Source organism: Hesperophylax consimilis, chromosome 2 (genome assembly GCF_061612785.1).
Source record: "Hesperophylax consimilis isolate HC1 chromosome 2, BYU_Hcon_1.0, whole genome shotgun sequence".
Taxonomy (NCBI): domain Eukaryota; kingdom Metazoa; phylum Arthropoda; class Insecta; order Trichoptera; family Limnephilidae; genus Hesperophylax; species Hesperophylax consimilis.
The window spans coordinates 36,172,511-36,244,599 of record NC_142837.1 but is presented as its reverse complement, the minus strand read 5'-3'; the positions used below and the strand labels follow the sequence as shown (position 1 = coordinate 36,244,599).

At 33.1% G+C, this 72,089-nt stretch overlaps 1 protein-coding gene across 1 annotated transcript; it reads right to left on the bottom strand.

The window, feature by feature from the left end:
- Positions 1-26,059: 26,059 nt before the first annotated feature.
- Positions 26,060-47,666, bottom strand: LOC149425963 (uncharacterized). Its single transcript, XM_089643948.1, has 5 exons — positions 47,662-47,666; positions 41,275-41,428; positions 36,226-36,434; positions 33,065-33,172; positions 26,060-26,237 (listed from the first exon to the last, which is right to left on the bottom strand). Exons 1-5 carry the CDS (start codon positions 47,664-47,666, stop codon positions 26,060-26,062), a joined length of 654 nt encoding a protein of 217 aa, XP_089500074.1.
- Positions 47,667-72,089: the final 24,423 nt, after the last annotated feature.

Sequence of the window (72,089 nt, the reverse complement as noted above, 5' to 3'; positions counted from 1 at the left end):
ACAATTTGCACATTCTTCTGATTGGATCCCTGACACCAGCATTTATGCGAGTACGGCTAATATTGAATAAGTCGTTAAGCCTAGTCGTTCGTTCTAGATGGTATTTTAACGTTTATTCTTATCGATGTAATATGTCATAGAATAAGAAGATTATACTATGAAATCTAAATGAACATGAAACAGAAAAAGACATAGAAAATTAAAAAGGTATCGGACATAGGATGTTTGTCTTACCGGGATAACGAAAAAATTAGTTAAGGTTAATATTGTTAGTTCTGAATTTAAAATATAATATTGACAAAAATGACATAAAATAATTTGGTCCCAATGACCGAGTGGTTAGAGGCGTTGTCCCGGCAAGACAGAGATCCTGGGTTCGATTCCCAATTGACACCATTACCTTTTTTTATTTTACTTTGTTTTGTTCTGTTTCATGTTTCATTTATTTATTAGTATTACCTCTTCTTCAATGATATACATATTACATTGATGGGTTCATTGGTTAACCTTCAAAAGTTAAAAGAAAAGGTTTTCAAATAAAAAATGATAATAATAAAGTTTTGTTGTTTTTCAGGCACGGATTTGATGGGCGTGCATGCATCCTAAAATCATTGTGTGAAGCCTCGAAAATTATCACCCCTCAGAGTGGAATTTTGCTGAAGCTGTACAAGAAAATTTTTACGTGAGAATATATTTATTTTATTAAATACATTTTTTTTTTAAATTTTGAATTGTTTTCTTGAAAGTATAAATAAATAAATGAATTAAAGAATGAATGATAAGGAATTTTAGAAAATTTACCCACTTCCTGGCATTCGATAAATCTAAAACTTGGCAAAAAGACGTGTTGTTGATGATAATGCAATCAATATACTTTTGGTGGCACACGAACGCTCTCACATACGCAAACACACACGCGTATACACACACACATTTCTCTGAAATTGGATGACATCATAAAAATCTAATGAAGTCTCTCTAAAGAGTATAAACCATAAATATACGAAATAAACCTCGGCATCATCCAATAAGAATTTGGCTTAAGTGTTACCCCGTTTCACTCATTTTAGTCAGTCATCAGTCAAATAAAAAGGTTTTTTTAATACATTTATAAATAAAAATAGATGTATTATAGTTAAAAAAAAGGTTTTTTATGCAAATGTTTATTTAACTGTGAATTTTAGTTCTGTAAACAGTAGACCTCGCATCCGAAAAAGTGTTTCTAATTATTCCCTAATTTTAAACCAAAACCCATATCGTTAGATTTGTATTTAGTTAAGTAGGTACTTAAATACCTACCTAATTAAAAATTATTGAACCATTAAAACGACTACCATTTTTAAAGCGGAATTGAAAAGTAACAAAAAAAATACAGACAGACAATATTCCAAATGTTATGTTATTTTGGGAGAATACTCTTTACCTTCTAGTTAGTATTCCACCTTCCTCTGCCCCGTCTCCTTTTCTCCCCCCTACCGTCAGCCTAACAACGTATTCAAATTGGGGATGCCATAGTCTCACTGGCTCCAGATGGTTGAGAAAAGTAGGGGTTCTCGTGTTGTACTCACATAAAAAAAATATATGCGAATGCATTATTTCACCTAGCCAATCTACCAGGAATATATATATATATCATCTACCATGTCAAAGATATATACTCACAGACACAGATAAAGTAATAGGTACCATACTACAAATAATTCAACACACTTCACATACCAACGCCAAACTGGCCTTTAATTCCGACATTCACCAGCACAAAACACGATCACAAAATTAAATACACTTATCATCATCTACTCACATGTCTAAATTTCCAATTAATTCCTTATAATAAATACATCGCATGTACACAATACGACGCATTACCTAGTAACCTAAAACTTCCAGTAACGAACAAAAAAATATTGGCTTGAGTTCAACAGATATTTCCTCGGAAGCATTTCTCACAATCTTCCTTTGGAACTCTCTAACTTCTGTATAATATCTTACTTAATGTATTTATTATGTACTAGCTGATGTGTATCCGGCGCTGTTCGGGGTTGTAAATGATTTGGAATTTGTAAAATTTTGAAGATATGAATTCTAGGATAAATATGGACTTTTCTCCACTTTTCACAAATATATTCATGTATTATATATATAAACCTTCTGGAAATTCTCTAAATGATAGTGAAAACCCTATCAAAATCTATTGCGTACTTTAGAAGAACTAAGCGCATAAACAGACAGATGCGAATAGCGACTATTTTTTTAATGATAAACTAATAAGACAAAGTTTTCCGCATAGCACAAAGGATAACAAATTATTATAAGCAATAATTAGTCGCCTGAAATATCAACGCAAATTGAAAATATCTCCCGAGTAAAAATAATTCCCGTTGGCGGCATTTATTTTTATTCATAATTCGTTTTATGCATAAAACCTTGTCTTATAAACATTAGTTTATAATTGAAAAACAAATAATATTTGACAAGTCAAAATATTTCACCAAAAAATGTAGATATAATATGTCTCGACGCCATCTGATGGGAAATTTTGCACTAACAAAGCCTTTCCTACAAAAATAAATTTGGTAGTTTACTAGTAATGTTAATTCCACATGATTAATGATCTCTTTGAGAAGTAAGAAAGATTAATTTTCGAATTTCTAAATTCTAATGTTTTTATGTAGTTTTCAGGTTAAAAACTGTTTTTGTGGTAAAATAAATATTTTTTATTGATAAATATAAATTTTATATATTTTTTTACTTCTACAATCATTTAGAATCACCTCCTGAAGTTAGCGCACTTTACCCCCTTCAACCTGTATTATTAAAAATAAATTAAATAAGTTAAAAACTTGAAATTGAAATGGCTGTTTGAAAATAATTGACTTTCTTTCTTTCAGTTTCCCGGAAGGCGATGAAGTAAGCTACCCTTATTTAAAGTCTGAAGAATGTGACGTCTTGGATGGACACTGCCCTATTTCAATACTAAATATGGCGAAATTCACAGATATTTAAATATTAATTAAAATTGAAAACAACCCTAGGTACATTAATTTATTAATTACCCATACCATCTTTTCGAACAATTCCGATTCTTCAAGAGTATACTTAAAAGAAATCAAAATCTTCTCCGTAGATAGATGTCGCTAATTATTTTTATAAAATAACATTTTTAGCAAATTATGCTTTAAAATAATAAGATGAATTATTTGTTTATAGAATATTTATTATAATAGAATATTGAATTTGTTTGCCTTTCTTGGAAGAATTTATTTTGTACACAGATAAAACTATTTATTCATATTCATAATGCGCAGGAACATACGCAAACAAATAATCCATACTTATACAGGATTTTCCAATAAGAGGTGTTATTTTGATATTCAATCGTAAAAGATCAATGGTTTCGTTGCTTGTGTGGCACGTAGCGCCGTCTTGTTGAAATTAAACGTTGTCTATACCAATACAATTCAATTCTGGCCATAAAAAATCATTAATCATCTCTCGATAGCGATTTATTCACCGTAATATAATAATATAGTAAGGTCCAAAACTCCGCCGGACCATAAACTGCACCAAACAGTCACACATTCAGGATAGAGAGGCAACAATAACTCTTGGGTTTTCCGAGGCCCAGATGCGACAATTTTGAAGCCACCGAGGTGGAAATGGGCCTCATCACTCAAGATGATTTGCATTCGATTCACTCAAGTGAATTTTAATAATTTCAATGCGTTGTTGAAGCGTGTATCGTTCCATTTTTATTAATGACGTAGTTTCTTCTTGTCAAATATCAAAAAATGACAGCTTCAAAAGTAAAATCTACCGAAATAGCGTGCTATTCAAAATAACACCTTTTATTGGAAAACCCTATACTAAAGCTTTACTAGCAAACGGTGTTTTTCCTAAAATAATTACATTAGCGCTATCTATGAAATTCTCTTAATACAACCTTAAAGATGAGAAACTGTCCTTAACCTTAATATGAACGACTTTTTCGTCAACTGCAATTTTTGGAGAATACTTAGCTCGTTGCGATTTCTATTTAGCTATTTCATTCGCTTTTGTTTATGCCAAAGCTAAAATAAGGGGGATAGGTATATTCCTTAGCTAAGGATAAAGAATGGGAATCCGTCAAGTGGAATCGCAGTTAACGAAAATGTCGGAAGGACAATATTTCTTATTCCCGAAATTGCTATTCTGATTCCTTCGTAATATTATGATACCCCAAAAGAATTTTTGTTAATTTTCAACGGTTATTGTAATAGTTTTACTTCTCAGAAGATGGCTTCAATTCCCAGATATATTATCTTCATGGTTCGAGAACAATATCGAAGTTGAACTATTTAATTCATTAATTAGATAATAAATTTGAATTATCGCAACATAAATATATACGGGAAATGTATCTAGTTAATTGGCAACACGTCGGCACCAAAAGGTTATATACGAATTTTGATTCTATTTCCTGGAAAATTGACATCAAGTGATGTAATCAAACAAAGCTACTCCTCAGATTTCTTCCATATGTTGACAGAAGATTGGAGTATTTCAGCTTCGAAATAAAATACAAATAAATGGAAGATTTGTGAACGTATCCGAAAACTAAAAAAAAAATTATGATAGGTGATAAAATACGCTTTCTACTTTTATTATTTTAAATATAATTGCTATAAATTAGGGTCCTCTTAGTTAAACTCCGTTATTGAGAGCAAACTGAATCACTTTATTTAACAATAAATATACACTACCACATGATATGACTAGACATTTTTTACCGTAAATACTCTGGATACAGGCTAGTTCCTGTGGTTTTTTAGGAAAGGTGAAACCTTTGGTTGTTTTTGAACAAGAGAGAGTTTTTGGAAACCCAACCTTTTATATGACAAAAGACTGTTGACAACCTTCAAATTCAAAAGGCCGCAAAACAGGAATCGTCTTTGCCGACACAACTTAATCACAAACAAATAGCAGAGGCGAGAAACTTTCATAAACAATATAATCTAACCTTCATAGGTGTCACCAGTGGTACATAATTACTCTGAAAATTATACACTAAATTTTAAAAATATACTTTAAAATTAATAACAAAAATATAAATAAACCTAAAAATTAATGCAAACATAAAGTGTATAAAAATGACTCACTTTACTGATAACAAAAATATATAAAAACACACCCAATTTATTGGATAAACAAAATTGAAAAGATAAGAAACGAAACAATCAACTCACTTCTTTGTATTTCATATAAAAAAAAAAATTAGTAGCACACGGCGAACGACACTTGTAATGCTTGTGTATTTGCACAGCGTTTACGGTAAATTAGACCAATACTTACTGATCCAGAGCTTTCAACGTGTACAATGAACTTTTTAATATCGATACACTAAATTATCACGTCGTGAAAAGGTCCGAAGTCGTCGCAGACTTTTCGCCGGCGGCCTTAAATGCTTACGTATTACAGCGTACAATAATAATTACGGCTTATAGACTTAAATGAAAGGTTTGAGTCCTGGCTCTGTGACTGTCGGGGAATTGAACAAAGCCAGCGTGGACCAATGGCGTTAAGAAACAATTATGGTTTATTTAAATTTTAAGCCTAATATACATTACGCTATATGCATCAACGCTTACTTGGGCGTGGTCTATAAGATTATATGTAATGGTGTAGATATACACTAGGCTATAATCTTCCTCTCCCTACAGCAGTAGAGGGAGTGAGATAAATTGCGAAGCTGTAGCGGAACATCATTTTTTTGTATAGGATCTGTTTGACAGCTGACAGCCGAGTGATCACAGCACTCCCTAAATTGAACTGCCTCCCTTTGCTACAGGAGAGGGGGTCGCATAATTTGCAAATATAACCTGCCTAGCAGATTACGGCATATCATCGTCGCCACGCCCACACTTACAACACATCATATTTTTCGGTGTGACAAGTCTGTATGGGATTGTATGGCCAGCAAAATGGTGTTATAATAAACGCTTTGTTGCGTGTAGCGTAATGTGTCGTAATCCTTATTAAATAATGTAGGTGTGTCTAATAATTATATAAGTTAGGTATGTACATGTACAATCTATAGGAGAGGCGTATTTATCGTACCCAGTAAAATTACTGGGTATTTTCATGCGGTACTTTGTACTTGTGACAAATCTCCAAAATACCTGGTTCCTAAGAATTCTTAAATATCACAGGTATCTGGGTACAGTGAGTACAGGTACAAAAAATACCTGTTAAAAATACGGGACACAAAACAATCAAAACACAAGTATAAAATACTTGTGAGTATTTTGTAACCTGTATTTTTGGTACCTGTACTCAATGTACCCAGTAATGGAAAGAACCCATAGCACCCACCTCTAATACGCAATACTCGGCAGTCGCAAGTTGCTGAGAAGAGTGTTCCTCCATCCTAAATATGGATTAGGCACAAAGCAAATGCACCAGAGGACACGAAAAATATGTGGGGAATTTTTCGACAGGAAATTTTTGTGGGGAATCATACATCGGAAATTCTTTTGGGGAATTACCCTCCCCTCCCCCATGGATTCGAATAATTATCGGGGGATTGAATTTTACGCAGAAAATCTTTGGGGAATCGTTGAGGGCAGAAATTATCTGAGTACGGCGAGTACAGGTACAAAAAAATACCAGTCATAAATATCGGTTACAAAATGCTCAGAAGTATTTTATACTAGAACTGAGTATTTATTACTCTCCGTCCCCAGTCCCCAGATGGGTATTAAATACTTGTGAGTATTTTGTAACCGGTATTTTTTACAGGGATTTTTTGAACCTGTACTCACTGTACCCAATACCGAAAAGTACTCACAGGACCCACCTCCAGTACAAACTGAATTTAATGTTTCTCAACTACCATTAATAAAATAAATTAGTCACATGGAAGTAGTCCTGGGTCGACCCGATCATTTTGACCCGATCCTGAGTTGCCGATGATCGTTAGTCACTTTTTCAAAAAAGATTCGATCATTTTTTATTAGCTCAGTCAGCACTCGTGATCTCGAATATCGTTATCGCGACAGAGAAATAGAGATGGTAGGTGGTGAAATAGGCTCCAGTTGCCAGTTCCAGTTCTAGTCTGGAACCGCAGTTCAAGTTCAAGCTGCACAAAAAGTTTGTAAGTCATTAATGCAGTGTGTTTTAATAATAATATCACGGAGCGTTTTCAATTCACTTAAGTTGTCGTTGGCTAGACTTCTTGAGCTAAATAAATCCCCACCTTCTAATAATGAAGAGTCGCTTGTAACACGCGCCTCGTTGATATTGACAAAGGTTTTTATCTTGCCATAAATTGGTCTGAATGAAAATTTAACAAGCGAATTTCTTCAGAATCACTCAGGTTGTTTGTTAACTCTTATTGAAAAGAGCTTAGGGGGAATTATTATTTTAAAACTGATTTATTCCTCGTCAATTCTTTAGCGTGCTTCAGTGATTCGCTTTCTTCGATTCATAGACTTAACAGTTATCTGAAAAATGAACACATTTTTACCATTTCTCGTTTAGATTCATAAAAGATTTGATTTGTTTGAGTTTCCAATATTTCATTTAACAAATATAGTGTCACAGATAACCGTTTATTAATTGCCCTAATGAAAGCCAAACTTCGATAAGCAAATTCACAAAAGGAAGAGAATAATTTTCCTTTAATAGCTGTTTGGAAGAGCATTTCTTGTTTGTCGACGTGTTTCTACATTCCTATTTCGGGTTACACAGGAGTGAAATTCACTTGCCAATATTACACTGTCTTGCATGCTTACACCAAACAGAATTACTCAATACACGTGGATAAAATTACACGTGACCCAAAAACCTAACCTAATCCTATATTTTTTAACATTAGCCCCACACGGGAGGCCCTGCGGTAAAAATCTCTTGTGGCCGATGTCATCGTTGGGAATGCTGAATGGATGGTATTTTTAGAAAAGGAAGTAAGTTCTGGAAATGAAACGGTTATGAGGGGTTGCTAGAAATCTGGGGATCAAAGTTTCCAGAGAGTCCGGCTGGATAGGTCAAATGGCCTCCATCAAACAGTCTCTTCCGATCCCACCCGCCAATATAAAATTGTTTAGAACACACTTTAAAATTTAAACCTGTTAAAAAACAGAACTTTTGAGGTGTGTTATTTCGTTTATGAAAAATTCTTTTCAACAGTAATTTGGGAAGTGTAATAATATTGGTAGATGAAAATCACGCCTGTGTAATTTTATTCTAATATCCTTATTGGGCTACCTTGAAACCTAAGAACATAATTTACTAGTTATGGCGATATAAGATTCTAATAACTGGATTTGCTGGACGCTCACATTCTACCATTAAAATATTTTATGTAAAATGGTTTGAAAATTTTATAAAATGTTTTTCTACTATAAAATTAGGTGTTATCACCAAATTTTATTTTTCTATACGGTGAATTGGTAACATCCCAAAATATCACTCTATTAACCTTTGAGAATTTTATAATAGAAATAATTAAATAATGAAATAATGAAATAATTAAACCCCACGAAAAGATCAGTTTTCTAAGCCTCTTACCTATACTCTTTTTTATCCTCTGAAAGCGAGGAATTCTACCTATCAGAATGCGCAAATCAACATAGCGACCCAAATGCTCAGCTGATTCCACATTGACCATTAACATATTTTACGTCACTTACGAGTAGGTCAGAACCAAAGATATTAGAAGAACGGCTCTTCTTCTTCACCGCACCAAATCAATGCGGGGGTGCCACAAGGATCTGTGCTGTCTCCGACGCTGTTTTTATTGCACATCAACGATCTCGTTGAATGTGCACCAATTCACTGCTACGCTGATGACAGCACCGTTCACGAGGGTTATCTTTTTGACAGGCCCCCTTCCACCTATGATGTCCGAACAGCTCGGGAAGTTTTGAAGCGAAAAATTGACCACCACCTAGAGATGGTTCGTGCCTGGGGTAAGGCCAACTTGGTCAGTTTCAACGTCTCAAAAACCCAAGCGTGTCTGATTTCGGCAAAGAGGGAGATCAATGACTGTCTGGTGCAATTTGATGGGAGCACTCTCCCCAATAAAGACTCCATTGAAATGCTTGGAGTTACTATATCAGACCAGCTCAAGTATCGGGGATCCATAGAAGCCCGAGTAAATCAGGCCTCCAAAAAGTTGGGCGTCTTGTACAGGGCTAGGAGATTCTTCAACAGTGACCAGCTGCTGACCCTGTACATGTACAAGTCTCAAGTCCGCCCAACTATTGAATTTGGGAGCCACCTTTGGGCTGGTGTCCCAAAATACTTGACAAATCTGCTTGAGTCTGTGCAAAGGAGAGCGATCCGTCTGATTGACAATCCGTTGTTAACAGACCGATTGCCTTCTCTGATGCATAGACGCAATGTAGGCATGCTGTGTCTGTTCTACAGGTATTTCAATGGAGCCTGCTCCAAGGAGCTAGCAGTATTGATTCCTGATGCACCGGTGCACGTGCGCGAAACTCGACGGACACGAACTGAACACCCGTTCACGGTTGACGTTGGCTTCATGAGAACGGGCCGTTTTTACGACTCGTTTTTGTGTAAGTCGGCTCGTATGTGGAACGAGCTACCGGCATCTGTTTTTCCTCCCTCCTATAATCCGAGCCTCTTCAAGGCCCGCATTAACAAATCCCTTCCTACAGCCCCTACCTTACTCCGCCTCACAACGCCGCCCAACCGGGTGGTGACATAGTTCCCCTGTATGTGCACTGCACAGGCAGGGACACTCTTGTGAGTTGTAACATAACGAGATATTGCTATGTTGGCCGCCGGACCGTAGGCGGAGTACTACCTAATTAGGGTACTTTGAATACTATCGGGACGTGTACGCACAGAAATCTGTTCTATGTATTAGTGCGGATACCTTAGCGTAAGCGAAGGTGTGTTGTAGTATTGGTGAACAAAACCGGCGACACTCGGCAAAACAATTCCAAACAGTATGAACTGCTCATAGCACATCTCGTTCTTCTAATATCTTTGGTCAGAACTATATATTGACGTATGCTACAAAAAATTAAAACTGCCCCTCACGACCTTTTTATACTTACATGTACCACGAAATTGGAATATTTTACTTGATATATTTATCCACTGGATCGATATTTTGTTTGCAAAAACGTTGCCAAAATGTGCACAGTTTATAGAACCTGAAAATATAGGAAAAACGGTGAAATCTAGGTGGGTTCTTTGGCTTTAAACCGCAGTAAGCAGTTTCATATGTTTTCATATTAATATTTTGAAATAATGTTGAACGTCACTATCTTCAATCGGAAACCGAACGTACAAATAAATTTAAAGATACACAAGAAATGTAAAATGTTTGAGTTAAAACAAAACATCAATTCATTAAATTATTTTTATCGTAATTTTCTAATAAAAGATGTACTACATAGATTGCAACAGCCCTCTGGTAGTTTAAAATAAAATAAAATAAATAAATCAAATCTCTCCATCTCTCTCTCTCTTTTTACTGTATTTAGGTATATATTATTCTAAAACTAATTTTATTTTACACTACTTTTAAAGTGTGTTGATTAACATAAATATTTTTTTTTTACACATGACTATTATTTTGTTTTAAATACGTAGCTGGATATATGTTACTCTTCATTTTAAATCATGTTATACGTTTCAACTCCATGTAATTTATATATATATATTAAGGATCGTAATTTAGTAATTTTTAGAAGAGCTAAACAAATTTATTGTTATATATTTAAAATTTAGAGATTATTTGTATTATATGTACAGGGTTTTCCAATAAGAGGTAATATTTTGATGTTCAATCGTAAAAGATCAATGGTTTTGTTTCTTGTGTGGCACGTAGCGCCGTCTTGTTGAAAATAAACGTTGTGCAGATCAATACCATCCAATTCAGGCTATAAAAAAGCATTAATAATCTCTCGATAGCGCAATCCATTCACCGTAATTATTGCTCCAGCCTCATTTTCGAAAAAGTAAGGTCCGATGACTCCGCTGGACCATAAACCGCACCAAACAGTCACACGTTGAGGATAAAGAGGCTTTCCAACAATAATTCTTAGGTTTTCCGAGCCCCAGATGCGACAATTTTGCTTGTCACCGAAGCCACCGAGGTGGAAAAGGGGCCTCATCACTCAAGATGATTTGCATTTGATTCACTCAAGTGAATTTTAATAATTTCAATGCTTTGTTGAAGCGTGTATCGTTCCATTTTTATTAATGGCGTAGTTTTTAATTGTCAAATGTCAAAAAATGACAGCTTCAAAAGTAACATCTACCGAAATAGCGGGCTATTCAAAATAACACCTCTTATAGGAAAACCCTGTATAAAAATATATTTAAAAACATATCCTCTACAATTTTTTTATCACTTTCTGAATTTCAGAAACTTGCTATAAATAAATTTGTTGAGCCGTTTTATTTGCAATTATCGTTGCCTAAGATTGTGGTATACTTCTGAATTTTGCTAATGTTATCAGCTATTTTCCTATTTTGTATTACTATGAAGACATATTGTCAATTATTTGACTGACCTAAAACGGGAATTTCCTCGTTCGACAGTCAAAGTTTGTAAATTATTTCTTAATAAAAGAAAGCTAAACAGAATCAATAAAATAGTGACCTGCGTTCTTCCTACGTATTGTCATTTTTCGTTACAGTCACATTTTATTTACAAATAACTTAATGATAATCACATAAGTATTATGCAACAATCGAAACATGTGACATAACGGTGAGACATCGTGATAATGCGACTGGGTGAATATATCTATTAGTGAACAACAAATTAGATTTGTAAACATTTGTTGTAGAATGTACCAAGCAAGTGCTCAGTAGGTCATATAACTAACTGTTTGAGAAGATGAAATCACGTTCGCCCTACTGCGCGTTGATTCACGAATCCTAAATTACTCAGCATCTGATCATTTCTTTAACGTCATGAAGTTGGGAGGTTCCTTCTCAATCATGTCTTAGTAAAAATAATTAGTGGCAAGTGAAAATGAAAACTGTTTATTGTGTGACTGTTTTTTGTTTTGTTCTCTGTGTGTTAACATCCCTTTCTTTGGGGGATGAACCGAAGAAGAGGCAAAAACGATATCTTCGATTTATTGAAGGTTCCGCTATTTTTGTGAGTTCAAGCTTGTTGATTATTTCTTATATATAATTAATAAGTTACATTACATGTTTTTTTTTGTTTTTGGTATTTGTTTTTGGGGTGTTATGCCGTGTTGCGCTAACTCCTTCTTTAGCAAACGTTTCGGACAGCATTGCAGTGTCCATCATCAGGGCAGATGTGTTATATTATGCTAAATAACACATCTGCCCTGATGATGGACACTGCAGTGCTGTCCAAAACGTTGGCTAAAGAATGAGTTGGCGCAACACGGCATAACACCCCAAAAACAAATAACAAAAATACTTTTGGCCGTGAAAATCTTAAATTACATTACATGTTATTTATTAAACTTAATATGTATCCACTTCATGTGGTCTAATATAAACATAGGTACGTTTTTACACTATAATAGTTATTATAAATATAATATTTAACATTTTTCTTCAAATATTCTTAATTAGATTCATTTTTAATTTCTCTGATAACTAAGCTATACATTTGATTCCCTTTATATGGTCAAATTTTTTTTTGATTTATTCAATATTTTTAGTCTAATGTTTCCTTTCTGCACTACACAGACTGAAAAATGAGTATCACCGATGTATTAAAATCCGGTTAAAAACGGGACTGCAGGCCGTCTTTTCCTTATATATCGGAACACGAGTTTATGCAACTGAATTTGCCATATAATACAGAGTTGTCCCAAAGACTTTTATTTTTAACATAGACATTATCGTGAAATTAAATTTATCAACAATATGATTAAATTGTATTAAGTATTTTAAATTAAAGAAAAATAGTAGAACCTGCAGACAAACTGCCTTATGACACTTTGCGTGACTACTTTTGTGTTATTTTTTTAAATTCTAGTAATATAAATGATTTTGTAATAAAACTAATGTATAAATAATTGAATGTTTAATTTTTTTTAATTATAATAATAATATTGCACACATGTAGAACCTGCAAAAAAACTGCATTATGACAGCTTTGCGTGACTACTTTTGTGTTATTATTTTAAATTATAGTAATATAAATGATTTTGTAATAAAACTAATGTATAAATAATTGAATGTTTAATTTTTTTAGTTATAATAATAATATTGCACACATGCACACAAGTCCGAGTAGTAACAACTATGGTTATTATTTAAATAATATTGTAGTACCACACTTATGATAATAATATGTATACAATAATGATATTAGTATTACTTTTCATGTTTACATGACAAGGTTTTTTATGCGTAGCAAGCACAAAGGATACAACATTATTTTTAAGCAATAATTATTATATTTAACAATGTTATTATTAAGTTGTGCAAATAATTTATTTTTTTGTGCTGTTTCGGCGTTTGTCAAGCAGAACATGATATCAATATGCAATATTTTATATAGATCAATATTCCGCTTGACAACAACGAGCCTAAGCTCTTACATATAAAAAGAAAGTGTTGTTGATTGAATTTATTTGTACAACTAGAAATCAATAAACGATCCTAACATTAATGAATAAAGTAAGGAAAATTATTTATTCCCCACTTCTCAGTATTTTCACAAGACCTAAACAATGTAGCAGATTTAAAATAAATAGCAGTCATGTTGTTATTAAATAATAAAAAAACATTGCCATTTAATGTGGGGAAAACAGAGTTCAAAATACACCACAGAATAGAAAATATATTGTCACTAATACTTCCTCGATAAAACTAAATAATATTTTTTTCCTTCGTTTCCAGATTCGTTTAAATTCCAAAAACAATATGGTACCTGAATTCAGAATTTTTGCTCAAGCCATTGGATTCAGAGTGAATTACGCGGCTCCCAAAAAACTCAGAGGAATGCGCCACAAAATTACAAGAAGAGATTTATACCCCAATTTGGAAGCTCTCGTAATGCAGTAAGAAAACAAAAAGCTTAAGTTAGATATCCCAGAAAACCCAATAACTTGTCAAAATGTTAATTAATAATATATTAACTGGCTTAAGTGTGGTACAACCATGTATGACTTTTGACCACTCCTGCCGGACTATCGCATCGTGGTGGGAGGGATGGATTCATTCGTCCGCTACTATTGGACACAATGCATAACCCCAGATACCTAACCACCCACCATTCGTTCTTCCTTTCCGAAACGTCCTCTTTTTCATTTCCTATAAAAAACCCTTAACAGAGAATGCCCGAAGATGTAAAAAAAATGATAAAGAAACCATCCTGTCACTTCGAATGCAATCAACAATGTTCTCAAAAATTGTTTTGACAGCATCGCCATTCCATTTTAAGAATATTATGTACTAAATACATAATTTGGCTGTCCTGAAACGGGAATCCTTCCCAGTTGGACAGACAAAGGTTCATTTTATTTTGTATTGTTTGTAATTTATATATAAATAAAATAATTAAATGTCGGAGACACGCGCATTAAACCGATTTCTTGAGTTGATCCGATGTATGAATTTGAAAAAAACAAGGAGTGTGTGCAAGACAAGGTTATGTGGCAGCCTATCCACTCTGCCTACCTCGGTTGTAAATGGCGATATATTTCGTTAGTTAAATAATTAAGGCTTTATTGTTTATTTTTCAGGCATGGATTTGACGGACGAGCTTGCGTCCTACGAACATTGTGTGAAGCGTCCAAAGTGGTAAACTCTACGAGTGGTATTTTGTTGAAACTTTTCAAGAAAATATTCAGGTGAGAATATATTTTTTTAATAACAAACAACAACCTTTGATTTTAAGAGCCAATTCACAGGAATAACATCTGATTTTCAACTTATTATTTTGTTTGTTCTATTCAAAAGGGAATATAGCAAATATCTAGAGTGGATTTTTAGCCAGTTTATTTACTAGTGTTGTAAATTATAAATTCATGTTATTATTGCGTGCGGTCGCTAACTTCGCTAGCTCCAGTTTTTGAAGAATCATAACATGAAATTGTGTCTAAATCGAATCAAATTCGCTACTGAAGTGCTGTGTTTTTTCTCGGGCTATCACCCGGTGTGATTATCTCCCGGTATTCTACCGAGATATGCTTAAAAAGTGACTTTTTTCAAAAATATTGACACACAATCTACCTAAGAATTCATCTAGAAATGTTTTGAGAACTCGTACTCAAAGCGTCTAAGAAACTGAAATTTTGTGTGTAAAATAAAACTGGCTGCACAATCTATATCCTCATGTGTCTATTCCACTGATACTCGAACGGGGAGTACTTCAAAAGTGATATTAAAACTGGAAGTCTAAAATTTAATTGTGCATAAGTGAACCAAAATAAAGTCTTAACCTAAATAAGCGAACTAAAACAAAACAAAATATAATAATAAAATAAAAATCTATCAATAAGTGAATTCTTAACAAATTTAAACTGTGAATTAAAAAACAAACTAACTAAAATACACTCTAGCACATTTCGTTGACAGTTGTTTATTATTGAGTAAAATGTCAGTGAGACTCAACAGTGAATTGGCATAAGTGTAAAGTGTTTGACTCCAGTATCTACGGAGAAGGGTTCAATCCTCGAACAAACCAAATCTTTTTATTTTATTATCATATTTACAAAGTACCTTTTCATAGATGGCGGTAAATACGTACACACACTAAACCAAAACGAGATAAACCTAACAGTCAATAGATGGCAGTAAAAGCGCAATCTGAAAATTAAAATATAAATAAATAATAATAAATAAAATTAAAATAACTAAAACTGCAAACAGGCGTAATTACGGAAAGTTCTTACAGGTGTACCGAAATTTTGCCCAACAACAGGCGCTAATATACATAAACCAAATCACCCCATCTGAAAAAATTTTACAGAACACAAACAAAATGGACAAAAACATGGAATTATTTTTATCTAAACTTGATGAGAAATTAGAAAAACAAGCGGAAATAATAACTCATTCCGTTACTAGAAATGTGATGGAAGCGCTAGATGAGAAGATGAAAACAATTATTGAAGAAAACAATATCCTTAAAAATAAAGTTTTAGAACTAGAACAAAAACTTAAAGCAGTAGATAGAGAAAAACGTAAAAATAACCTGGTGTTCTTCGGAATGGAAGAGAAGGGAAAATCTGAAGGAGACCTAGTAGACTACATTAAAGACCTCATAGTAAACACGGGAGTACATTTGGACAGCCAAGAAATTAGCAACGTGTACAGAATAGGGAAACAAAGCGAAAACACGAATCGTCCGGTCATAGCCTCTATCACGACCCAATGGAAAAAACACCTTATACTCAAGAACAAGACAAACCTTCCGCCAGGTATTAATGTGAAAGAAGACTACTCGAAGGAAATCCTGGAAAAACGAAAACAGCTACAACCTCAACTAGAAGAAGAGAAAAAGAAAGGAAAAATTGCTTACATAAAATATGACAAACTGATAGTGTTAAAACCGAAGGACAACATTAGCGAAAAGCGAAAAAGAGGAACTTCGGATTCTCCTAAGTCATCAGAACAGAAGAAAGTAAATACAAACCAAATATCAAGCAATCCTTCACAACCTCTACCCAAAACTAGCATGAAAGAGACCAACAGACCTAACATTCTGAACTATATCAACCGGGCAAGTTCTGACCCACAACTAAGTGCTCCAAAAAACTAATTACTGTCTCGGAAGATCGGAAACAAGGAATATTAACAACAACCAAAATTAACAACCAAAACCAACCAACAAAAAGTCTCCCAATTCGGCTGGTCCCCGCGGGAGTTATAGACCACAACCCTCTAACAACAAGAAGAAACAAAATACTCAATATCGCAACTTTAAATACGAGAACCCTTAGAGCGGAAGAAAGCCTACACGAGCTAGAAATAGCTCTCGAAGAAATAAAATGGGATATCCTGGGCATTAGTGAGATGCGAAGACTAGGAGAAAAGATTGAGGAACGCATTGACTATATACTATTCCACAAAGGCGAAACAGCCGGCCAAAAAGGTGTAGGATTCATAATCAAACGGTCAATGAAACAATACATACAAGACCTAATTGGAATCTCTGATCGAATAGCCATTCTTAACATTGACATACCGGGATACCAAAAAGTATGGTCAATTATACAAATTTATGCTCCAACAGAACAAGCAACGAAAACAGAATTCAAACTTTTCTATAAAGAACTAACACAGACAATGACAAGGTATCAAAACAACCATATTATTCTAATGGGCGACTTTAATGCTCAAGTCGGGGAGAAGCAATGCAAGGAAGAATATGTCTTGGGAAAGTTCGGTCAAGGTAGAAGAAGTCCACAAGGTGAGTTTCTGGTTGAATTCTTATTACAACACAACCTAACGTTCTTGAACAGTTTATATATGAAAAACCAAAAGAATAAGTGGACATGGATCTCCCCCGACGGCAACACCAAAAACGAAATTGACTACATAACATCAAACTATCCAAAAGCCTTCACGGATACGTCGGTTCTAACTAAATTCAACTTCAATACAGATCATCGAATGGTCAGAAGCAACATAAGAATAGAATTACCAAAGAAATCTAGAAAACATTTCGCTTCACTCACTACAAAACACCACAGCGATGAAAACTTAAAGGTAATAACACAATCTCTAATTAGATCAGCCGCAGAATTAACTACGAGTAACATTGATACTCATACGAAATATGGAAAGCTAGAAAATCTACTAACTAAAGTAAAAGCTGAGACTAGCAATAGAAACAAGTACAAGCTTAGTGATACAATGCTGCAACTTATAAAAGAAAGAAAAAATCTACTTACAAAACATCCTAAAAAAGAGAACATAAAAACTATAACGAAACTAAGTAAGGAAATCAGAGAGAACATCAGGAAAGATAGGAAGACCAAGAGGCTGCAAACATTCGAAAAGCATATAGTGAAAACAGGAGGAATGAAAAAAGCGCTTAAAGAATTGAAGGAATCAAATAAGGAATGGATACCAAAACTAAACAAAAAGGGGACTACTTCTTCAAATAGAAATAACATCAACGAAATAGCCACAAAATTTTACCAGGACCTCTATTCAAGCCCAGACGACAAACAAAAATACGATCAGAAGACAAACGTCATTAAAGAGCAGAAAAACGTTATAACCGAACCAAAAATACTTTCCAGAGAAGTAGAAAAAGCCATATTCAGTCAGAAGATGGAAAAAGCTCCAGGCCCAGACAAAGTGACAAACGAACTTCTTAGAGGCACCCTAAAAGAACTACTACTACTCACTTCAATATTCAACGAAATACTAACAACTGGTCTAATCCCTCCACAGTGGAAAACATCAAACATTATTCTTATATTTAAAAAAGGACAAAAGGAAGATATAGGGAACTACAGACCCATAAGTTTGATGTCAAATATCTACAAAGTATTTTCCAAGGTTATCCTGGAAAGAATAAGTAAAAAGTTAGACGAAAACCAACCACGGGAGCAAGCCGGCTTCAGACAAAAATACTCTACCCTGGACCACATACACACAGTGAAACAAATAGTAGAAAAATATAACGAGTATAACAAGAAAATATACATGGCATTCATCGATTACTCCAAAGCTTTCGACAGCATAAAACACACAGCTTTATGGGATAGTCTTAAACAGCAGGGGATACCTTTAATATACATCAATATAATAAAAAACATATACCTGAATTGCGAAGCGAGGATCCAACTAGAAACCTTGGGGAAAAAGTTCAAGATCAAGAGAGGAGTAAGACAGGGAGACCCCCTATCACCAAAATTGTTCTCGGCTGCTCTAGAAAGTATCTTCCGCAAACTAGATTGGGAAAAATATGGTATCAACGTGCAAGGTGCAAAACTGAACCACCTAAGATTTGCAGACGATATAGTCCTATTCGAGGAAAACCCAACGCACCTAAATAAAATGATAGAATCACTAAACAAGGAAAGTGTGAAAGTCGGCTTATGCATGAACAAAGACAAAACAAAATTGCTTACAAACTCTGATCCAGTAACTATAAAAATTGACAACCAACCACTCGAATATGTGTCAGAGTACATCTATCTTGTACAATTAATATCACACAAAGATCAAACCACTAAAGAAATCGAGCGAAGAGTAGCAAATGGATGGAAGAAATACTGGTCTTTGAAAGAAGTCTTGAAATCCAAGGAACTAAGTATGCAAATAAAAAGGAAAGTCTTCAACACGTGTATAATTCCAGACATCACCTATGGATGCGAAACTTGGGCACTCACCAAACGCCACAGAGAAAAGTTGGAACGCTGCCAGAGAGCCATGGAGAGAAGTTTGACAGGAATAAGAAAACAGGACAGAGTGAGATGTAGCAAAATAAGGGAGATAACTAATGTTGCCGATATAGTTACCCAAATAGACCACCAAAAATGGAGATGGACAGGTCATATGATCCGAGACCCACAAGAGAAATGGTGTAAAAATGTCACTGACTGGTATCCCAGAGATGGCAAGAGAAGTAGAGGACGTCAACACATGAGATGGGAAGACGACCTAAAACTCACGGCTGGACATCAATGGAGAAGAGTAGCGCGTGACATGTCCCAATGGAAAGTGTTAGAGGAGGCCTATGCCAAGAGGCAAACTGAGCTTCGGGATATATTATAACAAACAAAATATTTCTAATATTAATGTACCTAACAGAAGTTCAGAATAAAAGGATTATTATTATTATTATTATTATAAATTATAAATTACTAGCTGACGTGTACCCGGCCTTGCTGGGGTTTATCCTTAGACGATAAACAAATATCATGATGAACTTTTCTGTAGGCCTTTTTAATATGTACAATTCCACAATACGTTATGTTGATGTATCTCATAAGGTTTAGCCAGCTTTAGCAATGTAAGCGCCCGATTTTATTTCGACTATCTCTACTTAATATAAGATATACTATGAATGTATCATATATATAAAACTTTTGGAAGAAATTTTCTAAATGATATTGAAAACCTTATCAAAATTCGTTGCGTATTTAAGAAGAACTAAGCGCACAAACAGACAGACGCGGAAAGCGACTTTATTTTTATATTTTATATATAAAGATAGGCCATAAATATTGGATTAATTATGATTTTAAAGGCAGTTTTGGCAATTATTTGGCCTCCTCAAGTGGTAAGACTCTCGTTTAGCAAGCCGAGGCTTGCGGGTTCAAATCACTGATTGATGAATTTTTGTTATTTCACAATTTACTCATTTAAAAAAAATATAAGGAATATTCTTAACTCGAAGATATTCTCAGTATCTTCCTGGTGTAAGACTACCATTCAGAATTAAAACATTGCTTGAAATGGCTTTGGCCGTGTTTGGTGACCAGATCTGAATAACCAGGTACTTCCCCACCTTCCATTTAAATAATTACTAAATTGAGTCTCACAACATACCCCGATTGGGGATGTTATTGTCTCACTGCCTCCAGATGGGAGGGAGCAGTTAGGACATACATTGAAAAATAATCTTGCTCGAACTACCATGTTAATATAATATTTAATATCTATTGAAATTTTAACAGCGACCAAAAGTTTTTAAAATTTCAAATCTCTTTTTAAACTTTTTAATAACACTTAAAAATTTATTCTTGTCAGGATTTTATATTTCATTTCTTTAAATGTGATAAAGATTACGATCATCTTTTTTTAAATTTCGTTTAACAGCGCGTTGCGGTTCACATCTGACGGTTTAAACGACTGCAAAGCGACACACTTAACTTTGCAGTCGGTGGTGTTATCCACTTCAAATATTGAAGATACAATGCAAAATAATTGAATATTGAAGACACCATTAGACAATTAAATATGTTCGAGTATTTTGAAGTAATTTGTGTTTCAAGCTTAGACAGCGAAAATTGGAAAATACGGTGGTGATTCATGAAAAACTGTCGAATGTGGAAACATTTTTTTCATTTGAGCCCAATTATAACTGTTTTACCTTAAAAACTTAATTACGAATTTTTTCTCAGATTATTATGTACAACCCCCCAAGGTTTCGCTGTATGAGCGTGGAACCCGGTTTATGTATAAAATATTATTAATTATTAAATCTTCAAAATGTAATATTTAATCACTGAACACAATATTATCGACTCCTAAATGAAAATTTTAAGCAGAAAAATATTACATCTAGGAACTGAACCCAGGACCTCAGCCTTGCTGGGGTTATGCTTTACCGCTGAGCTAATTCAACCCTATAACCTTCGGTCATATTTAACTGCATCACACTAAAAACTACCAACATTATCTTCATTTTCCAAAAAGCATATGTTTATTGGCTGCTATCTTTTATGCATGATTGCAAAATTCTTCCCCTATCAAATGTATTCTACAGTATATAACAGAAGGGTTGAATAAGCTCAGTGGTAGAGAAAATTCACGGCAAGGCTCAGGTTTCTAGATTAAAATTCCTCATTCTGATTTTTCCATTTCAAATTTTCGTTTTAGAATAAATAATTTAAAAATAAGGCACCCAAATGTATTCACTACATGTCACAATTCACTCAATTACTTATTTAACTACTTGTTCTGTGAACAAATGACCTCATCGCCAAAAAATTGGTTTCCTAATTTTCACTTAGTTGAAAAATCAAAACCAAAAATTCGTCTAAAATCATAAGATTGTAAATACATACTTAATTATAAACCATACATTGCAGGTATATTTTTAAAATTTTCAAAAAAGGAATTATACATTCTTTGTCTAAAGAAACGTCACGATCTCAATCACAATTATTTTTCACACTTTCTTCAGGACGTTAATAATGAAAAAAATGCTTCGAAAATCCAAATAAATACGACGGTTTTACAGTTAAAAAGAATCTGTATTATCTTGAAACGGAAAACATTAAAAAAATTACAGACAGAGAAATTCAGAGTCAATGATTTATACTACTTGGTTTAAAATTTGGCTTAAAACAAGAAACATTTTTAATAGATCCGACAAGCGGTGGGAAATAAAAGTGCCGCAAATTAAATAAGAAAGATTTAATTAGCAACACAATTGTAATTGGAGATGACTCACCCCGCAAATGGAAGAGAAATGTAGAGACTTTCCATGGGTTTTCTCAAGTTTTTAAATGACACGACCTTCAGAATAACACTTTTACATCACTTTTCATCCATTTTTCTATTTGTAAATCCGGGAACCATTTAACACCCCTGCCATAGGTCACCCCAACGTTTGCTTCGTTTGGTGACTCAGCAGGGGTTGCCCAGGTTTCTGGGGTGAGGTTTACCCACCTACTGCGTGGCGGGCCGAATCGGGAGTGACTGGTGGAGGGAGACCTTTTCACCTCTCCATTCAAACTCTTCCGACCTATTGCCTTGCACTGCAGTGGGAGGGCTAAATTCATGCGTCAGTAACTCCTGGATACTTAGATTACTACCCACTCCTCATAACTTTTTCCTTCCCAGAACTTCTTCTCCTACCTTTTCATAAAATGGCCTCCACACAGCATCCCCAAAGATGACAAAGGCCCTTAGAGATTTTTTTTCTCAGGGCCTCCTGTGTGAAACCAATGATAAAAAACTCAAATTTAGTATTTTTTGTCAGCCCACAAAGTTAACTACAGATGTACGCTTTTTGTTTTTGTTTTCAATTGTATTTACCCTATTTGTCGAAAATGAAAAGATTTTTTTTTCCTTGCAGTATTTCCGAAGGCGACGATGAAAACTACTCCTATTTTAAATCTGAGGAATGTGACATTTTGGATGGTCACTGTCCTTTTTCAATATTAAACCTGGTCAGATTTACTGATGATTAAGTTTTAATTGAAGATATTTAGTCACTTTATTAAGTTATGTAATTTATTAAGTTAACTGAGAGAAATAAAGACTTTTTACCTGCTTATTTCTTTTATACTTGTGTTTGTGTCAATTTCTCAATTTCAACTAACTGGTGGTCGCAGTCTCAAACCCAAGCAGTTGGAATTCTTGTGCGGTTGTTGTACAAAACACAATTCAGTTCCAACTGCTCTCAACCGTTTGGAGCCAGTGAGACTGAGGCATCCTCGATTGGGGTATGTTGTGAAGCTGAAGGTATTGGGGAGGGGAACGATATTGGAAAGAGGAAGGTGGAGAAGTACCTGAATTTGAAATCACCATGAAGTCACCATGAAATAAGCAGCATATAAATGTCATGTATTTTTAAAATAAATTAAATAAATTAATAGGTAACTACTATTTTCATTAAATACCATAAAAAATCATTGAAAAAAGTCAGGCAAAAGGTAGAAATCAAAAATCAAAATGGATTTACAGGTTTAGTAGTTACCATAAAGAATAAAGTGAGAATGGAAATATCTAATAACAAAAGTTCTTATTTCTAAAGTTTTCCCCATTTTTTTCTTTCTTATCTCATTTTGTAACTAGCCACTAGTTCTCAGTATATATACTGTACTATATACTAGTTCAAAGTTGTAACTATTGAAAAAATAAGGCACTCACCAAGAATACGATCCAGACAAAATTTGTATCACCCTCTTCAAACCTTAAACGAATTGTTGATTACCTTCTTCAAGGCTTAAACAAAAAAAATATCACCCTTTTCAAGCCTTAAACGATTAATAAACTAATTGGATTATTGAGTTGATTTTGAAAAATTATATACTTTACTGTTATTTTTTATTTCCGTAAAACAGTTGAACACTAATATATCACAGATATTACAGATGTAGAATACAAAAAAAATGGTAAAAACAAGTTTAGTAACCACAAATAGCGTAAAAATAACATTTCCCTTTCCAACTCCTTCCCTTCTCCACTACCTTCAGCCTCACAACACACCCCAATTGAGGATGACCGTAGTCTCATTGGCTTCTGACGGTCGGGAGCAGTGGGGACTCTTTTGGGGATGGCCGAAGTCTCACTGACACCAGACATTTGGAAGCAGTGGGGACTTTTTTGCTGTTTTTGAATATTTATGATTTAAAACATAATTTTAAAAAATCCAACAAAGATATAAGAGGTGAGATTATTGTGTTATGTTACGATGGAATAACTTGAAACTTTTGAAAGAAAAAACAGCAAAGTAAAAGTCCAAAAAGGTCGTGGGAGAAGAATTACCGCTTTGTGACATGCGTCAAAAGATAGTCGCTAAACTATCTGTAAGTTTATTTTATTTATTTATTTATTTATTAGATATAAATAATTACATACATATTAAGGAAGCTTTGGCTGTCCAACTAGGAAATTTTCCCGTTTTAAGACAGCCAAATTGCCTGGTTTAGTTAACATTTGTACACGCTGCTGTTATGAATTATATTTCCATACTTTACATTAATAGTTAAGCTAGTAATATATAGTCTATATACATATATATTTATCAAAGTAATCAAAATTAAAACTTTTTCAGACATATTTGTACACCCGAATATTAGTTTTTTTTTATGAAAACACCTGATAAATTTTATCAAGGTACATGTAATAATATGCATAATTAAGGAACACTGTATCAGGGTACATGATAACATATTGGATTAATTCAATTTATAGTTACAATATAAGAAAAATATTAGGTGGGTTTCTTAATTTGATCGCTGTTACTGTGCTGTGTATTAATTTACATAATCAAGGTACATATAATATAATATACATAATCAAGAAAAATATAAACAAGGTACATGAAAGCATATTGTATAAACATTATCAATCACAAAAATTATCAATCACATTGTATCAATCAGATGCATGGTAGGAATTTTTTATTTAACTGCCAATAACAATGAATAAATGTGAGTACAGAACATTTTTGTTTATCTGTTGGTCATCATAAGTTCGCTTTCAACTCTTCCTAAGTCTAGAAGAAAATAATTAACTAATTTACGCAGAATGCATATGCTTTTCGATTTCCATAAATCGGGTAAGAGATTGAATAATTTTGGACCAAGGTAATAGAATTGTCTTTGGGCAAAGGATGTCATAGTAGTAGGTGGAACAATTGGATTACGGCCGGTATACGGCATGCGCGTGATAATGAGTGAAGTTTTATACTAACCTGTTCTTATCCCTCCGTATTATCTATTTAGAATTAGACGGCATATGGTTAGTGGTTACAAAAATGTGTTAGGTTACTAGTAAAGAAATGTTTTTAGCTGTAATGTTTTAAATTTTGTGTGAAAAGCATACTGAAACTTTATTTAAAACTTTCGAAAATATCTTCGCTGCCATGTTACATTTTTTATGTGAGTATCGCACAAGAGTCTCAACTGCTCCCAACCATCTGGAACCAGTATGGCATCTCCAATTTTGTATGTTGTGAGGCTGAAGTACCTGGCTGTTCAGATCTGGTCACCAAACTAGGTTATAGACATTTCAATCAACATTTAAATTCTCAATGGTAATCTTACACCAGGGCGATGCTCAGAGTATTTTCCACTCAATGTGCCGCAAATATACTATATGTTATTTTAAATAAATAAATTGTGAAATAACACAAATGATTCAAATAATATATTATTTTTATTGGAAGAACTGTTTTTTTATTTACTAAGTTGTTTAGGTTATTACATCAGTGTAATATATCAGTGAAAATAAGATAATAAGATAAGAAACGAAACACGAAACGGAACAAGACACAGAAAAATACAAAGATAACGAATGGGAATCGAACCCAGGATATTTCTATTACCGGGACAACGCCTCTAATCATTCAGTCATCGGGACCAAATTATTATAACTCATTTTTGTCGATCTCATATTTAAAATTTAGAATCAACAATATTATCTTGCAACTAATCTTCCCCGTATTGTTAGCAGCTATCTTTTTGAATGATTACAAAGTATGATTATCTAGGTTATAAATCAATTCCTAAGAACTTTTTAATTAGGCAGAAATTCTCGCTTTCAGAGCATAATAAAGCTCATGAGATCTCCCAAGAGTATACCTACATGAAATTTTCCCCTTTTAACAAAGATGGATGACATACTTATATTAAAATATTAATTTATTTAAAATATTCTCAAAAAACAAATGCTTTTATTAAGAAGTGGTGAGAATAGATATGATATCAAATAGCCCATGTCCTAGGGGGCACTTTGGATAAAGCTTTTTGCAATCGTATAGCTGCTCTCCAGCTGTCCTGGCTGCACTGTAGTCACTTTCTACCCCGGTTCCATAACAGTCATCTTTCAAATCGGTGTCTTCTATCTTGGGCGGTCTGAAATATGTAAAAATTAAAACTTTAATTTGTTATGAAGGAAGGGGAGTGTACACGGAGAAAATTGAGTACGGCTTTTTTATCAAGATGCTGTTAAAAATGTAACTGCATGGCCATTTCCTAGTAAAATATTAGTCATTCAGAATTTATTAAACATGTTTTCAGGCAGGTGTCATCGTCTTAATAAATATAATGCACGAGAAATATTATTATTTTTAAGAACACGTATTCCGACTTCCGTATAAAATACTCGTGCTTTACTGATAGTTTTTTATGAAATTTGTTAAATCGTTCGTTGTAGGCCTCCAGTCGTATTATTTTGATATTCAATCGTAAAAGATCAATGGTTTCGTTGCTTGTGTGGCACGTAGCGCCGTTTCGTTGAAATTAAACGTTGTCCAGATCAATACCATCCAATTCCGGCCATAAAAAATCATTAATCATCTCTCGATAGCACAATTCATTCACCGTAACTGTTGCTCTAGCCTCATTCTCAAAAAAGTAAGATCCAATGACTCTGCTGGACCATAAACCGCACCATACAGTCAAACGTTGAGGATAGAAAGGCTTTTCAACAATAATTCTTGGGTTTTCCGAGCCCCAGATTCGACAATTTCGCTTGTTGACGAAGCCACCGAGGTGGAAATGGGCCTCATCACTCAAGATGATTTGCATTTGATTCACTCAAGTGAATTTTAATAATTTCAATGCGTTTTTAAAGCGTGTATCGTTTCATTTTTATTAATGACGTAGTTTTTAATTTCCAAATGTCAAAAAACGACAGCTTCAAAAGTTACACCTACCGAAATAGCGGGCTATTCAAAATAACACCTCTTATTGGAAAACCCTGTAATATCAGTAATACGTCCAATTTCAGTGAAATATTGGCAATATCAACAACTCAGGTCGCTAGAGGCGGTAGTGTAGTGTATTGCTACACATTCCTTGTTTTTTGTGTGAGTAGTACATGATGTTATAATTATAAACAACAAAACAATTCTAATCGTTTTTCAGGGTGACAGGTTAGTCGTGGGAATTGAATTGATTTAAAAATTATAAATTATTTACAGTACATAATAATTACCCTTAAATATTCCTAAATAGTCCTCGCTAAAGCTATATAGTATACATTATTTTATTACCTTTCTAAATCGCCAAAGACAGAGTTAATATTTTCAATGTATGAGCTAAAACAGCAGTAATGTCATTTATATAATACCTTTTTGTCGATTTCTAAAATTTGTTAAAATAAATATTTATTTCATATAAAATCCATTAAAATATATTAAAGAAAACCAAGGCGCACAACTCAGGAGGCGCTATTGTAGCATGCTGCCATTAAAATATATGGGAAACGTCAGAAGTTGGATTATTAATATCATAGGGTATTCATTTTTACCAACACTATTTTAATAGAATAATGCTAGATACAGATATTCAGGTTCCGAATATCCGTATTAATTTGATCGCAGTATATTGGATTAATTATATACCATTAGTGCCACCTGTGAAGTTTAGGTTTTATTAATTATGAAAGGTTCTTGCCTCTGCTAGTTAAGACGCGTCGGAAAGAACAATTCCTGTATTGCCGCCTGTTGAATTTGAAGTGTCAATGTATTTGTCAACAGTTTTTTCATATACATTTAAAGAAACCCATTAAAAACCCTCTCTTGCCCCAAAACAACCAAAAGTTTCACCTTTCCTAAAGAACCACTGGAACCGGCCTGAATCTACTGTATTTTACCTGTAAAAAGTGTCTATTCATGGTGAATGTCAATAAAGTCATTCAGATTGTTCTAAAAAATAACGGTGTTTAATTTAAAAGGACGCCAAAATTTACAAAATTATCTGACAATATTTTTAAATCTCTTACTGCCATCACAGTAAGCGAAAAATAATGTTTGTATCGTGGTGAAGGAATTCACTACGCCTGGGTGGGACCCAGTACCGCTGCCAACTCACCCACTGGCCGGGAAAATGTTTAAAAAATTACAATAGAAAAAATTGTGCTCTCATTTTTATTTGTCCATAGTTCTACGTGAATATAATACAAAAATCAAAAAAAATATAAATTCTTTCTCTTTAAGAACCCCTCTTTTTTATTCTACGAATAAATCTTTTATTTGATTTTCATAAGAATAAACTCATTGTCAGAACCTTTAAGGGTAGAAATGTTCCCGCTTGACTAACGGAACGGAAGAAATTTTTCCTCCCCTCCTCTCTTCAGGTAGTGTAGGTACCTAACATTATTCTGTCGAATCAAATTTAACAAATTGGTGCCTTTGATAAAATTTCAAAGCGTTTTATGATTACAAGAAGATTGGGCATTTGTATTAAAAGTAGGGGATATGTAACAGTTCCAATGAGGAGATAATATGAATGAAGCAAAGAAAGTAATTTAGGACAGATGTTTGTAGTTTATCGTTCTATTCTCACGTTTTTACATTAACTCTACACAGAAGACCCCAATAAAAATAATTTCTTTCAAGGCCTATTGCACTTTCGGGGATGCTGTGTGAGGGTAATTTTAAGTAAAGGAGAGAGTGAGACCGGTTGGTGGCTGAGTTGACATCGTGTTTGGGTCCCACCCAGGTGTGGCGTGTTTAATTCCTCGGCTAGCTAAGTCCTGCAACACAACACAAGCAACATTTTCCGCTTACTGTAGTGGTAGTAGGAGATTTTCAAATATTGTCTGGTTATTTGTAACCTGGGAATGTTTGTCTTTCTTTAAAAAAAAATAAAGAAAGAAACCATGGGTATTTAAGAGAACCTGGGACGTGATGAGATGCATATTTCAGGAGAGAGGAAACACAACCGAGCTATTTAACTCACGATCGAGACTTAGAAATGACGCGTTTGTGACTGTGTACAAACGATGGGCGCACATTTAACGTGTTTCCCGACTGTGCACCGGTGCTGAAGGGATCAAAGACGTTAGTTCCTCGGAGCATCTTCCATCGAAATACCGGTTGAACAAGGACAGCGTTCTCTCCCTGACACCTGAGCTCTAAAGATTTGCAGAGAAATTTGCAATTGAAAGACATACTTTAATTCACACAAACTTGTGTAGATGTATGTTTGTGTATGCGTGTTTGCATGCATGCACGCGTGCACGTACACACATATACACACATATATGTGTGTGTGTGTGTGTGTGTGTGAGAGAGAGTTATTGTGTGTGTTTGTAGGTATTTATATATGTATGTGTGTGTCTATGAATGTGGGTGTGTGTATGTGTGTGTACGTGCGAATGTGCGTGTGTATGTATTTGCGTTTGTTTGTATGTATTTATATGTAAATATATATGTGTATGTATATGCGTATGCATATGGGCATTTTGGGTGGGAGGATTGTCGACATTGTTGTGATTCATTTATTGAGGGGTTTTCAAGTGTTTTTTTCAAGTCCGTAGTATTAGATTCGAAACACACATGCAGGTAATCTATATGTGAATATGTGTGGATTTATTAATATATTTTTTTATGTGCATATCTATGTACATATATATATATACACACACACATATTATTTATGTAACATTACATATATAATATTACATACATTTACATATATAATATAAATACATATATATAATGTATGTGTGTGAAAATAAACATGTATGTGTATGTTAATGTATGCAATCTATCATATCCTTATGCACGTTTTTTCTATTTTCTATTTAAGTCTTCCAATTTTCAGCACGTATATATTTAATTCATATGTTTACACTAAACATGGTTTTCATGGTTATTTTGAATGAAGTTATTTGGCATGGCACATGTATTAAATTTCTACGTTAAGTATCATATATTTATAAATAGAAAAAGTAATATAAACTTTAATAGAATTATAAATAATAAAAAATTTAAATATCAACAATTATAAATAATAAAAGTTTTAATAAATTTTGTAAAAGCAATAAATACTCGGGCTATTTGGCATAATTAAATGGTCCAATATAGATTTAGATAACATAGAACAATTAATTAGAACTACGCTAAGAAAGTTTAATTGCCATCATCAAAATTTAGCTATTAAAATATTATAAATATATTATGATAAAACTATACTTACAGACCGAACGATTAGTCATAATAGACCCGATATAGTTTTACATGACAAAATTAAAAAAATAACTTATATCATTGATGTCGCTATTCCAATTTCCTGTAATATTCAAAAATCTGTTAATGAAAAAATAAGAAAATACACAGATTTAGGAAATGAGATAAAAAAAAATTGGCATTCTCAGACTATAAAATTATTACCATTTGTTATTTTGGCTACTGGCATTATACCTCATTGTCTCTCATTAAAAATTTAGGCGTATTAGATCTATCAAAAAATTTATATATAAAAATGCAAAAATCAGTCATTTTAAATAGATATAAGATAACGAAAGATTTTTTAAATATTTATGTTGAGGGATCAGTAGGATTTATAAGCCATGTTAGGAGTTCTACCGAGCCGAACCTTCTGATATGAAAATATCTGGAGTCGGTGAATTATTTTCCCATTTGATCTCTGGTGAGTTGACGTGTTGTTCTTGTATTGTTTTGTATTTATTTTTCTTATATAATTTACTTGCATAATGTTATTGATTTGTGGAAAAGTGTGTGGAAGGGTTTAGTTTTTCCTATGGGGAAGATTTAACCTGGACATAAAATCGGAAAAGAAAATAAAAATAAAAAAAAATAATTTTTAAAAGTTATAAAAAAATTATATTATTTCAGAACCACGTCCTTAATTTAGTCCACGGTGGACTAGCAAATGATTTAAAGTAAATCGCCATAAAGCAGAGACGACGCATCTGAAATTAAGCTTCCCGGGGACACCGCGACGTTCCGTCGAGCTTTTACATTATTTAAACGATGATCACTTACGCCTGAATGACGAGGAATAATTTCCCTACTTTTATTCACTATATTCCCTTTTACGTGCCAACAGAAACAGACTACATCACATTACGTCTAATAGAGATATTAACTGTCGCATGGTGCCTAGGGTACTTTCTCGGTTGCTTATAAAACTTGGTTAATAATAAGTAGTTTTTTTTTAGATGATAAAAGTTTCTGAATAAAAAAAGGTAGTTAATCGGGTACGCTGGATTTAAATTTCGCTCCATTGACTTGACTTTATGCGAATTTTACCTCTAGGATTTTTTAAAGACCTATGCTAACAAACCACAAACAATTCCTGAATTCAAAACATAGATCCTAAGCGTTATTTCTCTAACTGAGCCAAATGACAAAATATGCCAGCAGAGCCATGGCGGCCATTTGGCCGACATCCGATTCCATAAATAATGTCAACATATCTACTTTATAAATCAATAAAAACAATTAAATAATAATTTAGGTTATTGCTATTCAAAATTAAATCCGACATATCCGATGAACCACCTTTATTATTATGATGAATGAAAAAAATCACGCTCCCCAAGATCATATTCTCTAACAATGAGCCTTAACTTTTACACTTATAAGAAAGAACGAGTTTTAGATAAACTTTACTGTATTCATTAGAGATAAAAAAATAACGATTGCTCCAAATATAACCAATGAAAAATCAAAGAAAAATGTTATTTTCTCACATCTTTTATATTTTCAAGAAACCTTAACATTTTAAATCATTTTCATAACCAGTTAATAACTAATAACGATTGGCTATTTTTAATTAAATTAAATAGCCAATCATTTTTAGTTATCAATAGTTTTTAGTTATTAATAATTTTCATAACCGGTTAATAAATGATAACGATTGGCTATTAAAATTAAATATACCATTTTCGTAACCGGGTAATAAATAATAACGATTGGCTATTTAATTTAACTCCTCAGGCTATTATGTTCGTTTTTTTGAACTAACAGCTATTATCCGTAGATTCAATTTGTTCGCTTTTCCAAACAGCTCATATGGTATCAAAGAAATCGTTGTCTCCCTTACTACCATGGTTAGATTTATGAACTATACGGTGTTAGAAAGAGAAAAGACCAAGGTTTACATTCAAATATAAAAGTTAACCACAGAAAAATTGAAATGAACATCTCTATGAAACTAAAATTTATTAAACTTTGTGAATTTCATTAATTATTTTATATGAAACGATAAAAAGAGATAGTTGAAATGTTTACTAAGCATTTTTTCAATAAAATATGTATTTTATATTGTTATCAGTAATTTTAGTTCAAAAAATATATTTATACAAAAAAACGCAAGGAGAGCCAGTTTAAAAACTTTTTATATTCGACTTCAAAATTTGTATATTTAAACAATTTTCTGTTAAGTTCTAATAATAAAATTAAAATGCATATTTTATTACATTTCAAAAACAGTTATTAGTTTCTGACAGCATCTTTAATAAATGTAACGGTCAATATGCCAGAGGCCTGAAGAGTTAATAGGATTCAATTTATTTTAGATTTAAATGTTATTATATTGTTGTGAGCTTTGAATGAGAGTGGGATTTTGTTGTAGAGTTCAGTACATTTTTTCTGAGATCTAGTATTTTTAATATATGTGTTGGTTGTTATTTCTTGCGTTTTGTATTTAAGAATACCATGTTTTAGAATAGAATTGTTTTATTGACACAATGTTGAAGATTTCATTAATGCTAGTTCTTCGGGGACTTTCAGAATAACTTTCATTGTACCTTTTTGGGTTTTATTTAGTGATTTTAGGATATTTTTATCTACACTGCTCCATCCGATAATACCGTATTCTAACAGTGATTGGCAAAGAGCCATGTAGATCTTGATTAAGTCTTTCTTCCTGAGGAAGTTCTTCTTAGTTTTCTAATTTGATTATAATTATAGGGATATATTTACGTGAGGAGCAGGTGAAACAGCTCTCCAATGAGTCCATTGTGATCCACCGGGGCTTCAGCAGCTTCACATATAGTCCTCAATAGGCATTCTCGGCCGTTAACTCCATAACTAAAGCATGCAAAAAATATTGATTCACAAATTTAAAACATAAAATTCTTACATATAACAGAGTAAATGTTTAATCTTAAAAAAATATATATAAATATCCTATCTCAAGTATTTTAAAATCTTAACTATGTATATATTCAAAATTTAAAAAAAAAACTAAACCTATATTTTCTTTCAATACCAACAGACTGACTGATTGTATTGCCGATGATTTTCAGATGTATTTCTATTGCAATTTTCCACGTATTCTTACTTATATGATAGTATTATTACCTTAAAGATTAAAGACTGATGTTAGATTTTCCAATGAGAGAAAATCAAAAATAAAGTTTTTCAGTGATAATCTCAAGTTACCTCCCATGTAACTATGGTCATGTTTATTATCCTATACAGAATATTAAAAAATAATAAAATATGACATTCTAATGCACCATCAATTAACAAACCGGTGGATTTGTTAGCCATAAGTCTGTCGAGATTACCTAGTCTATATTTAGTAATAAGATAGATCATTTTTGAAATATATTATGTTTTTGCACAGCGCTTTTGAGGTTATTTTTCACATAAACGGCGCTATACAAATCATCTAAATATCATAATTATTATTCTGAAAATTACTAATTAAAACTCTGGAGGAAATTGCGTATGTATCTACAGAAAGATACACGAAAAAAAATATTAGAAAGATTCTTGGGAAAATTTGAAAAAGTTCAACGTAAACCACCTTAAAGAATCCAAATTGAGCTTTAAAAACCTTTCTCTAAAGCTATTATACGAGTACTTTGCTGCACAAAAATCACAAAATAATTGGGTGATATAATGGACGGGCTTTTGCTCAAAATTCATATAAAAATTTATTTAAAACAAGGGTATTTCCGCAACCCACAATTATTTTTACACAAACCGTTCAGCCATTTAAATAAAAATCTGTCACGAATCAATAAACCCATTTGCGCCAGTTTTTGTATCAATTCCTGCTGAGCTTTGCAAATGAATTCCGGTTCATTTGCCGTGGCCGGTGGTGTGCAGCCGTGAAAACTGTTTGGAAAATTTCCCGGGAAAAATTCACTGCCCGGGTTGTGTCAACAGGGAAAATTCTCAAAATTTACATTCCCGGCAATTTTCCGAATAGGCTGGCTTGGCAAACACAACCTTAACGGAAGCGGAACTCTTTAATTTCAAACAAACAACGTTGAGAGTTTGGAAAATCAGAAACAAGGCCGTGTAAAAATGTATGTAACCCTTTTTGATTAAATACCACGTGGCAGCTTATTTATTTGTTGAATGTTCCAGTCAATTAGTTCAGACGGATAGTCATGAAATCATTGAACTGGTAAAAACAAATAAATTACAATAAAAGATATAAATTTGTTTTAGACCACTTATTTTAATTGTGCACTACCGGTTTCGGAAGCACCCTTCCTTCGTTAGGAGAATATTAAAACTCTCCTAAATTTACTATAAACCCGTTTCGCAGTATAACAATTACTATATTTTTGACTATCGTACTAAAGTCCCATCTGTTGGAAACCGGTAGAATTATTTATTTATTTATTAACTATACGCCCATAAGAGCTTTTACATACATTTGATAATATGAACATAACAATTCAGTGAAACAGTCAACAATCATTATTAAAATTTGCATTTAAAATTATACAGAATCCATTTAGAACAATGGTATTATGCTAAACTTAATTTTTATTATTACTGAGGTATGTTATTATAGCCTTCTTGTAACTATATTCCGTGCAGTTGAACACATCTACAATTTCTGAGAAAACATTGCCAACTGCATGCAATCTAGGTACAAGCGAGTATCTCAATGACTCAGTCCTGATATTTTTATTGCAATCAAAAAGAGTTTTGGATCGACTAGTTCTTATAGGTAGAAGGTAATTAGACTTAATAAATCAGGGCTGTCTATAATATATATTATGCCATCAGGATCATATTATCAGGGCCAATCCTATGCTAAGGGGCCAAGGCGCTGATAACACATAATACCTAACACAGTTCCCTTGAGAGTTTTACTAGGCCTTGCATATTATGATGTGTAGTTGAAAAATGTGGATATGTTGAAGGGAAGGTTGGTTAGTACCTTGCTACTCATTTGCGGTCACTGAATAGAACTGAAGCCATTTCTTCAGCCAGATTCTTAATAGTGAATTTTACCAAGGAGCAATAAATATCTTGGATTATTTTGGAACGTGGTGCAAACATACTGGAATTGATTATTTTATATGCTAAAATATCGAACCTACGACATCTGTCATTGTAATGAATACACTAAAAAAATTGAGCAAACCAACAAAATTAAGTAAACGCATTTTCCCAGAAGTCCCAAATCTTTTTCTGTAATTTCTCTTTGACATTTTTCCCAGATATCCCAAATCTTTTTCTGCCTTTTCTGTTTCAAATTTTCCTTGGTTTATTTTTTTTTTATTAGATGCAATTATTACTATTTTACTAAAAAGCATATTTTATACACTCTCCTACAAAATCTGACGCTTGTGGTTAGGATGGGACAACTTATTATTTACTTAAAATACTTAAGAATTTAACATTTTAGAGATTTAGACATAATATTTTTAAGATTATAAAGGTACTTGTAATTAAAACAAGAAATGTATATGGGATATACATAAAACATTAGGAAAAACAAAACAGTCAAGAATGTATATAAGAGGAAGTTAAACTTATATGGTGGTACTACAAAAATCTGATTAATTTTTTTTTTTTTTCTGTTCGCATATGAGCGGGTAATTGGTTAAATAATTTTATTCCTCTATATATATAGTGATTCTGTGCTGTTGTCGCAAATCCTTGTCTGTTTTTTCTGTTTCACATTTTTCCTAGATGTTCCAAATCCTTTTCTGTCTTTTCTGTTTCTCATTTTTTCCAGATCTCCCAAATCCTTTTCTGTCTATTTCACATCTTTCGTTTGGGAATGGTTATATTGTGATATTTGATTAAATCTTACGATTTGAGGTTTTACTTAATTAGTTATTCCATTTTAAAATATTAAAAATAATTTTTTTATCATTCTTTACCTGGCCATAGCTGCCTCCACAGAGGCATAGAACATATTTCTGCCATCGTCTTCCAGGTTCCTCTTCTTTCTTCCGGCCTCCGCGAATGAGTAGTATTTAGTGAAGAATTTTATATCCGCAGGGACGTTGTACTGATATTGAAAGTTAGCGGCATACACCAAGTTTATGTTGGCGGGGTTCTTTATGGGGGTAGCGAAACCGAGTAGTATCTGTAAATAAATTTACAATTAATTGCATTTAAACATTAACAACTCTACGTAATATTTTCTTAATAAAACCCTGAAATAAAACATTCTAAGCCATCTTCATTTTAAAAACATATATGTTTTCTTCATCAGACCAAGTTTTTGTTTTATTTTCCTAACGATATACAAACATTCTTGAGTTTTTTTTTTATATTACAGGAGGCCCTGAATAAAATAATTTCCCTCAGGGCCCATATCATCTTTGGGGATGCTGTATGGAGGGTCTTTTTGTGGAGAGGAAGGAGTGAACATGGGTCTTGAAGAGTCCCACGTTGTAGGAGGGAGGAAACACAGAGGCCGGCAGTTCGTTCCACAAACGAATCGTAGAAGCGACCCGTTCTCATGTGACTAATGTCAACCGTGTGCAAATGTTGGGCGCGCGTTTGGCGTGTATCTTGACTACGCACCGGTGCCGAAGGGATTAATGACGCTAGTTCCTCAGAGCATCTTCCATTGTAATACCGATAGAACAAGGACAGCATACCTACCTGACGCATGTGCTCTAAAGATTGCAGTCCGTTTGTTAAGATTGGGGAATCTACCAAACGGACCGCCCGTTTTTGCACAGAGTCAAGGGTTTTTTTCAGGTATTTAGGGGCTCCGGACCAGAGATGGCTGCCGAATTCGACAGTAGGGCGCACTTGCAATTTTTACAGGGTCAGCAGTTGTGTACTATTAAAGTATCTGCGGGCCCTGTACAGTACGCCCAGCTTCTGAGAGGCCAACTTTACTCTGGCTTCGATGGAGCCCCCGTATCTGAGCTGGTCACTTATAGTTACACCAAGCATATCAATGGAAGGCCTGTTCGGAAGATTGCTTCCGTTGAAGGAGATTAGATTATCATTTGGATCGCTTTTAGACGTAATCAGACAGGATTGGGGTCTTTGAAACATTAAATTCGACGAGATTATTTTTACCCCAGGAGGTAAATTATTTTTACCCCAGGAGTTATAAATAACCTTGAAAAAATAGAAAAACTCCTTTTGCCATCACACTATAAACAGAAAATCTTGATTTTGCATTGATTGAGGATTTAACTTGCAGAGGGATTAAACCCACAACTCAGCTGTTTCACAAGTTATCAACACCCTAAGCTGGAATCTTAACGAAAACGTGTACAAAAATATGCGACGTACAGCCTTGGTGTATTGAAAGGAACTACAAATTGATCTTTCCGGGGGGGGCTTATTTTAACTAATACTGATAAATGATATTTCTGAAATCTCAGATAATTCTATTTTAATCCCCCGAAGTTACCAATTCATCTTCAAGAAAAATAAAATCTGGTGTTTGTATTTTTCAAACCATTTTACGGAAAATATTTGAATTGTTAGGTACTGTTTTTATTAATCTTTAATTTAAATAGCTTACATCCGTGCGTATCATATCATGCAAAAAATATATATTATAGTTATGAATTCGTTGGAATGTGAACTTCGAGCGAACCCCTCTATTAGAGTTTTGTGTTGCCTTTATATTATGTTATGGTGGAAGGACGATTCACGTACTAGAAGAGGATTATTTTTTTTAATTATTGTTACTTGTGTAAATAGTACTAAATATACTTTTCGTAAATATATTTATTTATTATTTTTTCTTTTGGTTTCTGCTCAGATGAAACGCTTCACAGAAGAGAAGTGGCGGCTCGTGACTTTTGGGTGTACTAAAGTGGTAATATTACAAAAAATGACATTTTTGATGTTGTTGTAGCCGAATACGATTTTTCATTCATTTATAAAATTTATATTTTTGTATGAAGAATTTCAGGAAGTCCGTGCGGCCAAACTGAAATTTCCTGAAAACTTCCAACAAAAAATCAAATTTTCGAAAAAAAAAAAAAATAATCGTTTTCAGAGACAACAACATCAATAATGCCATCTTTTGTAATATAAGAACTCTAGTACACCCAAAAGTCACGAACAGCGAATGCTAAAAAGACAATATACAAATGCTTGTATGAGGATTCAAGCACCTTGTTCCTTTCCTTAGAGATCTACTTATTGAAATTAATCAAAATATCATAAAACTTTCACATCAATACTGAATGAAAATAAAACTCGAACCATTTTATTCGTTAATACTTATTTCTTCTTGCGAAAAATTTTACATAAATTCTTGAAACTTTTCCATCCAAATCCATCAACTTTGGAAATGAGTTCAGAATATATTTGGGCATAATACAAGAAAGTTGGGCAGATTATTTCATTTGGCGAAACATCCTGAAAAGAACTTGGTATAGCTTATAACAAATATTTTTAGTTAAATAACAGAAATACACATAAACAAAATAATTTCGTCCACATTTTCCATAATACGCATCAATTGTCACAAATTCGTTTATATTTTGCAAATTTACATAACTTCATTAAATTACGAAACAGGTTTGAATTTAATAACATATAATCGAATCGTATAACCTACACTTTACAATTAACTTATTTTTTAACATTAACCCCAAACAGAAGGCCCTGAGGAAAATAATATCTCTCATGGCCTATGTCAACTTTTGGGATGCTGTGTGGAATGTCTTTTTTAAGGAAAGGAAAGAGAAGACGTTCTAGGAAGGTAAACGATATGAAGGTTGGGTAGAAATTTAGGGATCGTGTGTCCAAGAGTGACGGACATATGAATATATCACTCTCACTGCCGCGCAAGGTGGTTAGTCGAGAGACCAGTCGAAAAGATCAAAGCGTCTCCCTTAACCAGCCTCTCCCAATCTGGCACGCCAGGCAGCTGATGGGCAGGCCCATCCTCTAAACACACCTCACCCATTGAACCCGGGCACCCTTACTAAATCACCAAACGTAGCGACCCACTTGGCGTGACCTATGGCAGAGGTGTTGGTTATCCAATAAACGGTTCCTCGGGCAGCGGTACCCAAATCCGACTCCCAAATTGTTAAAAATAATTTCAACTGCCTCATGTTGATAAAGTTTATTTATAATCCTTTGTAGTCAATGATGGGAGTAATCACTTCAACATAGCTCCTACGTCATGCATTCTTCTTGATACTAAAGATCTGCTGATTCCGTCCGACAAAAAGTGTTTTTTTTTTGCTTTGAAATTCCGAAATTGAATAGTGTTATCTCGCCAAATATTGACTCTATTTAGTTGGAAGTTGTCTCATTTTTCTTTCTCCCCTTAGAAGGGTGATCCACCACTTTTTTGCAGATAATCAGTCTTACTGCAAAGAAGAATGATAGACCAAAGTTTCAAGAATGCACTAATTTCGACATTAATAAAACCCTATTTTACCTGTATCTTGTACTAATGGTTCCGGCACAAAAAATAATGTTCTAACGGCATTACTATAAAACGTATGTGAAAAATTTTTCCAAGATATTTTAAATGTTCTAGATGAAATTACCTTTTATATTTTTGTATTTGAAATCTACTTAAATATTTTAAAATTGCAATATTTTAATTTCATAAAAACAAACATTTTTAATCGAAACATCGAAAAATTTCACAGAATTAAAAATTATAATTACAATGTACTTTTGTTTAAGGATTTTGCGAGATAACTGGATCACTTATTATTTTTTTTCTTGTTCATTCACATAGAAAAAAAAAACAGATATTTTTTATCCATTTAGTCGTCAAAATAAAAATTGGTTATTTTACTATGTATTTATATGTCACATATTTACTAACTTTACATGTCTTTAAGTTATTAAAACACATCACGTTCGTGGAAGTTTTATTCAATTCACGCGGTAAAAGTCAATTGAAAACTAATAATTAGGAAATAACCTCGCTTTTTCCGATACGATGAAACTATGTTATTCACAATTTGAAATTATTAATTCATTAAAAACAACGAAAATAACAAAAATAATATTGAATTATACAGGGTTTTCCAATAAGAGGTGTTATTTTTAATAGCCCGCTATTTCGGTAGATGTTACTTTTGAAGCTATCATTTTTTAACATTTGACAAGTAAAAACTACGCCATTAATAAAAATGAAACGATGCACGCTTCAACAACGCATTTAAATTATTAAAATTCACTTGAGTAAATCAAATGCAAATCATCTTGAGTGATGTGGCCCATTTCCACCTCGGTGGCTTCATCAACAAGCAAAATTATCGCATCTGGGGCTCGGAAAACCCATGAGTTATTGTTGAAAAGCTTCTCTATCCTCAACGTGTGACTGTTGGGTGCGGGTTATGGTCCGGCGGAGTCATTGGCTCTTACTTTTTCGAAAATGAAGCTGGAGCAACAGTTACGGTGAATGGATCGCTATCGAGAGATTATTAATAATTTTTTATGGTCGAAATTGTATAGTATTGATTTGGACAACGTTTACTTTCAACAAGACGGCGCTACGTGCCACACAAGCAACGAAACCATTGATCTTTTACGATTGAATATCAAAATAACACCTCTTATTGGAAAACCCTGTACTAATATAATTAGAATAGAAATTAATTAATAATAAAACATGATTTTAATCACATATGACAAACAAACCAACACAGTCATACGCCGGGAAACTGGTGCATGGCGCGCATTCATAAAAGTAGCGCATGCGCGTAAGTCTGTTAAGTCTGTAAGTATGTTGCGTGACATTTTTATTAGTAATAATAATAAATAAACATTAAGTGTAACAAAAATACCGTTTAACGTTTGTGAAGTGATTTTGTATTAGTAAGACCGTAAGAGAGTAGAAGTTATAGATTGGATTCAATGAATGACTGTATAGAAGAAGATTCGAAAAGGATGAGAAGACTTGAAGACCGTATAGAATAATGGCTAGGGAACAGAGCCGTTGGAGACCATTGATGTGAATGCATGAATACCTTGGATATTCCGCCTTCTGGAAACATCAGAAATCTCTTGTGCCTGGAGAGGACCTCTGTGGAGTTATTTCTAAGTCCATACGTAGTTCCCTGTACAGCCAAAGGGATGCAAGTCCAGGTGATGCACGCGATCCATGCGGCTGCAACCGATAGGCTGAGAACAAAAACTTGTATTATTTTTTTGTTTTTTAATTTAACATTTTTATATGGCGCTCTTCCTCTATTTGTTTATATGAATAATACACAAAAGTCCCAACCGTCTGGAGCCAGTGAAACTATGGCATCCCCAATTGTGGTATGTTGTGAGGCTTGAGGTAGTGGGGAGGGAAAGAAGATGGGAAGAAGTAAGATGGGGGAGTACCTGGCTATTCAGATCTGGTGACCAAATACGGCCAAAGCCATTGCAAGTAACATTTCAATTCTGAATGGTGATCTTACACCAGGGAGATACTGAGAGTATATTCGACTCTAGAACGTGCCACAGGTATACTATATATTGTTTTAATTTTAATAAATTGTGAAATTTAACTGCGCCTAATTTAGGATTGCTAGTCTAGAGCCTCGACTATTAAGGCAGTATTGCATTCAATATAGTTTCATACAAGGCTTGTCATGGTTTTAAGTTTTTGGGGATCAATGGTGAGACACGCAATAAAAGGCGTGTGGTGAAGGTCACAGTGTTTATTGAGTCAGTTGCCGTGACGAGGAGATGATGTAGGACAAATGTTGAACACTCCGGTTGCTGCGGTGATGTGGTCTAGGCGGTAGTTGGCAACGGCGCGTTGAGACCGGACTCGATGACTGTCAGGCACTGGCGATCTGGGGAATCAATACTCCAGTGCTGACAGGAAGGCCGAAGGTGCGGCGGACTTTGTAGGCGGTTGAGCGGGAGCGGCGTAGACCAGGGAGGATGCTGCGTGTCCTCGTGGTGGTCATGGTGGCGTGGAAGAAGCGCTGGTCAGAGATGCTGGAACCAGGGCGCTTGTAATCCGTGTAGCGCTGGCCAGGGACGGCGATCTGGGCCAAGGCGCTATGATGATGTCCCGATGGAGTCCATGATTGTACGGGCGAAGCCGGGTAAATTGTCCTTTGCGCTAGTAAGAGGAGCGCGGGTTATCAATCGTTGATTCTTGTTTAATGACGGCGGACTGATGACTGACTGACTGACTCGCTGCGTCGGGCTTATTTATACTGTCCGGACGGTGGCAATAGTAGGAAGTGAATTGCAACTCAATTCGAGACACTCGCTCAGTCTGGGCCTTTCGCGAAATTTTGGCGCAAATCAATGGATTCTTCTCGATGCTACAAGTTTTTATTTTTTAAATGAATATCACTTATACCAAATTATTAATTATAAGCAATAATTAGTCGCCCGTAATATCAAAACAAATTGAAAATATCTTCCGAGTAAAAATAAATGCCGCCAACGGGAATTGAACCCGCGCCTTCTGATGTCCGGTCAGACGCTCTGGACCACGGATCACGTCGGCTTTTTTCCAACCCGCCAAATAATTCAACATGTACTAGTACTTCAATCAAAAATAACTGCTTATCATATTTTTTCACCTGTAAACAACCAACTTTATTTTTGTAGGAAAGGTTTTGTTATTGCTGAATTTCCCACTAGATGCTGTCGAGACATATATCTACATTTGTTGGTGAAATATTTTGACTTAATGTATGACAAATTTGACAATGTACGTACATTTATTTTTACTTGAGAGATATTTTGTATTTTTATATTTTAATTATTTTGTATATTTTAATTTGTATTGATATTACAGGCGACTAATATTGCTGATAATAATTTACAATCCTTTGTGCTATGCATAAAAACTTTGTCTTATAAACATTACTTTTTCATTAAAAAAAATAATCAGTTTTACCACTATGTTTGCTTAGAGTGATGGGGTGTTCTGAAAAATTTGGTTATACTTTGGTTGTAGTTATTTAAGTAAAACATACCTACTGCTTAAGTGACGGGATAGTTATCAAACATATGAAACATTTAAATCAAAACTTATTTAATTATTGAAAACAATATTAGTGATTTCTTTACGAAAATCTGTCCTAGATGTGACCGTATCCTTTTCTGATTTTTCTGTTTCAGATTTTCGTTTCGAAATCGCTAATATTATTTTTTTAAATTAAATATTACAATTTGAGGTTTTACTCAATAAAGTTATTCCAAAAAATAAATTACAACTTATTACTTATGAGCATTAGTTTTACTACCCTCATCGCCTCTTTTGAAGATGAAACAAATCACCTATCGGTTAAAATAGGGAACGAAATCAGTAATCAATCAATGCAAAAATGCATAGGAGTGACATAACGAAGACGACTAAGATGAAACTCGTCCGGGCTCTGATTTTCCCCATATTGCTCTACGGCGTGGAAACATGGAGCCAATAGAAAAAAACGAATGTGGTGCAAAATACTCAAGATTCCATATAGAGATAGGCGCACTTGCGCACATGGACAGAGCTTGTCATCCACAGCACCCATAACTTTGTCTTTTTTAAGATACTTATGATTCCAACCTGGATAAATTCATGGTCACTGGTAAATTGGAAGACAGGAGAAGCAGAGGAAAGTCGCTAACGCGCTGTAGTGACTAGCGGCTGATATCTCTGAGTCAAACATCGCAAAACCGTGAGTAGTAGAGGAGCCGACTTGACCATCATGATAATTAGATTGAAGTGCATGATCCCCAGCAATAAGGGATCGATTCATGAGGATTTTTTATATCACTCCAACTTTATCCTTTCCGAATTTGGTAAATTGAAAATTTATATTTCATAACTACATAAAATTTTTACTTAACACATTTCCGAACAATGAGTGGTATGTTGAAAACTCATCAGAGAAATATTCCTTAATATCATGCAATCCACTGCTCTGGAAAATGGAAAAGTGAAAATTGGACCTGCCATTACATTGACTTGCAAATTCTTTGGTAAAGTTTTGATTCTACTCCGAGAATGTTCCCAATAAAACTAGAGGAGAATGGGTCTCGCTACTCTCATTGGAGAAGTTCGTTCCTAGACATCAAAATAATAGCTCTAATTTGGTTTCATTAGATTATAAAATAAAAGTTTTTTCATTTTAATCTCATATTTTTTAACGCTATATTTCACTTGAAGTTGGAAGATTTTTCATGTCAGATTCTGTTGAACACATTCTTTACAAAAGTTTTCATCGTAGTTGAAAATATTTTAACTAAGATCATATATAACGTATATAATTTCTAAAAAAATACTTGTGTACTTATTAAAATTGATAAAACGTACATGTTGGCGTTTTCTTAATAACGTTCATGGTCAGGTTGAAGAAAATTTTGTTGATTTATTTTATTTGTGGTTTTTAAACAGTCCCAATACAATCCTTATAAACATTTTATTTTTAAAAATATTTTTTAGTATAAATCAATCACATTCTTAAACAATTTAAACATAAATTAGTTTACATTTTCTTCAAATTTTATGTCCTTTGGTAATTCGCCAAATATTTTATTTGCTCCGTACATCGGAACTTTTCATTGTAGTTTTTATTTTTGAAGGGAAGTTTTGTTTGGGGTCATGTGTGTGTTTGTGTTGCAGGTTTTAATTTTTTCTTAGAAATTCAATTGTATGGCTATTATTTATTTTTAAAATTAAATACATAGTACCTAAGTAAATTATTTATATATTTTTTTTTATTATTAAAGTTATTCAACTCCTTTAATATTTCGTTGATTTTCGTTCACTGTAATTCCAATAGCTCTATTTTGTAGTATTGTCATTTGTTTCATTCCAACGTCAGCCATATTGATGTATGATTTCGGTCTTCATTCAAATGATTCATAATGAGTTCATAATCTTCTCCTGTTATGTATATCAACGCGTCGTCTGCAAATAATTATATTTTTTATTATTTTAATACCTTTAACACATTATTAATTAACATTGTCAAACTAATAAGTCCGAGGACAGACCCTTGTGGTACTCCCAAAGTAATATTCATTGGTTAATGAAATAATCTTTTTATTGTTAAATTTAGGAATTGTTTTGAAATTTTATTATTCTGTTTGTATTTTTGTGATATATCTATAAAGTATATTATAAGATATTATTAATATGAAGAAGTATATTATAAGATCTATAAAGTGTATTATAATAATAAATAAATGTGTGGAGACTTATTACCACCCGGTTGAGCGCCGTGAAACGGATTAGAGGGGTTGCAGAAAGGGATTTGTCAGTTCGGGTCCTGAAGAGGCTCGGATTAATTTAATGATTCCTATCCGCATTTGTATTGTTTTACAAAATAATGTCGGAGAAACCTTTCTTGGAGATTTTCCACAATACCTTTTGTTTATATACTTACATTCGTGAATATCATCATGAGCCGTTGTATATGTATTAGCACTGTATGGAGGATTCCTCGTGCGTTTTTACGTGCTCACTATACTTATCATGTTATTAAAATGTCGTATATATTTGGACATGATTAGTCATAATTTCAACTTGTAACTTTGTCCGATAATTGGGACCTTAGGTACTTTCCTAGTAATTTGAGTGGGGAAAGAGTAAGAGAAATCCTATTATATGTACCTGTGTTTTAGCAAGGTCTTATTTTTGTCAATCAGCAACATTTCCAATAGCAAACAAAAACAATCACCATTTAAACCTATAACATGACACAATCTCGAACAATGACGATTATTTTCGGGTCTAAGGTTTTCCTTATTAGAATCTGATTACAGCTAGTAGTAGTAGAGTATACCAAGTAGACCAAAAGCAGTTGAGTTTATAAAGTATACCAAAATAAATGAGGATTATCACTCCAGGAAACCGAGAGTACAAATTGTAAGGTACAAATACTAAACAATTTATAGAAAATTTAAAATTAAACTGACATTGAAAGTATATCAAATTAAACTGACACTAAGGGTAAATTTACAACCTATAATGACAAGCTCTAATAGTTACACTCTGTCACATTATAAGATTACAACTTATAATGTTAAGCTCATACATTTAGTTACATTATATCTCATTATAAATTATAAGTTAACAACTTATCATAACAAGCTTATATAGTTACATAGTTTCATTATAGATTTTCAATTCTCTCACATTATAAGTTTGCAAAATATAATAACAAGCTCATATAGTTAGATTCTGACCAACTTTAAGATTACAACCTATAATAACAAGCTCATATAGATAAATTCTGTCTCATTATATGTTTACAACCTATCATAAAAAGCTCATATAGTTACATAATATCTCTTTATAAGTTTGCAACCTACAATAACAAGATCATGTAGTTATATTCTCTCTCATTACAAGTTTACAATCTATAATAAGAAGCTCAAATAGTTACATCGTGTCATTATAGATTTGCGATTTATAATAACAAGCTAAAATAATTACATATTGTCATCATATTTTGAATAAAATGCTCACTTTTTTACGTACACTATTTTATCGACAAATTTACTGGGTACCGTTTTATTTTATTGTTATTATTTTCAAATATTATCAACCAGTTTCATTCTTAAGGTTTCGTGATAATTTATAATGAAAAATAAGCACTGTTCCTCAAACTAAATAACTAAGGTTAATGACTCTTGAAGTCAGAACACAAAACGGACAAAGCGTAGCACCAAATATTGAATCAATGCATTATGAGACTGTTAAAAACGTGCTTCGTTCGTGAAATATAAATTTTTTATGTAAACAAATTGGAAAAATATTTAACTTCCTTGTTAAACACCTTCGGCTGCCCCGCTCTTCCAAAATGTGTATACATAAGTGATTACAAATATTGATAGTCAAAGACCTTCCTTTAGCATTTTTTTTTGTATGATACCTACTTCAAATAAACAACGAATTACTTTTTTTGTTGTAAATCAAACAACATTTAAAAATCTCTACAGTAGGTACGTACATGCCAATAAATACGTCAGTACATACTGACATTTAAACATATCCACAGTACCTACCTGCCTATAAACAGTTCATTACATACTGACATTTAAACATATCCACAGTACCCACCTCCCTACAAAAAGATCAGTACATACTGACATTTAAACATCTTTAAAGTACCTACCTGCCTATAAACAGTGTAGTACAAACTAACAAACAGTTTCAACAAATTAATTGCAATACAATACCATTCCTTTCTTCCTTCCCGGTTAATTGTAAAAATACAACACACAACCGATGTTTACATGTGGATAAAATGATCAGAAACGAAATCAAAAATGGAGATAACATAGTTCCACTAACTCCGTAGAGTATCACGAAAAACATGGTGCTACAAACTGCACAAACTCTGTTGTCAAATAAAAATACGAAAAACAAATTACATCAAAAATATGAGAAAAGTACTTACCGCATATTGCTTCCCATACGTGTGCTAATAAGTCAGACTTCTAGGACTTGGATAAAATCACAACCCAATAACACCACCAGTCACCTCCTTCGTCCTAGTATGTTCCAACACTACTCTATCAGTGCGAGTAGGTCCTACTCTGATGTGGAACCTATTTCGAGGTACGATTTCAGCGAGTACCCACTTCAAGAGTATTTTGAGGTTATGTACATTGAGGGTACGTTTTCAGCTCGTAGTTACTTTGTGGGTACGTAGTTTGCGAGTACGTACGTACTTTGAGGGTTCGTTCTCAGGGAAAAATAAAAGAACCGAAGACGACTTAGTGCTGAGGGAGGGAAAATGCCAACGTACTGCTCCGAACGACGCGGCTCTAATTGGTGAAGTAAATCTTGTACTGTATCCACCATCTGCCGCCGGGGATAGTAGTTGGTAGTTGTGTCCGGGCCACGTATTCTGCTGTTTGAGGTTTGTAATTCGGTTGAACGTGTCAGCCAAAACGCTAACAGTACGTTTAAAAATAAAAATTTAAAAAAATCAACACATTAAAACAATTTTTTTTAACAAATAATTATAAGCAATAATAATTAGTCGCCTAAAATATCAATTCAAATTGAGAATAAATAAAGCCAACGGGAATTGAACCCGTGCCTTCTGATATCCGGTCAGGTGCTCTGTCGGCTTATTTCCAACCCGCCAAATGATTCAATATGTACTAGTACCTCAATGACAAATTACTGCTTATTATATTTTTTACAACAACCAACTTTATATTTGTAGGAAAGGCTTTTATCTTTCATGCTATGCATAAAATCTTGTCTTATAAACATTAGTTTTTCATTAAAAAATAACATTTTTTTATTACAATACAAATATTTTCAATTTTCGACCTAGTTGCGCAATCTCTTGGTCCGGCTTGTAGCCAATTTCAAAGATTTCTTTTTTGTTTGACTGAGGATTGAACCATCCTTCCCAGGAACTGGAGTCAGTTAAGACCGCTAATATCTATGACAAATCCTAAATAGAGAGTATCGACATTTATTTCGTAATTTACAATTGAGTGCCACTACTAGTTGATAGAATGCATTGTCATCGACAACGCGTCTTTCTGCCGAGTTTTAGCTCGACCAGATATCGAGAAGTCGTTCAATCAATCAAAAAAAGAAAATCAAAATTCAAATAGATAAATAAAAACATTGGATAGTTGGTTTTCGTTGAACGCTTTGCTGTAGGCTTCGAATAAAAATTAATACAATGATAAAATTAATGACAGAATGCATTTTATGTAAAGTATAGTAGAAATCTGCAAATTATTTGCGACCTTTCACATAGTAAGCTCTAGTGTCATAAAATATGCACAGTTTTGTTTTCTGTTTGAATTTTCTTGACAACCGCATTTTTTTCCATGATGACCTATAGAGTTTTGAAACTATGACATTTTGTTTGTTAGCTTTTTTCTATCTATGAGAAACCAGGCAGTAATTCTAATTAATTTCTATAATTTATTAGATTACTGCATTCATATTTTATAAGCCTAGAAATCAGGCTTGACGTTTACCGTAGTTGAGTGATGGAGATCCTCGACTACGAATCCGAAAGTCAAGTGTACAAATCCCGGATTGCAAATATAAATTTAATTAAATATATTCATTTAAAATAATATAGATCGAAACATTGGTTGAGTTGGCTTTTGTCGTGTTTGGTGACCAGGTCTGAATAGCCAGGTACTTCCCTACCTTCATTCTCCATCCCCTCCCCATTACCTTGAGCTGTTGCTAAGAGCTATTGGGCCTCTTGTGTGGTCACATAATGAGTTTTTATTATAATTTTATTATGTTAGCAAATAATTATGAAAATTTAAAATAAAATACGAATATAATTTTTTTTTCAAACTTTGAAATAGGTAATATGCGCAGACTTGATAAATACTTATCCCAAACTAAACCATTATAACTTCATCAAACACAACAAACTTATTAAACATTTTATTTAAAAAATAATAATCGCTTACTTTTAACCAGTTTTTACTGTTTAGATACAACCAACACATGAAGAAAATAATTTACCTTAGGGCATATATCATTTTTTGGAATGCTGTGTGGGGGTTTTTTTTAAGGATATTAAGGAGAGGAAGATATGGGAAGGTAAATGGAAGACGGGTTAGGTAGGAATGTAGGGATCAGTTTGTCTAGGAATGACAAACATGTGAATATATGCTTCCCACTACGGGCCAAGGCGATGGGTTTAGAGACCAGTTAGAGAGATCAAAGGGTTTCCCCAAACCAGCCTTTCCCGATCTGGCCCAACACGCAGCTGGTGGGCAGGTGCATCCTCACCCGATGAACCCGGACGCCCCTTCTAAATCACCAAACGTTGCGAACCACTTGGGATGACGTACGGCAGAGGTGTTGGCTATCCAATAAATGGTTCCCGAGGCGGCGGTACCCAAACTCGCCTCCCAAATTGACGAATTGATTAGTTTACAATGGGAATAAATTGAGCACACATAAGGTTTTCTGAATATTGATCAAATTTAATTTCTAATTTCTAAAACTTTAATTTACCAGAGAAAGCTACAAGCCAAAAATGTGTATATTCTTGGTATACCTTTTGTTGTAGGTAATAGGCATTACAATTGTTGGACAAACGGAGTCTAGAAAAGTTCGATTTCAAGCACAAAACTGGTTTTAATTTATTTTGTAAATAATTTTATAAGAAAGCAAAAAAGTTAATCAAGTAAAACTGTCACAGATAACACTATTTATTTATTTATTTTTTTAAGTGCAGTCCCGTAAGCATAGCTATTTTTTTATATGTATTTAGTATCCATAAACACGAAATGAAACAAAAAAAAATTATAGTTCAGGTTTTTTTTATTATTTAACAATGTTTTTTTACATAATTCTTCCATAGTATGACGGGTACTTAATTAACAAAATTTCAAAACTAATTAAATTTAATTTTTTTTTGCTCCCGATTTGCGTTTGTGAGTATCTTTACAGGGTCCAGCAATAGTCTGCTAGCATAGATGGACTCCACTTTCCTTGGTATCGCTTTTCCATAGCCGCAATGTCCTGGTGAAATCGTTCGCCGTGCTCGTCACTGACATCTACCATATTTTTGAGGAAAAAATTCAAATGAGAGTGAAGGAAGTGTATTTTTAGTGACATGTTACATCCCATATTTTTATAGGCCATAAGCATTTCAGACACAATGCTGATATAGTCTTCACTTTTATGACTTGCAAGAAAGTTCTCGACAACATTCTTGAAGGCTGACCGAGCGGCTACCTCGACTGTTCTCAACACTGTTATAAAATTCGTATCAGTCAAGACCTCCCTTATTTGTGGTCCCACGAATATTCCTTCTTTAATTTTTGCGTCGCCTATCTTAGAAAACTTTTGCTTTAAGTAAATCATGCCATTTCCATCCTTAGACAGGCCTTTTAAAAATTTTTTCATCCATCTCAATTTAATGTGTAAGGGTGGAAGTAAGATATCTTTTGATTTTACTACGGGAGCATGTTGAACATTCTTCGTGCCAGGTTTAAGGTGCTTTCTAATAGGCCAGTCCTTGGTCTTTCCTGTCTCTGCTGTCCAACTCGCACAGAAAACAACTATACTTTGTGTATCCCGCTTGCAGTCCTATTAGGAGCCCTATTCCTTTTAGATGACCACATATTTTCCATTCGTATTTTACATATTTAATTTTTGTTAACAGCAGCTTCATGTTGTCATAGTTCTCTTTCATGTTTGTGACATTCAAATGACATTCGAGCCTAGTGTTGCCATATTATAAAAAAAATCAACGAATCAAAACTCACGAATAAATATGAATTAATACACATTTTAGTAAAACGTAAAACCCATAAAAACCAGACGTGATAGAAAAAAACTAATCACATATCTGAAATCAGCGTAAAATTTCCTGTCAGATTTGGCTACTTTCGTTAAAGGGACAAAAAATGTGTTGACCAGTGTAATCTTAGCTATAACACTGTATTTTTTTAAAGTTGTTTCCTTTATGCGTTCATACATTACGATTGAAAAAAATATTTTTCAGTAGTTTAAATTAATATTTTTTATTGAGTAATTTATATTTTTATGTGTATTCTACTCAAACGAAATGATAGGAAAACCTTTAATTTATCTAAAGCAATTTTTTTAGTATTAATAATGTGCACCAAGTCGTTAAAAGATTAATCAAAATAGTCATTTAGCATTAAGCTTCGCCTTAACGAATACCATTAATTACAGTGTAAAATATATATGATATAGATTATTAAAAACACAAGTAAGTTGTTTTTTTAGTTAAAATGTTATCATTTTAATTCCAGTTAAATCAACGTGGTTCTTTACATGCCTTGAATTTCACTTAACTTTTAATAGACTGCATTCCTTTTCATCTCTCCGATCCTCGCCACGAGAGGACTGTAGCTGTTCGCTGAAGGTGCTTTACGGGTAAAGGATGTACTGTATAATTGACGTATTGCCAGTTTTTTACTATGTTGGGGAATCATTATTACATCGCCTCAAACCGGAAAAGTTACCACCCTCGTCATTATTTATTTTTATTCCGTTTCCATAATAAATGGCAGGGATGATAATATCATAGACAATTTATTTCTATTCTTTTATTATTAATTTATATTCCTTTACATGCGGTGTACACAATTAGTACCAGTTAAACAAGGATATTAAACGTCAGTATTTATGGGTTAGTAGGAGTGTTCACAATTCACAACTCACTAGGAGAACCTGTGGTGAGTTGTTCGCATGTTACAGGAATGGGTTTTTATGCCACCATAAGTTAAAACATATCATCGTCATTGAGATACTCAAGAAGGATATTGTGGTTCCACACAGGCGGCAATATTGTATGCATAATAGGTTAAGAGTTCTTTGTTGTCACTATGGATTATGAACTGGTTTTTTTTATTTATTTAAATATTACACAGGAGTCCCAATTACTACCAACAGTATGAAGCCAGTGGGACTATGGCATCCCCAATCGGGGTATTTTGTGGGGCTGAAAGTATTGGACAGGAGAAGGAGATGAGGAAGTTGATCGTGCGGAAGTACATGGCTATTCATATTTCGTCCCCAAACACGGCTAAAGCCATTTAAAGCAAGTTTTCAATTATGAATTACACCAGAGCGATACTGAGAGTATCTTCTTCTCTGGAAGTTGGAATGGAATTAAGACTCATTCACAAGAAGGGGCTTTAACGCGATGCAATTATCGATTTGAATTATTAATAATAATAATTGTATGACTTGTATAGCGCCGTTTTTGTGCCAAATCACCTCAACGGCGCTGTACAAATTTATAATACATTTCTACAGTGATCTATGTTATTACTATTTATGGAGATAATATACAGTACAATATTTACCTGGTAGGTCACTTGAGATTAACACTCAATTAACATTTTCTAATTGTTTATTAACGAAATTAAGATACAGAATTTACGACATAATTGGAAAATTGAATATAACTGGACTTTCTCTTAGGAATGTTATATTTAATTTAAGGGTATGACAGCTTTAAAAGGTAAGTTTTTAATTAGTATTTTTTTGGTTAACTAATGTTTTTAAGACAAAGTTTTTTATGCATAGCACAAAGGGTAACAATTATTTTACAAGCAATAATTATTCGACTGAAACACTCATCCACATTGAAAGATCTCCTGATAAAAGATACATGACGCCAACGGGACTCGAACCCGTAAATGAACCCGAAAATGTAACAAGCAGTAATTGTTGAATGGAACACTAGTATATATTGAATCATTTCGCGGGTAAGAGATAAGCCGCCATAGCTCAGTGGTCAGAGCTGTCGACCGGAAATCGAAGGGACACGGGTTCGAGTCCCGTTGGCGTCATGTATCTTTTATCAGGAGATTTTTCAATGTGTATGAGTGTTTCAGTCGAATAATTATTGCTTGTAAAATAATTGTAAGTTTTTAGTTTAGACCTGAATTCTGTTGGACTTGTTATGGATATTAGTTCTGGAGGGAGTTTATTCCAAGCCTTCGGCCCAGATACTCCGAAAGCGCGATCACCAAACATAGTATTTGGCTTTCGCTTAGGATCTATCAGTCTGCCTACAGCTGATGATGTTTTTATTATTTTTTATTATTCCAATTATTTTGCAGCGCAGATTGAGTCGTAATGATAAATTAATTACGTCTACAGATGGGTAAATAAGTAATAATGCGGTAATGAAACAAGTTTTAATAAAAACTAAAAAGCACTGTGTTTTAAACGACTTCAGCATACAATTTCATAGAAAAATGTTAGTTATAACCGAAACCAGTTGAATATTTGTAAAATTGTATTATAAAGTGGTTTAAAACAAAGAAAATTTTCATTTAAATTATAATATCAAGTCACAAAGATATTAATTTCTTCGATAGTTAAGAGAAAAAAGTGCCTAGGGCAAAAACACCAAAAATAAATCAGAAAAATGTTCTGTTCAACATTACTTATACATATAGTTAGACTTGTTGCGGAATACAATATTTTATAAAATTTAACATAAATTTGGAACACTTGTAACATATTCGAGGAAAATAATTAACCACTGCCTTAAAGCATAAATTATATAATTATCCACAAACTTAGAGTAATTAAGTAGGATTTATATTTTTTCTTTGATCATCGGTTGGAAATTAATTTACTATTCATAAAAAAATCACAATTAAACTTAAGACCCGGAAGGGGATTTTTGAACGCTTAGGAAGCGTTCAAAAATGATTTGAAAGAGAGATATGCAAATACGCATGTGCGAGGGAGCGAGTTAATATTTAAAAAAACGATAACAATTAAGCGGAAATGCTGAAAAAATTTAACAAAACACGACTCTTTTGAAATAGTTCAAAAATCTCTCAACAAATGCTTAAGTTTAAATTAAATTTAATTTTAGCATTTAAATATACACTGTTAATTTTTTCATGCCTATAACATATCGAATAACCAGAACAAAACGTGTTTTTAATAATTTTCGGAGCTTACTTTGCAATTTGTTTCTTGTGAAGGAATTTTAAATAATTAACGATTTGGTATAACAAATGTGTAGATATTATCTTCAAAAGTAACATAAATTTTTTCTAACTTAAAAATTTTACGAGTGAATGAGATACTTGCTATAAATCGGTAGAAATTGGGTATGTGGGGGCTTAAATGCTTGTTAATAATAATGTTTCAAAATGCTAATGTCAAACTAATATCAGATTATAAACGCTTATGGCTCGCTCTGTGCGAATAGGTGTGCGCTAATAGACGCTTCCAAAAACTCTTCACCGAACATGTTTCACGCATGTGAACGAGGCTTTAGCAAAACGGTAAAAATATCAAAAGTAGCACTGGTAAAAATAAGCCTATAATAACTCAAACTAAATTCGCACTTTCAAATCTGTATTCATAAATCGGTACAATTCATTTGAAATAATGATGACATTATTCGTGGCGCCGTTTCTTCTAGACATTTATCAAAAAATCTAAAAACAGGGTTGAAGTCTTTCACAAGCCTATTTGAAATTATAAGCAACTTACGCACTTTTTTTATTTATTTTGTTTATATGATCCCAAAAATTTATAACACCATAACCCATATATTACTCCATAAATAGGAGAAATTAGATATAACCTGGCTCACTATTGGAATGTTAGTCTTATATGTAGACAATACATATTATACATGATATCCGGAAACTTGTGGTAAAAGCGGAAAAATAGACAACCCGATAAAAAAAAACGATCTGAGCATATCGTATTTTTTGAATTCATGTTTTCAAATTTCACTTTTGCTTTCAGTATTAAATGGATGCAAAATCTTAGAAGCAGAAATTTACCAACTTCCTGATATCCGATTGAGCTGAAACTCGACAGAGATACTTGTTGTCGATTCTTTCAACTTTACGACATATACGCATTTCTCTTAAATCGGATGATTTTACAGCAGTTAACACACGAAATAAATATCAGTTATACCTGATCGGCATTTGGCAAGGTTAGTAGAGTTCAATCCTCAGTGATACCATTTTGAAGTTTTAAAAGACATTTTGAAATATTATATATTATAGTGTGTAAAATATTATGTGTTATATAAAAAAAAAACTTTTGTTTTTGAAGCGTTATTTTTTTTCTGTAAATACCGCACAAGAATTCCAACTGCCCGCATCTAATGGAACTATGGCATCCCCGGTCGGGGAAGGTTTTGAGAATAAACGGAGTAGAGAGGGAGAGCACTCGGGGAAGAACCCGCGACTTAAGGCGATGCACTACGTCGTGTAATATTTTAAATTGAGCCACTATCAATAATAATAACCCTTACTTAGATGGCGATAAGGTTTAAATTCCCGCTCAACACCATCCGCCTGTTTTTATTTATGCAAGAAACATGGCCAAAAAGTGCCTTTTATTTTATTTTGTGGATGTTCAGGCATAAATATGTAATTTTTTTCGATCATTTTATAAATAACTAAATTCAACACATTATAAAATGAAATCATAGCCAAAAATGGGTTCGTAAGTAGGAGATTTTGAACTTTAAAGCAGTTTTCATAGGCCGTATACATTATTTTTTTCTAGGCTTATAATAAGACTTATCTAAAAAATGCTCGATTATTTCAAAGGCCAGGATGTATTCTACTCGCAGTATTTAATCAAAGCATCTGAAACATTTCTAGGCGACCAAATTTTCAAACCAAAAACACATGATTTTGCATTACAACGTATGGCATCGCTTAAATTAAACACAAAAAGTTTTCCTTATTCATGAAAAATAGTAAAATTATTAAAAAAATTTAATTAAATAAGCGACAATCACTTAGGCACAATAAAACCTAGTCAGTCAAAATGAAATGTGATATGCTTTTGGAAAAAATCTTTTTATATTTATGAGCTGAATTCCGGTGGGGTGAGAGCCTGAGAGATTGAAAGGGATGACGGAGATAAAGCCTTTTCTGCCCCTGACAAATTGAACATTGTTCTGCAGAAAGCTGCCAGTCCACGCAAATCACAATTGTCCTATGAGAAGATGTCGTGATTTTGGGTTTCACAAAACTATACGTACTTGCACTCAGCGTGTTTTGTAAATGTAAAAAACTTCCAAAATCCGGAAAGAAAGTCGCAAGACTTTTTTTAGGACATTGTGCTGATCATGTTTAAAAAATATTTTTTGTTCATTTTATTTTGTTATGTGTAAAATTAATTTTACATATGTCTTAACAAGCGATTAAAAATAAAACAAAATTGAAACAGTGTTTTTTTTATGTGACATCTCACAAGAATCTCCCGGTGTCTTTACAGCGTACCATCATTAGGTGAGTATTATGACGCCACTCGGTTAAGTCACGTTGTGAGGCGGATTAGAGAGGGGGGTGTTGGATGAGAAGATATTGGTTTATGTTGGCGTAAAAGAGTCCCTATTTATTTCTAACAATAAAATTTAAAATCTTATTTCATCACCTTTCAAAAACATTTTTTTAATTTTCGATTACGTTCAAAAATATTCAATTTATTTGGATTTTTATTGCAAAGCGGAAATACACAAGAATTTTCCGACCTTCTGACAGCGTCAAAAGGCTAAGTGAGATGAGCAAGGGAATTTTTTAAAAGTAGCTACCTACATGGCTATTCATATTTCATCACTATAGAATACTCAAGTGATGTTTTGGAATGATTATTTCTCACCAATCATCCAATGGGTAGTAAGATTAGAGATTTTTATGGGTTTGGGAGCAACCATAGGTTCATACTTTTTTATGATGCATATATGATATGATGCACAAAAAAAGTATGCACCTATGTGCACACAACACACCTTTAAAAAGTGATGAAACAAAAACTAGTTTAAATACGTTACGTAGGTTAGGTTTATGTGTTATTTTTTTGCTGCTTGTAATTTTAAGTTTTTTTTAATTTTGACAGATTAGCAGGAATGATTTTAGGCTTCCTGAGACAAATTTATCGGAAAGACAAAACAATACTTATTACAAAGGTTTTAAAATGTTAAAAAAAAATCGGGTTTTTTTTTTTAATTTTCAATGTGATGAAGACCAAATATTAGTAGATAATAGAACATTATTTGAGTCGTTTTAGAATAGATATACACTAGACATAAAATGTTAAATTATATAGCAAAAAAATATATATAAGTATATGTATATTTTGGTGATAATCTGGCGTGTAAATAGCACAGACCATCAGGGAATATTTTAAACTAGCAGTTAAAAACCCGCTCCGCGGGTTTTTTTCTGCTAGGCCCTGCGGGCGGCACTTGCTTGGGCTTCGCCCAGTCTAAGGGATGCTAACAACAGTTACATTTAATAGGTAGATAGTAGGTCATTCACAGAGAGAGGGTGAGTATATATATATCCGACTTAATATTTATGTTCAAAATTGTAAATGGTAGTATAGACAGTCCTGATTTAATTAACCTCATTGAATTTCATATACCCACGAGAGCTACTCGTTCTAAAATTTTGTTTAAATGCAACAATATCAGGACTGAGTATTCCAAACACTCGCTTGTACCTAGGTTGCATGAAGTTAGTAATAGATACGCAGATGTGGCAGATCTATTTAACTGCACGCAAGGTAGGTACAAGAGAGCTATGCTATCAAATCTTTTCAATCAATATGAAACTAACTTTAAGCACCTGTTGACAAGCCAATTCAATCGGCTTAGCAGGACTTGTTTTTTGATATTATGTATTAACTATTTATTCAATAAAAAAAAAAAAAAAAAAAAAAAAAAAAAATTTAATCTAATTCTACCTTATTTGCACTATACAAACTTATGTACTTGTATCTCTTGTTTACTTACTTACCTATTTACTCTCTAATGTCATTTCACAATCAAATGCCACATATATTTGTAATTCTTTTTTTTAAATATTTTAACTGTGACATGTTATTATTGTTTATGGTATATTTATACCGTTGATATTAAATAAATAAATATATTGTTAAAACACGGAAAAGGAAGGAGTTAATGAATAATTATTATCTTTTAATTATTATATTAAAAGATAATATCTTAATACATATCTTTTTTATGTATCTTTTTATGTACCTTCGTTTTAACATACTTATTTTAGCTAGTCTTAAATTCTGTATTCGTCTAGGATAACTTGAAACTTGTAAATTTGACTGTCCTGAAACGGGAATCCTTCCTAGTTGGACAGTCAAAATCATAAAATGTAATCAATATTATATTATAAAAAAAAAAATTTAATGTTCAATTTAGGCATGATATGAATGACAGTTTTTTGGGTAAAACTTTACCTCTCCCGAATAATTTCCTAAATGGGTAAAGGTTAATTAAAAATTTAACTTAATTATTCTATAAATATACATACCAGTCAAAATGACTGTTCTATTATACATATAAGAACATGTCAGATTAGACATTTTTTGGCTAATTTTACAATCAACGAAGCGTTTCTAGCTTCCGATTGTGTTTCTTTTTTTTTTATTGGGGTGGCAGTGCCTACATTTCCTACAAACAAAAGAGTATTATGCGCGGACTTCATATCATTGTTCTGTCAAAATTATTATTTACGTAAATAATATTAAATATCAATATTTTTTTAAATCGTAAATGCAAAGAGTTGTTGTTTATTGTCATTAAATGCGTATTAAAACGGTAGTTTTACGTAAATAATTACCCTTTGCTTGAATAGATGAAATTGTACGTATTTGTATATCGCTCTTATGCGCTCTTTCGGCCAATAGAGAACTACTCCAGATTTGAATTCGACCAATCAGAGGGCCGAAACCGTCCAGACGCTAGCGTAATAATACTATCAGATCCCTATGAAAAAAAATGATTGATCAATGAATTCACTCTGCAGGAGAAGAAAACTTATAACCCAGCCACCAAAATACATATGAACAGAAAGACTCACCAGAAAATAGCACTTGCAATTGAGTTTTGCTCCTTGATCTTCAACACAAAATATATTTGAGTTCGCACTAGGAGATTTTAATGTGTCACCAGCTCTCAAGAGAGTAGAATTATTAATGAAGATGAATCAGCACATTGTAATAATAAGCACTGCACATTATTGTCACAAAAAAATATTTCAATAATTTTTGTCTTAAATAGACCGCTTTTTAACAAATGATACAAACCGGATGAATCCAACTGATCAATGCAAAAGGTGTCGGTAATCGGTAATCATTCACCTGCAGAGCAAAATCCATCCAAAAATGACCGTAGATGTCTCTTTTGTTCATTAAATATATTAAAAATTAATTAATTCAAATATGTATTTTAAAAATTAATTCACACTAATTTTAAATTAAATTTTAAATTTTAAACCGACTGCTTCTCCATATTGCTTAAAACATTGTGATGCAAAGCCTTCCCCAAAAGTCCTAACGATAACATGTTACTTTTTCCTTTATTTTGTTTCCTGGACGCCTTCTGCAGAATGACTTTCAATTGAACCAGCGTCGCGAGATTCCATTCGGACACCGTAAGGTCGAATTGATGGCTGAGTAATAAAAAAAAGTTTTCTCTAGTAAAAAGGCTGCGTAAAAAATACGAGCCCAGAAGTTGGCGAATTAAAATGACGACTTAATGTTAGTATAGTCATCAATAACTGACAGGGCTTATCAAACCCTCGCTTTATTGATTACCCTTTTTCGGAAACCTTGCAAAAATACCTTTAAAATGGTGTAAAATCATTTTATATTTCACGGATAGCAGCATCTTAACATGTTACTTATCCGGTACAAGTTGTTTCTCTTATCCTTTAACCATCTTATCTGACAAACCTGTGAATGCTTATCTTTCTTTCACCTGTGATAATTATTATTAATTAAATATTTTGAATCAAGTAAAGTTGGAAATTGAGAGACGAATTCAATTCCGCTGAGATTTTTTGAGACTGCAGTCAGCAAGTGATGATTCACCCCGATGATAGCCAATCTCCGATAGGAGAATCCACCAACAACAGAAAAAATACGATACATGTTGACCGGTCAGTGGAAGAATTGGAATCGCGGAATAGCTAATTAATAATGAATAAAAAATAATAATATTTAAAAGCGTTATTATTTTTCGTCCCTTGAATCAATTAATATTCTGGTAAATTATTCCATGTAGATGTTGTGCTCCCCTGAAGAAGTAATGTATGCATCCAAAAGTAGTGGGGATTTAACTTAAATGTGGTACACACAATGTATAAGGATGCATTAAAACATTATAATTTTACAAAATAGTGTCAAAACTCGATGTTTGCACTGTTTGTTCATATATTGACGCAGTTATTCTGATTTCTGTGATGTACGTTGAACCTGACTAAAGTGGTTGTGCGCGTACAGTTAGGAATATAAAAGTACTTATATGATTGGTCATCATTATTACAAATCTATTTCGTGCGACTCTGTTAAAGGGAGATACGATACTGTGAATGTCCCTTTTTAGAGCGCTATAGAATTATTATTAACTATTTAAATAATTATCATATAGTAATATGTTATTTTTTCAAACCCATCGGGAACATCCTCAATAAAAACGATGTAAGCAAGATCTACAAGGCTCTTTGCCAATCACTTTAAGAAAGCTGTATTGTCGGATGGGACAGTTCAAATGACAATATCCTAAAACCACAAATTAAAACCGTATTAATGAAAATTATTCTGGAAGTCCCTGTAAGAACAAGCACTGATGAAATCTTCATCAATCTTTACATCATGTAAATTAAACAATTCTATTCTAAGACTTCCTTTATTCATAAATACAAAACACAATATATAATCTTTGACGTACTGTTTCTGTCAAAAATTGTGAACTGCCTTATTGACTCCCCAGCCCTGTAGGATTGCACTTCATTGTCCTGAACGCAATACCAGATCAAATACCTTATTTTATATACAACATTTAAAATCGAAATACGCACAAAACTCCTTGCTCGGGCGTATCTGCAAATTTTATAATGCCTTAAGCGATATTGACATTTTTCACTGTAACCTTAAGTAGTTTAATCACTTTTCACACACACTATGTACTTTATTACTTTTAATTAATTTCTAGCTTTTATAAATATTATAAATGGAACTTAACTGGTTTAAATCATGTTCTATATTTTATGTTCAATTTTTTTTTTTAAACTGTATGTTTCCTATATAAACTAAAATAAAAAAATAATAACTTACTTCTTTATTAGAGACACTGGAAACTTGGGTCATAATCATATCCAATGAACAACTACAAATACAACACTTGCAAAACAGCTTTTTATACAATGGTATTAAACTCTACAACAAAATCAAAAAAACTAGATACATAACACAGGGAGATCTTAAAAAATATATATTACGTTGTGTTTTTTTATGCAGTTGAGTAGTTTTGGCTTCAGTCTGTATTTGGAGTAAGTATATGTTCTATTTCTGATCGTCCTGTGTTATATATCCAGCTAGTTATTTGAAATTTAAATGTAATAATAATTCATATATTTTGAATGAGAGTGGGATTTTATTGTAGAGTTTAGTACCATAGTATAGGAAACTGAAATATCTTAATATATAAAAATCAAGTGTCGCTGTGTTCGAACACGCAAATATCCGAAACCGCCAAACCAACTTTGATTAATTTTTTTGAATTTCTATGGTTGGTTTCAGGTTGGTGGCACTGTTGTCGACATCTTAATTATTATTTTTTTCAATTAATTTTTTTTCAGCTTTATCATCCAAAAATACATATATCTACAAATATTAACTTCTCTTCAACCCCTAATTAATAATAAATTATAATAATAATCACAACCCATAATCGCTTATTCAATTTTAGGTGCTTCGTTTAAAAATCTATACCTAAAAACTTAAATAATTCAAATCATAAAAGAAAAAGACAAGTCTTCTGCGTGTACCAATTTTTAACCAAGAAAGACTACTGGAAGAAATTAGAAGCATTAATGAAATCATCCAAACATTAAAACCGTGAAAAATATTGAATGTATTGCATTGCACTACCCCTGCATACATTCTGGAATAAATTCTTATTATTATTATTAAAGACTTATCAATATTTAAAATATGTACTTTTCTTAGATCTTATTAAAAAAACTGTATCCAAATGAATTGATCTTAAAAATAATCTATGCCAGTGACAATTTTTTCACCAACTGAATACATATTATTTTGTATTACTAATTACATTATTCGTTAAAACTACGAACATCAAATTTACCAAGCATGTAATATATATTTTACTTCTTCACTGCATCCTACAATATTATTAATTACTGATACTAGGATAATGTACTGTGCACTCCTCTTTCAACCATAAGCTAATGCTACCATGGAAGACTAGTATTAAAATCACATAATATATAGAAATCTAATGTTAATACTATTACTATGTACTAAACTTATTTATTTATCAATGAAGTTCCATAAATTTTATTGGTGTTGTAATTCAAATTCTGTTACATTGTGCAAGTACCTATTCACAAATGGAGAGTTATTTGAATTTTAATAACAACGAAAAAAAACATAAATTCGAATAAAAATCAAAAGCTTTTATTTGCAGCCTATAGAAAACAGCATCAAGATAATTTTTTCATTCCCTTTTAGGCGCTGACCGTGATCGTTCACGAGTTTTCTATTTTATAAATTATTTCACATCCGTTAAAATTCTAGTTACCTTAAAGATTTAAGTGAAATCAAGTGTGTGTTTAAGGAAGAAAACAATGCCTTCACTGAAGGGGTACGCATCAGGTGGACATAAAGAAGACGATGGTGATAGTGTATGTTCTGATTCTCATGGAGAGATTTGGTTCAGGTTCACAGTAGCTCCAGTGACGGTGCGAAATACCAGAGGAAGACAAGTCAGTTCTTTGACGCGTAGCAGGAGAGGTCCTGCAGTGATGGTGGGCCGACGGAGAAGGTCCCGGTCCAGGAGGAGGCGTCGCCGTCGCGGCGGAAGGAGGCGCCGCCGTCGTCGCCCTATAAGCCCTGAAGAAGATTAAAGATAAAATTATAACCATAACCACAAAATCCCCATCAACCTTCAAATCAAATTTATAAAATTTTCAACGTAGTTTAATTGTCTTTGTGTGTCAGTATTTTTTAACGATTTTGTTTTGTTATTTTTACAATTCTCCAAGCCAAACTCAAGACTTATGCATTTTCGTGAATGTTTATTTATAAATTTGATTCGCTTGAAAATTATGTACAGCTTTTTTGTATAATTATGATGGCTTTTAATAAATTCGATTTGGGAATAGTAGTTTCTTATTATATGAATTATCAAACATAACACTTGAGCAACTGGGAACAAGTAGGACTTTGCCCATTTCTGAAAATTGGTTTGTTTTCTGCCAACATGAGACAACTCCATCGATATTCCAGGGTATTCATTCTCCAATCAAGGCCGTTTAAAAACGCCGTCAAAAGTACAGACATTGGTCGACATTTTTGTTCTTGAGTCTCGTCGATGGTACACCCTTATATATGCAAAACATCAAAAGTGATTGAACACTTGAACAACTTGAAGCCACTTTGAACGAGTGGGTCGAACCACTTCATTGTTCGAGTGGAATGACTATGTCGAGAATTGAAGCCTTGCACGATCGAGAAATTATGTCTTTATTTTTACATGACAGATTGACTTAAAATCTTTTTTATTGAGAAATACATTTTGCAAAATGATTTAGATTTATGTTGAATTTACCAATTTCAGACATAAGTTTATTATTTATCAAACAATTAATAATTCGATGTAAAGAAATCGTGTTATGTCACAAAACACTTTTGAAAAGGGTTTAGTTTATCCAAAGATATGGAATATCATATATTTCTTATAAATACACTGAACAGAAAATCAACAGAAGTGTCATCGACATCTAGGCTTCAGACAAACCAACAAAATTTATTTTCTGTTCTAGAAAGAATTTCGATATGTGGAATCGTTTGATCAATTTAACCCGAAGTAAGATAAGTGGTGCTACCCAAATTTGGATAATCATCGTCCAAAGTCATTAGCGATGCTATCGATATTTGGGTAGCTATCGTTAGAGTGATTATATTACAAACCAAATCGTAAGCGTATCTCTCCAAGTACGGATATAGTCAAAGATAATAGAATATGATATAGCATAGTGTTGAATTTAAAATTATGTATTCATGTCGAGAAATTATATAAAAATACATACTCGTACATCCCCAAATTTTAACTTTTCTATCACATCTGATCTTTGTACTTTAAAAAAATTGTATCTTTTATTCTATATCCTTTTTTTATTTTTTGTAATTTTATTTTTATTATTCCTTTCTTTTGTGAAAATTATATCACGTAAAAAATAATACAACTTGTAAAATCACTACGGGCGTAAACTGAATAAAATAGAAAATAAAAATGTGCATTTTTTTACACAATGTTTATATTTATAATTATTCCAGATAAATAATCTTAAATTTAAAATACGAAAAATCTTATAAATATTTATAATTACTTCATATGATCGATTCTACTAAATTTTAATAATATGTAAATAAAATCCTCAGCTTGGAAGATTTTTTTGTACTTCGTTTAAAGATCTGTACTTAAAAAAATAAATAATTCAAATCATAAAAGAAAATAATAAGTACAGTCTTTTGCATGTACCAATTTTAAACTGAAAAGCGTACTAAAATTAAATATATTTTTCCATGCCTAAAACTAAATACTTAATTTCAACAAAATTATCATGCTTACCAAGAAAGGATTTTTTAAATCGACTACAGGGAGAAATAAGAAGCCTTTATGAAACAATCCAAATATTGAAATCGTGAAAAATATTTTAAAGACTTACCAATCTTTAAAATATGTTCTTATCTTAGATCTTACTAAAAAAAACTGTAACCAAATTAATTGATCTAAAAAATAACCCAATCCAATGAAAATTTCTTTTCCAGCTAAATACATATTATGTCATATTACTAATTACATAATTTTAGAATCGTTAAATCTACTTAGATTTATTTTAAATTTACCAAACATATTTTACTTTTTCACTGCATCTTACAATATTATTAATTACTGATAAATAACTAATATAATTTACTATTTCAACCATAAGCTTACGCTACCATGGAAGACTAGTATTAAAATCTCATAAAATATAGAAATCTAATGTTGATACTATAACATATGTACTTAACTTATTTCTTTAATATATATTTTTTCAAATAAATTTTTCAATAGTTCTTTATTTTTATTGGTGTTTAAATTTAATTTCAGTTTTATATTACAGGTACCTATTCACAAATGGAGAATTATTTGAATTTTAAAAACAACAAAAAAAAACATTTATTCGAATAAAAATCGAAAGCTTTTATTTGCAGCCTATAGAAAACAGCATCAAGATCGTTTTTTTCATTCCCTTTTAGACACTGATCATGTTCGTTCACGAGTTTTCTATTTAATAAATTATTTCACATCCGTTAAAATTCTAGTTACCTTAAAGATTTAAGTAAAATCGAGTGTATCTTTAACGAAGAAAACAATGCCTTCACTGAAGAGGTGCGCAACAGATGGACATAAAGAAGACGATGGTGATAGTGTATGTTCTGATTCTCATGGAGAGATTTGGTTCAGGTTCACAGCAGCTCCAGTGACGGTGCGAAAGACCAGAGGAAGACCACTCAGTTCCTTGACCCGTAGCAGGAGAGGTCCTGCAGTGATGGTGGGTCGACGGAGAAGGTCTCGGTCCAGGAGGAGGCGTCGCCGTCGCGGCGGAAGGAGGCACCGCCGTCGTCGCCCTATATGCCCTGAAGACGATTAAAGATAAAATTATAACCATACATTCAAAATTCCCATCAATCATCAAATCAAATTTATAAAATTTTCAACGTAGTTTAATTGTCTTTGTGTGTCAGTATTTTTCAACGATTTTGTTTTGTTATTTTTACAATTCTCCGAACCAAATTCGAAACTTATGCTTTTTTGTGATTGTTTATTTCTAAATTTGATTAACTTGAAAATTAAGTAACTAAGTTTTTTTGTATAATTATGCTGGTGTTTAATAAATGGGATTTGCGAATAGTAGTTTATCATTATATGAATTATCAAACATTACACTTGAGCAACTGGGAACAAGTGGGACTTTGTCCACTTCTGAAAGCTGGTTAGTTTTCTCCCAACGTGAGAACACGAATCTTGGAACTCGATCGATATTCCAGGATACCGATTCTCCAATCCAGGCCGCTCACAATCGCCGTCTAAATTACATACATTGCTCGTCATTCTTATTCTTGAGTCTCGTCGATTGTACACACTTACATACGCCAAACATCAAGTCATTCCACTCGAACAACGATTGGGTCGAACCCACTCGTTGTTCAACTCGAGAATCGAGGCCTTGCACGATCGAGAAATAATATCTTTATTTTTACATGCCACATTGACTTTTCATTGAGGAAGTACGTTTTGCAAACAGATTTAATTTTATTTTAAATTTAACAGTTTCAGACTTAATTGTTTATTATTTATTTATTTTAAGTTAGCTCACATCGTCTTGTGTACTAATAGTTTGAAAAACATATAAAAAATCATTATATCAAACAATTAATAGTTCAATGTAAACAAATCTTGCTATTTATTATTTTTTGGTACACTAATGTTTTTAAGACAAGATCTTTTTTATGCATAGCACAAAGGGTAACAATTATTTTACAAGCAATAATTGTTCGCCTGAAACACTCATCCACATTGAAAAATCTCCTGATAAAAGATGCATGACGCCAACGGGACTCAAACCCGAAGGGACACGGGTTCGAGTCCCGTTGGCGTCATGTATCTTTTATCAGGAGATTTTTCAATGTGGATGAGTGTTTCAGGCGAACAATTATTGCTTGTAAAATAATTGTAAATCTTGCTATGCCTAGATATTCAAAACACTTTTTCGAAAAGGGTATATTTTATCGAAAGACCTGGAATAACATATATTTTTTATAAATACATTGAACAGAAAATCAATAGAATTCTTATCGATATCGACCTGAATGCAAATTACTATTGTCGCCAATTTTCGATATAAGACCTTTAGACTCCTAGGCCCCAGAAAAAACCAATGATATTGATTATCCGTTCTACAAAAAAAATCGTTATGTGGAATCGTACCCAAATTTGGATAGCCATTGTACGAATTCATTAGCGATGTTACCAATATTTGGGTAGCTATCGCTCGAGTGGTTATATTATTGACCATACCGTAAATGTATATCTGCAAGTATGGATATAGTCAAAGATAATGGAATATGATATATAGCATATTGCTGCATTTAAAATTATGCATTAATGTCAAGCAATTATTTAGCATTTTTACAATGACGCACTTTTTTATGTGAATTTCGCACAAGAGTCCCAACTGCATCCAACCGTCTGTAGCCTGTTTAGACTATTGGCATCTCCAATTAGGGTATTTTCTGAGGATGAAAGTTTTTTATTTAGGTTTTATTTTTGCAAAATTCAAAAGAATAAATTATCAGCTACAGCTCTAATTTTTTTTTCCTAGTTCCATAAAGGAGGTCCTGAGGAAAAATACAAAGGGCCTATGTCATCTTTGGGGTTGCTGTGCCGAGGGTCTTTTTACGGAAAGGATGGAGAAAAAGTTCGGGGAAGAAAAAAAGTGCCAGGCGATGGGTCTAGAGTAAGTCCGGCTGGAGAGGTCAAAAGGTCTCCCTCAACCAGTCTCTCCCAATCCCACCCGCCACGCAGTAGGAGGGTAAACGCATCCGCCGCCAAGATCTAGACAAATCTCACCCCATGAACCCCGGCACCTGTGCTAAGTCATCATACGTAGCGAACCACTTGAGGTGACCTATGGCAGGGGTGTTGGTTATCCAACAAATGGTTTCCAGGGCGGCGGTACCCATAATTGTCTTCCAAATTGAAAGAAATGCAAGTAATACGCCCTGAATACACATAGATGAAATCATAAATTGAATTTTTGTTTGAAACATCAGTGCCAAGAGTAGATATATTTTATTATTTTATTTTTGAACTACACATTCCTTCTTACATCCACACTTCCTCTACACACAACACATCTGTATTGTGTATATTTGCAGTTCATTATGACACCAATGAAGAACCCATCAGAATAAAAATGTAACATAATCATTGCTTGCTAAATGCCGTTATTTACGAATCGCTCATCCCGTTACATTAGGTGTTAATTGATTGCCCAAATATCCAAAGACGAGTGATCCATGACTTCACCTTCTGAAAATTTCGAAGACACTTTAGTATTGTCGTTACCTCAATTTGCTCGAGTTAATTCATTTAAATCTCTTGCAATCAATACAGAAATGTTTTATTATATTAAAAAATGAAATATTATACATATCTACGAAACTTTTGAACTGTTCGTGTGATATTCAATTCAATATATATGCAGAATCAACACAATAAACTTGTTAATGTTTGATTAAAAACCGTCACAGCCGTTCTGTTTTCGTTTATTTCTACAGTGTAACGTCTTTGTTAAATTTGTTTGCCGGGTGACATTTTTAATTTTCATTGTCGTGGCAAAGCTTCTGTGCGGTCATAAATTGCAATTTTACTAATATCTAATCTTAGTGGTCTAACACAATGATGACAAGTGAACTACTGTGTACACTCATTCTGGTGGTGCTGTATGCGAAGGAGGGTACTTTAGTAAGACGGGATGAACTCGGTTGGGAAAATCTCATAAAAGTGGCGGAAAATAATAAAATGGTGGCAGGAAATGAAAACCAGAACATTGGCGGACATTTGCCGAATCTAGAACGCCATAAGAGGCAACTGATATACCCTGCGCAAACTGTTTTTCAGGCAAGTCACTATATCCTTTTATTGAATTCTATTTATAAAATAAGATTTTCGTTGTGATTTCAGATTTAATTACGGCAGTGTATTACAATCCAAGTGATTATTGTAAGACTGGAATTCACCAGATAAGTTGGTGGTTAATTTTTATTTGTGATCTTTTTTAGCGATGAGTAAATATATAATACAAGTTTCTTAATGTTAATTAATCCGTCTCTAATTGAGAATAATTCAATTAGGGAGGGAATTTACTGTCGTGAGGTTTATAAATTAAATAACTATTTGTTTACCAATAAAAAAATACGTTTTAACAAACAAACGTACATTTTACATTCTGATTTTTTTCAAATGCATACAATATTAAATCACGCAAACAAATTAGTTTCAGGTAAAGTGTATTTTAGTCTTTCTAAAAAATTTCATCTTTTTCAGCTTGTATTTCTTTGGGGAGTTTGTTAAAACATTTAATGGCTGAGTATGTGTAATTTTGTTGTGCCGTTGTTGTATTGAGTTTAAAGATTCATTTATTTATTAATGGACCATGTCCAATTATAACAATATATTACATAAAGTTAATACAAGGAGCGATGTCACAATATAAAAAATAAAAATAACAAACAAATTACGGCGATGACAAAAATAGGGCACAAAACAATAAAGATGGTGTCAATTCAGAAACAAGGTTTTGTTGGGGTTCACGACTTCTGTCACATTTTTATAGAATATTACTTACGTAATGACAAAAAAAAAACTTTAGTTGACAAATCCGGCCATTCTGAAACGGGTGAATGGGATTAATTTGTTGAGTATTGATTGAGGAAAAGCAACTCATTATTTCTGATTCTACAATCATACTGTTGATAATTTTTAAAAAGGAGATGAGATCAAAGCCCTTATTACTTTTTTTCTAAATAGGAAAGGGGCAATTTTACTTCAAGTTCATCGTATGAGTGTACACCTCTTTTTAGATAAGCAATTCCCCAAGAAGCGGTGCTGTACAGATTCGATATACTCAATGCAAACATCATAAAATGGAGACCAAATAATGCAGGCATATTCTAAACTGTGGCGAACCAACGCCCAGAAAAGAGTTTTTTAGGTAAATAAATTATTGAAGTCAGGGGTTATTTTATTAATGAAGCTAAGTAGATAAAGAGATTTATTAACGACGTTATTAATGTGTTCACGAGAAGAGAGTTTGCAATCTAAAGTGACACCTAGGTTCTTAATAGACTGAACGGTCGATAAGCAAAGATCATTTAGTTTATAATAAAAAAATAATTGGTTTCTTAGCTCGATAAAATGACATTTGACAATATCATGACAATATCTTCTGGAAGATTATCGGTATCTTTCTCATGATAACAAGGTCTCAAGCAAGTCATTAGGTATCTAATGCAGTCAAATGAAGATAATTGATTGAGCTTTGCGAAGTCATGCTTTAACTCGACCGCTTAGCATTTTATCATCATTTCTCGTGTAATTGTGTTGCTTTGTCTTGTGGCTGTGTTGAATACTACTTTTTTATCCCGCAACTGTTTTTGCGTTTGCGTGGATTCTACTACGAGCTGTCAAATCAGAAAATTCAATGACTGAAAAAGTTGTAAAAAGTTGATATGTAATATATCCTCTGACAATTATTTAACTACCTACCTTATAACTTATTTAACTTATAACTTATTTAACTACCTTTAACTATCTAATAATTTCAAAGGAAATTTTGGTTTTAGGAAAAAGAGAAAAATATAAACACTTTTTTGGACGCCAAATCCACTTTTCACAGAACTACTGGTATTGAAATAAATCCACTTTTCAGAGAACTACTGGTATAGAAATAAATCGACTTTTCAGAGAACTACTGGTATTGAAATAAATCCACTTTTCAGAGAACTACTGGTATTGAAATAAATCCACTTTTCACAGAACTACTGCTATTGAAATACTCGTAAATCCACTTTTCAGAGAACTATTGGTAATTAAATTAATCCACTTTCACAGAACTACTGTGTCACATAAATATTTTGTGACAAGTGTAGTTCTTGCTTAATTGGGGTTATTTTGTCTATGGGTTTTTTTTTTAACTTTGGAAATATTTTTTGAGGAAGGAAGGACAGTTTTGTTGATGGTCACTTCCTCCCCGGTCTGCTTGGCCAGCGGTTCGGTGATCCAGTCACTCGCCAGTTAAGGTATTTTAATCTGAGTTAATCATGTGAATAGAAGTTATTCTTTTCTTTTAAAAAGGGCTCGGGGTGTTTTTCCTATCACGAATAGTTCGTGTTGGTTATTATTTTTAGTGGTGATTATGGAATCCCGCTTTTTTATCCAGTGTTGGCCGGTGGTCATATTTGTAGTACTCGTGTTTCGGTTGTGAAACCGCAAATGGATTGGTCCTAGCTGTGGCTAGAAGTTGATGGCTGAGTATCCCCGCTTCGCGAAGGAACGGATTGCTGTTCCCGAAGTCTGTAAGACGAGTCTGGTTGGTTACCACATGCTGCAGACTTGATGATCCTGCAGGCGCACGTTGAAGGAGTTGCGTCCTCCTGTTTCCACTAAGAGAAGGATGTCCTGGCTCCGTAAGACGAGTCTGGTTGCTTGCCACGTGCTGCGGACTTGATGACCCT

Coding starts and splice junctions, on each gene's coding strand:
- LOC149425963 (XM_089643948.1), bottom strand. Junction 36,435..41,274: donor CAGAAGGCGGAATATCCAAG/GTATTCATGCAT, acceptor ATTTATTTACAG/ATACTACTCGGTTTCGCTAC. Junction 26,238..33,064: donor CTGTTTCACCTGCTCCTCAC/GTAAATATATCC, acceptor TACATATTTCAG/ACCGCCCAAGATAGAAGACA.